Source organism: Ochotona princeps, chromosome 1 (assembly GCF_030435755.1).
Source record: "Ochotona princeps isolate mOchPri1 chromosome 1, mOchPri1.hap1, whole genome shotgun sequence".
NCBI classification, from domain to species: Eukaryota; Metazoa; Chordata; class Mammalia; order Lagomorpha; family Ochotonidae; genus Ochotona; species Ochotona princeps.
In genome coordinates this window covers 125,878,584-125,950,672 of record NC_080832.1, presented here as the reverse complement: position 1 = coordinate 125,950,672, position 72,089 = coordinate 125,878,584, and positions in this window count along the sequence as shown.

Sequence of the window (72,089 nt, the reverse complement as noted above, 5' to 3'; positions counted from 1 at the left end):
ATCTCCTCCCAATTCCCTCCCCCACCAAGTTCCTCTATATCATTATTAAAATATAGTTCTTCATACACAGTCATATGTCCATGATTGCAGACATGGACAATGGCAGAGAGTCTAGCATCCTATTGTCAGGATATGGTGAACAGTTTCATTGTAAGTTCATCTTTGTCTGGAAGTAGAAATGCATACTATATTGTATCCTCACATCTGGATGCTAGTCTCCATTTCACAGCTACTGTACATCCCCTTAAATGAAAAGTCACACTACAAAATCAACAATAGAAAGAAAAATAGAAATTTATAATGCCATGAACTTAAATGACATGTTACTAGATATGACAGTCTCCATTACACAGCTACTACACATCCCCTTAAATGAAAAGCCACAAAACAGAATCAACATCAGGGAGAAAAAAGAAATTAACAACACCAAGAAGTTAAATAACATGCTCTTAAATGACTAACGTGTAGCTGAAGAAATGAAAATCAAGAACCTTCTTGAAGAAAATGATGCTACGGTATGATTTATGAGTCACTGAATGATTTAATCAGAAGAAAGTGTTTTGAAGAGATGAAACCAACAGAAAAGAATGAAACCCATGTGATATAGTTTCTGCTGATTTTGTTGGTGAAGTGTGTCTCTTCTAGACAAAAAATAGATGTTTTGTTTTTTTAATCCAGTCTACTAATCTATGATGTTTGATTGCTTGCTTAAGCCATTTACATTCAGAGTTTAATATGTATGGATGGTACTTTGGATGGCAGAATAGGGTAAGGACACAGTTAAACGGACAGAAAAACATTTAATCAGGATGAAGCAGAGAGGACATATTCCAAGAAATATGAGAGGACAGAACAACAGCAGAGGGGTACCTGGAGATTGACAGACACAGGAAATCAGTGGACACAATGGTGTGGTGTTGCAGTGACTGATACTCCAGCAGCATTCAGCTAATGGTGATCTGAACTCCACCAGCAGCCAGAACTCCACCAGCAACCAGGTGGGAAGGGACTTTCACTGGGAGCTTTTTAGGCTTCTAGGTTTCAAAGGAGAGGAGGGTGTTAGTTGACCTAGGGAAGACTTTATTTTAGGAGAGGATAGAATGGGGTAGAGTAGAGAGAGTGGTGCTAGAGCCTGCCTGGAAGGGAGCAGGAGAATGGAGACTTGGCTTCATCCATGTTGAGCAGAGTCCCTTCTTAAGTGGTTTGCTGGTGAAAATGCAGCGTGCCCAGGGGACTTTGATAAGCTGGACAAGGGATGTGCCAGGAAAGACTCCTGGGTGAAGTTGATAGTGCTTTGTCTTTGCACTTTGAAATGTGCCCAGGGCAGGGCTTTAGGGAACAGTAAGCCTTTAGGTGAACTATTTGTACCCAATTTCATCAGGCCTGGGATCTCAGGCCCAGTGTTCCAACAGCTTAAGGCATCCCCTAAAATGAGTCAAAATTGAGACCATCCAGGCCTGCTGAGGTCTTGACCACACTTTCAGGTGGGCCGCACCATCATTGCCCACCCATTTCCTAACTGATTAAGAGATCACCAATGGGGAACATCTTACCTGTAGGTTCCCGCCCAACCAGGAGGGGTCAAGGAAGGCTTAAAATCCCAAGACCCTTCCTCAAACCTTTGGTGTCTCTCTCCCTCCCCTCTCAAAAGGCACCCCATCTCCCGGCTTTCTCTTGGGAGGTGCTTTCCCCTTCCCATTCCCTTCCCTGCTCCCCTGGTCCTTTCACAAATAAACTTTTCTGTCTGCAACAGATTCCCAACTTTTTATTTCTATACTAAGCTGAGAAAAGAACCCAGCAGGCATTTCTGGTAACAAAAATGACAACTGTGGCTGAGAAGATAGAAAAAGAGAGGAGACTTTGAACAGTGAACTAAGGCCAGGTTTGAATGGGCAGGACTGATCATTGGGCAGCATGAGTAGTGTAGGGGGACATAAGGCTTGCTCCTGGGCTGGCTCTTTCTACAAGCTCTGAGTTTCAGGAAGAAGATCAAGGAGAGAGATGGAGCATGGGAAACTGGGAAGGCACCTGGCGTTGCTCAGTGGGTCAGCACACCTGAAGAAAGGACGGGAAGTAGTTCAGGCTGAGGGGAGAGGCAGAGGAAGTGTAGGATGCAGCAGGAGGTTATGAATAAATGGCTGACCCCTGACACAGGAAGCAGATCATCCAACTGGGGAATGGGAAGAGGGATTGAAGCTATTCTTTTGATGGCCTCACTCACTGAATGGCGTCTGGTGTGGGAAATCGGGAAGGAATGTGCCTACAACTCTTCATTTGCTTGCTTTTGGGTCTGAAATGAATTTAAACGGAGCTAAATGCCACAAAATAAAGAGTCGAGGTCCTGGATTCAGACAAGAATGAAGCCACATGGATGGGCACAAATATGTGTGTGTTCACTTGCTTTAGAAAACAAACATTGTGTTTTCAGCAAACAGCTTGCATCTTGTGCTTCCTTCATTTAGAAAAAGAAGAGAGAGAGAGAAATACATCCACAAAACAGCCTGTCACCGCCGGCTTCACGGGGAGGAAGACAGGCTGCTGAGTGTTTTCCAGTAACCTGCAACCCCAGCTGGTTCTCACAGGAGAAAGAAACTCAGGGAAACAAAAGATGCCCATGAAAGGTTCTTTTAGACTAAAATTTGGTGGAGATTAAAAGAGGGCAAGAGTTCAAATGAGAAGCAGCCACTGCCAAGGAAGCAGGAATCTTAGCCAAGGGGAAGGAAAGGAGCCACTGGTTTAAAATGCAAGTAACCATGGCGAGCTAAGAGTTCAATGCTAGAATCTGGTTAAGAAGTAATATCACACAGAGCCGTGATTGTTTATTCAAAGCAGGCCGTGAGAGAACAGTTGTCTCCAATGGGTACTCGCACAGCTTGGATCCAAAATTATAAGTGCATTTTTTTTAAAAAGCATCCGGAGCTTCTCCCTGACCCATTTGGTATTAAGCAAAAAGAAAAGAAAGCACGAAGTTTGTTCGCAGTGTGTATTGTGGGTTTAGGGCAGTTTTACATATGGAAAAGCATTTTGGTGTCAGCTGTTGAACTGGTTTCCCGCTATTCTGCTCTCCGTTGCCCTTGGAAACTCTGGCTGGCTGTGTGTTAACATCACCCTTTCCCAAGGTTCAAACACCACTTCCAAAGGGAAGTGCAGCATTGCTTTCTTTCCAAATGTGGATCATACTTTGCTACTTTTTCTTACAGGGGAGACAGATTTGCAGAAAGCTAAAGGAATGTGCAAATGAAGATGAGGTCCCTGAAACACCAGGTAGATAAGAGTGACACAGTGCAACAAGGGATGCTACAGTGGCCAGAAATCCACTTTCCCCTAAATGCTGATCCTGCCCACCTGAGAACCACACTAGCCACTGTCATTGCCATGTAATGCATGGGCAGTGAGTGCAAGACAGCTCTCCATAGGGTAGGGCGTTGAGAAGGGAGAGCAGGCTTCTCTTGGACCCGAACTCTTAAAACTTAGGGAAAAGATCCAGCGTCATTTTGTAAATGTGTTTTTCCAGAGCAATACATCCAGGGCTTCCCTTGGATGATCCATGACCCTCGATGCAGAATCAGTGGAAGTGGTACTCAATGGATTACTTTGGCCAAGTTCTTACATATGGAAGGAATGCAGCCAAATCATTTCTATTCTGACATTGCAGCAATATGAATAGTGTACCAGGAAATTTTCTCTCTGGTTAGTAGCTGTATGCTCAGGGAAGACACTATACTTCAACAGATTAAGCCCACACTTGGGATGCCAGCATCCCATATGTGAGGGCTCGTTCAAGTCTTGTCTGTTCTATTCCAATCCAGCTCTCTGCTAATGCACTTAGTGTAATAACTGAAGATGGCCCAAGTATTTGAATCCCTGTTACCCAAGTAGGAAACTGAGATGGAGTTCCCAGTTTGTGACTTTTGCTTGGCCCAGCCAAGACCAGAAGTCAGTTTCTTTCTTTCTCTCTCTCTCTCTCTCTCTCTTTCTGTCTCTCTCTCTCTTTCTGTCTCCCCCTGCCCCACCCCATTCAAATAAATCTTCACAGAATCCTATTTTTCTGCTTTGATTAGAATAAAACATCATTTTCAATACAGCTTGGCGGCATAAGTGCAGGTTCTAGAATCACGTAGCCTGGCTTCAAGTGTCTGTTTTCCAACTATTGGAAATGACCTTGAGCAAGCTGAGTAACTTCTGTGACCTTGACTTTCTTCGTATACAAAATGTGGGCTTTTGTGCATTGTTATAAAGGTTAAAAAAAAAATCTAACCAGCGTGAGAATATTGTCTGGTACCAAACATGCTCTTAGCTTTCATCAGATAGACAAATCATTTGACTCTCCTACAACAAATACATGGAAGTAGATAAATAGGTGATTAACAATCAGTTGTTGAATAAATGAGTGACAGGTCAAAGACCTTGGGAAATGCCAGGAAAAGAGAAAATATGAAAGTAGGAAATAAAAGCAAGCAGTCTGACAGAAAAGATATATTCACTTGCTATTTACCAGCATGAAAGTTTCTGAGTTGGTTAAGATAAAGTCTTAATCTTATGCTACGCATAGCATATCTCTAAGAAAAGCAGAATGTTCGCAGCAATAACACACCAATCCAAATTGAAAATGCTTTGAAAAACACAAGTGTGTGTCGTTTTCAGCAAAGTCTGATGAGAAAGTTCTTATCCGCTTGATCACTGAGGAATTCGGGCAATGTTTATCTTGTGATGCTACCATCTGATGCGCTATAGTAGAGGAAAAAAGCAGGGCTCAGATGTGACCTGTACCACTTTACTCACAGTCTACCCTCCTCCCCCACCAGCACTCATCACATCCTCTATGCAGCTGGAGGCTGGGCAGGCCCTTGCCATCTCTTTGCAGTGCAACAAAAACTTGAGGTCTCATTATACTGTTGGAGATTCACTAAATGTGTACGGCAGACTTTCAGAACCGTGAAGTTCTATTGATGTCACTACTCTAATTCTACATGGCTCCTGGAAGAGACAAAGAAATGCAGACCAGGGCTCCTGGTCTTGAGGTATTTATAGAACTGCTGAAGAAATATGGAAAAGGAAGTTAACACTGCAAGGCAATGTGGGGCTGTTCTGCAGGTAAGCTAGTATGAGAATATTGATTTTTGATAATTTATTATTTGTTATAATCAGACAGATGAAGCTCCAAAATGTTAGCATTTAATTATCTTAAACAAGTCCCTAAATCTCAAACTCTCTGTGTGGTTTATATATCACACAGCTACTATTTCTTGACTTAATAGTAACATATATAAATAATATGTTATTAATATAATATTATGGATTAAGATTAATGCTATTCCTTATTATATGTTTTTATCTCAAAAAGTAGTAGGTATTGTTTTTCCTTTTTATGAAGCAAAGCATTCTTAATGAAGAATAGATTTCCTTTTACCTGCATAGGATATAATGAGACTATCCCACTTCTTCTCCTTTTAAGCCTCAGTGAACAAGCTGACTGCAAGCCAGGATAAAGATTACTCATCTAGTCTGAAAGAATTGCTTCTAGATGATCTGGTTGACAGATATCCCTCTCAGGTGTTTTTTTTCTCTCTCAACACAGATGATGGAAAGTAACAGCCTAAGCTTACAGCATGTTTCCTGCCACATTTTGGGAGTGATGGCAGGAGTGAGGTGGAGTAAGAACAAGACCACAAAACCTTCCCCTGCCCAGGCTGCTGGGGCAATGGACTTTAGCAGCCCTCCATTTCTGCATTACTCCAGCTGTCCCCACAGGGCTCCACAGTGCCTTGCATCCTTTTTTCAGAGCTCTGCCACTGGGTTTAAGGGTGTGGGTAGAGCACATAAACATGGAAAAAGCCTATTAACTTTCTATTGTAGTAAAGGTATCCCCACTTTCCAACCTTTTAACACTGGGACATGGAGGATCTCCTTTTTCCCAAGTTCATTGCTGAGGCTTTCCAAATCTTAGTTTACAGAACTGTTATCTGACTAGGCCTCTACGTCATCTGGTTTCCAGAGTCCATTTGGAACAACAGATGTCCCGGTTGCTTTTCCCAAGCCCCATTTGTGCAAGCCCAAGAGCTGAGACCCTGGGAACGGCCAGACGTGTTGACAGATATCCCATATACATACAGCCTGACCGTGGTGAAGGAGGGGAGAGGGCTTTCTCACTTCCGCACAAATATCAGTGAATCCTTTTGAATTCTGCAAACATTTCCTACTCTTGTGAATGAAAGTATCTTCCTTCCTTCTCTCTCAGCACAGAAGCAAACAGAAAGGAAGAACCACACCCTTCTCCCTGTGTATAGCTCTTCTGGGCCCTGTTCACTGGGGGCTTCCATTTTGCTGAAAAGTCCTCCATAGACATAAATGATACAAGAGGGGATTACTATGCATCCGTCCCCCACCGCGGCTTTTGTCCAGCACTTACTGTCTCTTCAACCTGAAGCTCCCTTTGTTTGCTTATCTCAAAAGGAAGACATCACCGAACAGGTGCATATTCGCAGACACTGGAAATTGTGTGCTGCACTGAGGCAGACTGACATACAGGTAAGTTGCATTGGAGCATTTTCAGCAAAATGGGGCAGAATAAGATATTGAAGGTCAGAGCCATGACATGTGTCTGAGAAAGAGCCAAGAAGATCATTTTGTCGCCTTCTGTACACATGCAACTATTCATCACCAGGCTTCAGGATTCTGACTAAGCTGCCAGGAAAAGCATGGTGCAGAACTCTGGTGTTGCCTGTCAAAGCTACTCTTCATGTCTTTGTTTTTGACTTGTTTTTCCCTGAAATCTCACAGAAAACTTTTTCAAGCTTGAGCAAAACCTTGTTAGGATGTGTGCATCAAGAAGCCGGATTGAAACAGAGTTGGTCAGAACGATGGAAAATCTTGGAGTTTTGTTCCTTTTGATCCGCAGGTTGTAGAATTTGTAGGTGGTTCTCTTTTTTGGGAAATGGATGTGGTTGTCAAGTTATATGAACCTCATCAGAAACTAATTGTTTCCAGTGGCCAAACCACTTCCACTTAAATCTACTGTGGAAAACCTGCTCTTCTAGCTTGGAGTGCTTTGTGAATTTGAACACAACTATAAATTGTAATAGAAATTGTTTAGGTGAAAATAAAAAAAAAAGTTTTTGCTGGAGGCAGTTAACTTTCATTGATTTTGTGATACCCCATCTGACTTTCTCTGGGTTTATGACAAAATGGAAATTGTAACTACTTTCAACTTCCACACTTAGATTCAGTAGGATATCAACAGGAAGAGAATCCTTAAGGACTAAGAGAATGCCAGGCTGTTCAGCCAATCAGGAAGTGCCTTTTATGTCTCAGGAATTGATTTTTCCCATGAATTAAGTGGTATAACTGGACAAAACCGTTCCCAGGGTTCCTCCTTGTTTTGAAAGTCTTTTTTCCTTGAGAGTGTTTGCTTCAGGTAGCATTTGCAGTATGTATTTACAGTTTCTCTATATTGATTTTTATTGAGCTTATCTTGGTCTTTGTGTGTAATAGACACTAAAGTGGAGAAGGTGAAATGACCTTTGCCCTTGACAGGCTCCATTATCCTGAGCAGTGTTTGGGCTGTGCTCCGAATCAGCTTCCGATGACCCCTCTTGTTTCACTCAATAAGAAATCCAGAGAGAAGATGCTTATTATCTTTTCATTCCCCACCTTGCCGTTTCCAGGTAAAAAACCACACTGCTGTCATGTGCTTATTTTGTAATTTACCATTTTCGCTGGGACACCAGAATGCTCAGGATTTCAGAGTGTTTGTGAAAGCTGTGGTATTTCCCTTGGCCTCTCTACAGTGTTTTGATGCTAGCCACTTTCAAGTCCACCGAACCGTACTCAGACAGGATCATGATGATGCTATATAAACCACCCAGCAACATGGCTGACACATCCAATGTTTCCTTAAAGGAAATTATTATATAAATATTTTTGCCTCATCAGATTCGGAATATGGTTTCACTCTGCACTTCTTCAGAGTCTGAGAGAGACAAGGAGTTTTCAAAAGGTTATGGCGTGGCCGGCATCTTGGCTCGACTGGCTAACTCTGTGACTTTAAGGAACGGCATCACATTTGGTCATTGGTTCATTGATCCAGTTGCTGCATTTCTGATCCAGATCCCTGCTTATGGCCTGCGAAAACAGTGCACCAGCAAGGCCCTGCACCCACATAGGAGAGCTGGAAGAAGCTCCTGGTTCCTGGCTTCAGATGGGCTCAGCTCCTGTCATTGCTGCCATTTGGGCAGTGAACCAGCAGATGGAAGATCTTTCTCTCTCTCTCTCTCTCTCTCTCTCTCTCTCTGTCTCTGCTTCTGTCTGTAAATCTGCCTTTGAAATAAAAATGAGAAAGTTCATGACAAAATGCACATTATGAAAAATCTTTGCAAGGACTTCAATAATAATATTATATATAACATAATATATACAATATATAATAATATATAGTAATAGATAATACATATAATATAATAACAATATAATAATTATTATTATATTTTGCACCAAGGTAAACTCACTTCTGAATGCCATTTTCCGGGAACGCTTTAACATACATTTGTATAACCTCAGGATTCTGCTCTTGGGGAGTGCTGAGTGGTGATGCAATTGCATTCACATTTTTGAGGATCTAGGTGAAGCTGAAAGTATCCTGTATTTACTGAGCTTTTTCTACCGTATATGCCATATGTGCTATATTGGGCACACTGCAAACCCCATCTCTTCTTGTGAAGTTGGACTACTGTGTCCATACTACAGGTGCATCAGCAAGGCAAGGAGCTGTTTTGGAAATGGCTGGATGTTACACAACAAGAAAATGTGGATGGGCGGTTAAAGATCAGATTTGTTTAGCTACCAAATCCATGTGGTGGGTTTGTGATTCTTTTATTTTCTAACTAATCTCTCTGTATGCATAATATGTTTATTACAGTTATTCTTGGATATCTGATATCCTGTTTCATTTTTTTACCACTGAATCAAACACTTACAGTTTCATTGTCCACTGGCTACTATTTCACACAGAGGACCCAGATTCTACAAATATTTTTACATCTGGCATGAGGTCTCAGCTGAGCCAACCTTAGTGGAGCCTGTAATTCATGAGCCTGAAGACCTCCACTATAGCAGCACACACTCCATATCACTCTACTATCAACTTTTTTTTTTTAAAAGGAGGGCCATAATTTTTCCTTTCTCCTTTCTTCCTCCCACACTCCTCCCCTCTGGTTCTTCCTCTCTTCCCATTCCTTCTCTCTCATGTATTCACCTGATCTAATTTATCAAACCTATTCTAATCTCTTATCTATCTTTAAGGTTTTATTTTTGGGTGTGATTCTGGTTTTTCAGCAAATTAAATGGAAGGAATACATACACCCCACATCTGCACTTCTCTGACACACACACTCTCATTTGCACAGCTGCTTTCCCTAGCAGCGTCCCACAGTGGAGTGGTTCTTTCATTACAATTGATGAATCTATGCTGACCCAGGTTCCCTAAAGCCCATAGTTTACATTAGGGACTATGCCTGGCTTTTTTTGTACGCTGTGTCTAGACACATTTATACTGACATGTATCTAAACTTGCATTTTACAGAACACAAGGCATTAAGGAGAGGCTAAAGTCCTCTGTGTCCTGTCCAGTTAGTCTTCCTTCACCTCAACTCCTGGCACAGATCTCTTCATTGTCTTGATAGTTTTCCCTTTCCCATAATGACATACAGTTGGACTCATACAGTGTGTAGTCTGTTTTGAATTGATTTCTTTCAGTTAGTAATATACATTTATGTTTCCTCCATATCATTAGTATCTGGGTAAGTCTTTCATGCTTAAGCTTGAATAATATCCCTTGTCCTGCATGCATCCCAGTTTATTTATCCATTCTCCCACTAAAAGGACATCTTGACTGCTTCTATGTTTTGCTAGTTATGAAAAGAAAAACTCTGCTATATATGTTTATGTGCAGGATTTTATGTCCATCTAAGTGCAATTGTTCATTTACAAGGTAAGAATATGTTCAGCTTTTGCAGAAATTGCTAATTATCTGTAGGTGTGGGGAACAAATGTAGAGGCGGGGAATGACCCATCTTGCTTGTCGAGCCTTATAAGAGGTGCATTGCAGGCTGATTTTTAAACTGATAGTTTTGAATGGCCTGTGAATTCTGCTATGGGGATCTAAGTTGTTATTGGCAGAGTGAAGGTCCCCCACCCCTGTTCTCAAGATTCTGTGCCATTTTGTGTTCCCGCTAACAATGAATGAGCGAGGTTGTTGCTCCACATACTATCAACATTTATTGTTGCCTGTGTTCCAGAAGTTGGCCATTCTAATGTGTGGTGTTATCTCATTGCTGTTTTTATTTTCCTTTCCTTGTTGCAAGGAATGGAGTACCTTTTCCTCTGCTGGTTTGCTATCTGTAGATATTCTTTGGAGAGATATTCATGCAAGTCATTGGCCCATTTTTAAGTGATCCATTTATCCTTTTTTTTTATTTAAAGTTCTTTGTGTATTTTTCTAACAGTTATTTATCAGAGGTTTCTTTTGCAGACATTGTCTCTAATTTTGTGGCATGTCTTAGTTTTTCATCATTCTGTTTCACAAATCAGAAATTTTCAGTTATTTTAGTTACTTATTTTTATTTGAGAAAGAGCGAGAGAGAGAGAGGTCATGTTCATATCCATTAGTTCATGCCTCAAATGCCTGTAACACCTTGGCTCTGAGGAGTGAAGCCAGGAGCCAGAAATTCAGTCCAGGTCTCCCATGTGGGCAAGAATAGCTGATTACTTGATTTGTCACTGCTTCCTCCAAGGATATGTATTGACTGGAACATGAAATCGGGAATCAGCTAATAATTGAACCCAGGCATTCCAGTTTGGTACACACTGTCTTAACCAGCATCACAACCGATGGGCAAAATGCTTGCCTCCAAGGGTATTTATTTATTCTAACTTGGATGTTTCTTTTTTCTCCCTTTGAAAACTTTTTGTTTATTTGGAAGAGAGAGAGACAAATTTTCCATCTTTGGTTAGCTCCCCAAATGACTACAATAACTGGGGCTGAGCTTGGCTAAAATCAAGAATTTGAGCCTTACTCAAGGCCTGGCATATGGATCATACGTAGAGACCCAGGCCCTGGATCCATAATCACATACTTCCACCAAGGATGCATAGTAGCTGGAATCAGGAGAACAGCGAGTCCATCCTTTGCATTCCAGTGTGGGCTGCCCAGGCTCAAGCAAGGCCTTAATCGCTATTTAAAAGGTAACCCATTGCCATTCCCCAATTTCATTTCTAATCACTTTTACTTTCATGGTTTGTCCCCCACCCTTTTTTTTTTTAAGTCATTACACTCAGAATGTTCTTGATTTTCTTCCAGGTTACCCTCCAGGAATTTAACAGCTTCACATTTTACATTAAGCTCTGTGATCTATTTTGAGGTAAATTTTAAGACGTGCACAATGCCTTTGTCATTTTTTTTTTTTTTTTGCATTTGGATATATAGTTGTTTCAGCACTATTGTGAAAAAGACCATCCCTTCTTTAGTTTTTGCTTATTAAGATCAGTTGTCTAAATGGGGTTTAGTCTGTCTTAATTTCTACATTTTATAGTAAGTCCTGAAGTCAAATAATCAGCATCCTACAACTGTGTTATTCTTCTTCATTTTTGTACTTACTTTTGTAACTGGAAGAATTGTGGGACCCATTGGTGGATATTCAGAAAAAAATTTACTTGCTTGGGTTTTTATTTAGATTGCATTGTGTCTATAAATCAAGTTGTAAACAACTAACATTTTGAAAATATGGAGTCTTCCTGATCTTTAGCATAGAAAACCATATGTCATCTTTGGTTTCATTTGGTAATTCCTCACAAAGAAATTGTACATATTTTGCTAGATATCTATTTAAATACTACACTTCTGATGGTATAAAGTTAATGCCATTGTGTTTTTTAATCTCAAATTTCTCTTGTCTATTTCTGATTTCTAAGAAAATGATAGGCTTTTATGTTTCATTATTATATAATGCAACACAACCATAATTGCTTAGCAGTTTAAGGAATGTGTGCGTATATTTTGGTCAATTTGTTCAGACTTTCTACAATGCTAATCATATCCTCTGCAAATAGAAACAGTTCTATTTTTCTAACTGATCTTACACTCACTTCCATTTCTTCGCAGTTTGCTTTCACTAGTACTTCTAGTAAAATGTGTAAGACGAATGATCAGGTATCTTTACTTTGTTTCTAATCTTGGTGTCATTGGGAAAGCATCAAGCTTCTCACCATTAAATATGATGCCAGCTGTAATTTTTTTCACAGATATTCTTTTTGAAGCTAAAGAAGGTTCAGAGGGTTTTTTTTAATCACTAATGAGTGTTACATGTCATCAAATGATATTTTTCTGCATCCATTTACATGATGTTGAGTTTTTTTTTCTTTTACTCTGTTGATATGACTCCAACATTGATTTTTGAGTGTTTATGCAGCTTTATCTATCTGAGATAACTCTCACTTGGTGGTAATATTCAATTTCATTTTTGGGGATTCTTTTTCATCCATAATCAAGAGAGATTATTCAATATCTTTGTTTGATTTCAGTAATTTGGTAATTACCTGGTCAGGGTAAATCTAGCCGCCCAGAATGAGATAAAAGTATTCCCTTTAAAGGCTGATTTTGTGACGCAGTAAGCTATGCCTCGCCTGCAGTGCCAGCCTCCCCTACGGGTACCATTTATGGAAGCTACACTTTCAATCCAACTCACTGCTAAGGTGCCTAAGAAACCAACAACACATGGCTCAAATCCTTGGGCCCCTGAACTCATATGAGAGACCAGGAAGAAACTCCATGTTACTGCATTAGGATCAGTGAAATGCCTGCAGTTGCGACCCTTTGGGAAGTGAATCAGGGGATGTAAAATCTCTCTTTTTCTCTGTAAATACACCTTTCAAAGAAACAGATAGATAGATGCATATATTTCTAAAAAAAATTAAAAAGATTGTAGAGTATTGCTCTTTTCTAAATATGTGGTTGGATTCAAGTGAATCCTAATCTCAATGAAATTGTACCATAAAGTACAAAAATTCAAAATAAAAATTTATTTTTTTTCATTTTTTATTATATTTTTGACAATCTTTACCTAGTTTATTAGAGTAAAAAGGTTCAAGGGCTATAGGCAAGTGGGTAAGACTATTATTTCCATATTGTTTCCTTCATGTATCTGAGGTAAAGGGGGTATTGAGGGAGAAGCCCCACCCAGTTTCCCACCCTCCCCAAGTCCCCGATGTGGGGCATGCTCCGAGATTCTTGCTCAAGTGGTTTTGATAGTTCAACAGTTATGAATTGCTGCCAATCTCGCCACTCCAAGCACGATGAGGTCATTGAAGAATCCACTGATTGACACAGTCCATCATAGAGTCTCCATTTGCGCAATGTTTCACTGCCAGCAGATAGCTGAGGTGGTTGATTGACTTGTTCTGACTTCTGTCTTTTCTTGGTTAGGGTTCTGAATCCGGCAGTTCAATTGGGGAGATCTCAAAAGAAACTTTGTCTGAGGTGTTCTCAGACCAGATTCTTGTATGTACTAACAAGCACAGGGCCTGGCACAGTACATCACTCCTATCAGCTAGTGGTTGCAATTGCTGAGTTGGTTCTGTTTTCAGCCCCGACTTCCATTGGGACCAATGGGTGTTGCAGTCCAGCCTGGTTCTACCCAGGACATACTCGACCCTCGCATAAACCAGTGGGAGCTGCAGCCTAGTCAGAGCGACCCACAATAACCCCCACCAGGCCCGCTCCCTACCCTGGTTTGCCAGTATGTGTAGCAGTAGTCCAGTCTGTCCCACATCCCATTCGGCTCTCATACATGTCAATGGGTATTAAAGCTTAGTTCCATCTAACCAGCTCAACTATGCAGCCCACACAGACGCTCTTGGGTGTTTCTCTGTCTAGCCACCCCAGTCCCTGTCCTAGTTTTCATGCCCTTCCATGGGAGTGGTAACCCAAGAGGGAAGAGCCCACTATTTCCCTCCCAGGCCTCTCCAACTCCCTGATTATGCACTCTTCAGGTGGTTCTGTGGTTTGATTTGACAGAATTAGCCCCCAGTGCCAGTTTCTGCCAGCTGATGCTGTGGCTAAACCCAAACAACCCTCACCCACTCTAATTTTGTTTGCACCAGTAGGAATAATCAGCCAAGCCTGGTTTTTTGCTGATCTGGTCTACATGAGGCGCTCAGGTGTTGTATCCCTGCTTAGTGTGGTCTGCCCCCATCCCTGCTCACGCTCTCCAGTGGGAGTAGCTGTCCAGCAAGGGAACCCCCCCATATTCTCCCTAACGGCTCCGCTCCCGACCCTTTCTGGTTCTCACGTGTGCTGGTTGGTCACTGAGGTCACATCCGGTGCAGGCAACCTCACCTTGGCATTCCATATTGTGCACTGGTTTTTGTTGTGACTGAACCTGGCTTGACTCACACTCTGTTCTGGTGTCAGATTTGCCAGTGGATGATGTGAACTGATTCAGCCTGGTCTGCCCCCGATCCATGCCAAATGTATGCCAGTAGGAAACTTTCCATGGCTTATTCTGGGCTGTTTCTTATCATGCTTCGTGCTCTTACCTGCCGGGTCTGTGTGCTGCCAGAGGAGTTGCCCAGACTCCTCCATCAGAACCTCTCCAAATGCCAGATTTTACACATACCCGGGGGTTTATGAGCCAACCCTACTCAGTTCCCCTCCTGTCCTAGCAGGAGCAGTGGCCTTTCCTGACTGGCCTTGAACCCAATCTGGTTCTTCCTGTTGGATGTTTCAGCACAGCCACAGCTTGTCCATACCCACATACGGATCACACATGGCTCAGTAGGGATTGAGATCTAGCCTAGTCCATCCCACATCTACCCTGGTCCTCCAGGACACCAGAGGGTGTTGGAATCTGGCCTGGCTTGGTGCATCCAGTCCCAGTCCACACTTGTGCCGGGGGAGACTACAACCGTTTCCTGATTAGAATGCAGCCCCCATTCCAGCTCACGTGGCCCTTGGTGGGAACCTCAACCTAGTTAAGGTGTCCCTTTACCTCCCAGCCGGGCCTGTTCCCAGCCATAGATCACACGCATACCAGTGGTTGTTCTGTCTCAGCTTGACTCAGCCCCTCACCTGTCCTGGCCTCTACCTTAGACACTGTGGCTTAGCGTCCCTGGCACACACAGACCAGTAGGTGCAAGAGCCTAGCTCAGCATGACCTGTTTCACTTGTGGGCTAAGGTTAGCCCAGTTCTGCCTGGTACACCCCGTTCCATTCCCAATTGACACATTACCCAGCTGTTGGAGCTACTTTGCCCAGCTTGTCCGACCCCTAGGTCTGGACCATGTGTTCACCAGAGGGAGCTATGACCCCACCAGGGGAGTTTCCCAAGTTCCTCCACTTGATCTACTGCTAGACTCAGTTCTCATACATGCCAATGGGTTTTAGACCAGTGCCCGGCTCACTCTGACCTTCCATTTGGCCATGTATGAGCTGGTGAATGTTGCAGCACGGCCCACCCCACACCATATTCAGGATGCGCATTCGGCTGCTGCCTTGACCAGTCCAGACTATTGTTGGTTCCTTTTCCTGTGATTGATGGCAGGCTCCTTGGTCACACCTAGCTTAATCCATCACCACCCCAACTCTTGAGCTAACCAGTGGGGCTAGAATTTCCACAGGGTTTGGCCCACACATCCCCTGCAGAATCTATCCCCGGATATGATTCTCAAGTGCTAGTTAATGTCATGGCCCTGCCTAATATGACCCATCTGCTGATCCATCATTATGTCAGGCAATAGGATATCCTGCTGGACAAGCCTCGAGCCTTAGCTTTTGCATGGACTGGTGTTTGGTGCTCAGCATTAAGTGATTACAAGTTCTTCAAAGGAAGAGTTAGTGTCATTGGGAATTTTTAGGATTGATTCACATCCCAGAAGCACTGTGAGTTCAACTTGGAGCTACCTAAGCAGCGATTCAAAGAACCAAAACCCCAGAGCTCCTGGCTGGACTGCCAGCAGGCAGAGCCTGGTGCCAAATGGCACACTGGCCACCCAGGGACAGCTCACCATGTGCACGTGGTGCTTGGAGTCAGGTATCTGGGCATGAAGATGCCCTGGCCTGAGACCCCCAAGCAGCCAATAGTCAAAATAAAAATTTAACAACAGCAACAATAACAAAAAGTGAACCCATTTGGTATTGATGCTCTCTATTTAGGAGGTCTACTAGTCACCGACTTCTTTTTTCTGATGGTTTGGTACTTCCTGTGAGATTTTTGGCAAATTGCTTGTTTCAAGGAGTTGATCCACATCTTTTATGTTGCCAACTTGGTGGCTATAGAATTGTTAATACTATTTCTTTAGTGTAATTTTAATGTTCATGAAGCCATTATGCTCAGTGAAACGAGTCAATCACAAAAGAACAAATACCATATATTCTCTCTCATATAAGGAAGCCAACACGGAAAGTGTAATGCCAACAGTCCAATCTATACTGTTTTTTTTTCTTTTTCTTCTTTTTTCTTCTTTTTTTTGTGATTCTCTGCTCTTTTGGCTGTATCTCGTAGGTTTTGATGTTTTTATGTCAGTTTGTTTGCTTCCAAATAATCTCTTTTCTCTAGAAGAATTCATCAAGTGCTCATGAAGTATATGATGGCATCATTTTCCCAAAAGACTTCTGTGTTTCCTTTTAGTTAAGCATGTTTTGCTTACTCAGTGGCACATTATTTTAGCAGGGTGCTACAATTTGTTGTTGATGTTGTTGTTGTTGTTGTTGTTGTGATCGATGTGGCTGTTATGAAATGATGTCAATCCAAAAAACAGTAATATTATCTCAACCCCAAACAACCTGTATCTCATGCAATAAGATATTGTGAAGTAACCAATGATATGAGGCAGATTGCTTATGATCTACATCAAAGAATGTAAAACCTAATGTACTTGTAAGACCCCATGATACCTGGAAATGGGGAGGGAGAGCAGAGAAATCTTACATCACCCTAGAAGGTGTGAGGAAGACGGGAAATATAATCTATCAGGATCATAACTGGTAACTCATAGACAACAGACTCGAATTAGCATTAGACAATAGCAAAACCACAAAGGCATATGGGGGAATCAGGAGTAATCCTAACAACCTCTTAACAGGAGGTCATACGCATAGAGCAGGGAGGGGACCCCAGAGTGGAGCAGGTGGACAGGAGGAGGCTTTTATCCCAACCCTGAAGACTCCTAGATCCTCACCAAGGACTATCAGTATGAGCACTGAGGACTACATCCCTACTGCCAAGGAGACCACGGGGAAATGGAGTGCCTTCAGAGACCAAGAACTCTGAGGTCACCCATCCCCATTTGGATCTACCACATGGGATGGAAGAAGCCCAAATCCTGCCTTGCAGGTTCCAAGGTCATCGGAACAACAACCAGGATCCCTGAGCGGTCCGCAGAAACAGAAGAACAGTAAACTTCCTTCGGGACTAGGGAGAGGAGCTTTCTCTGGTCCTTACCTGCTTCCAACTTTGGGTCCCCACTTCCTCTCATAATAACCATCAGGAGCGCTCCACAAACCCCTCAAAACAAACAAACAAACAAAAGTAGAATAGATAAACAGAACAACAAGGAAAGCTTAGAAACAGACAGGAAACAGCGGGGATGCACTTATAACTCACTGGGTGGGACACAAAGATTAGTTACTCCTCACTGAGGTATGAAGATTTCTCTGCACACCCCTCCTACAGATGCTCACCTAAACAGTTGACATATATCCTGTCAGAATTATAGAGTTAGACCACCCGAAAAACAGCCAGGTTCGGCGAAAACATGCTTCAATGCTATAAACTGCTAAAGACTAAAATTAAAATAGGCATGAGACAGCTGAATAGCAATCTAAGCCATTTTAAGGTGTATAGAACACGGTTGAATATAAACCAAAATTGAAATGTCTATGAAGAAGTCACAGGTTGTGGTTGAGAACCTGCATTTTACTATTAACATATCGGTTAATCAATACCATGTCAATTAATGCCACAATGTTGTAAATGGTTGGAAATATTATGTTGGGGCTTTTAATTGATTGGGATGATACTCTGCTGGCTCTACCTTCAGACCAGAGATGGTCTCACCAAAAAACCATTGAACTTACCAGGACAATAAGATGCTGGACTTTATGCTTGGTAAATGCCTCCAATGAAAGAATGTCAACTGAATTTGAACTATGGAAATGCAACAAGGTGGAGCAATCCGCCGTTGGGGGGAGGGTGTGGGGAGAAGTGGGGGGAATCCCAGTGCATAAAAAATGTATCACGTAATGCAATGTAATTAATTTCAAAAAAATGAAATGCAATAAAAAATATATGTTTAAAAAAATGAAAATCAGATAGAAAGAAAAAAAATTAATGTTCATGAGGTCCTTGGTGTTGCCCCTGCTTTCATCTTCCTAAAGGAAAAGTGTTTTTATTTGCAGATAACCCAGTATGTAGTATAGAAAATCTGAGAAAAAATTGACTAAAATACATACACGCACTCCTGAAACTACTTAAGCAATTATGGCCAAGTTTCATTATATATGTATAAATAGTATATAAAAGTCAGTCACTTTCCTATATAGCAACAATGAATAAGAAGAATTTTAAATTAGTATCATCAAAAATGAAATACTAAAATATAAATGTGACAGAATATATATAGCTTTTATATATGGAAAAAAATGCTAAGTGAAATTTTAAAAATGAATTAGTTGACTAGCATTATTTTACTTATTAATAAATATCAACCTTAATTACTATTAATTTCCCTTTTAACTTAGTTAACCTGTTTCATAGTTTCTCTAGATATTATTCTCTAACCCATGTGAGTTTAGAAACATGTTATTTAATCTTTGTACATTTGAAGATTTTCCATTTATTTTTCTATTATTAATTTCTGGTTTAATTTATCGTGGTTTCCAACAAGTCACAGTTTAATTTTTCTTCTTTTAAAATAGATTAAAATATTAAAACGTATTAAATGTATTAAGGCTTAAAGGGACTCTTTGATACAATCTTGAGAAGAATACATATTGTGTTGTGGTTGAATAATATTCAGCTGATTGAAATTGTCAATGAATTAAACTGTGTCTTTTGCTAGTTTTCTGCCTGTTTTACTTTCCCATAGACATCAGATATCGCTGTCTGGTAAAGGGGTACTGAAGTCTGCCTGTGGAAAAGCCTCATCTTTTTCCTCTCGTTGTATTCTTATTAGTTTTTGCTTCATGTACTTTGAGCTGTTATTATGTATGTCCACGGTAACGATGGTTGTGACTTCTTACAGAATCAATATCTTATTATGCTTCTGTTTATCTCTGACAACTTTCCCTGCTTGAAAGTTTTTTCTTTCTGGAATCTATATAGTGCCTTCCACTTTAATTAGAATTGGCTGTGCTTATGTTTGCCCCCCCACACACACACATTATATTGATCACTCTGAAACATCGTTGGCTTCATTATAGAAGAGGTGACTCATTCCATCTGTCTTCAAAAGTGCTCTTCACTGCTCTCTCTGTGCAAGTTCCAAAGCCTGATGGTTGGCCACGTCTACCTCAGAGCATCCACAGGCATGGATGATTTCTGTTGAACTTGGCCTGAAGTGTTAAAACACCATCCTTCTCTCCACTCTTTGCAGCGGTGCTTGAAGTTCTGTTTTAAAGAGCAGCAGGCTGTCTTGTCTTTTATGTACATCTGGGTATTCATCCTTGCACAGGTGTCAGCAGTGGAGGTCGCTCAGCCTTGTAACATGTACTCCACAGTCTGACCACATTTCCATGGCATGTTCCCTGGGATCTGAGATCCTGTCGAGCCAAGGTACTTATGTGGTTCAGAGAGCCCTCTCCCAACCTGACTACTATACCTGGGCCACCCCAATCCGGGGTTTCATTCCCCAAACCTGACTACTTCCAGCCCTGTCTCTGGTGTGTAGACACAGGTACATCTGCCTGACTGGGCCCTCCAGAACAATCAGGCTAGCCCCCAGCCTGAGTCTGTGGCACAGCTGAGTACAATTCCCTAGCTCAGTCTGCCGTCAGCTCCTGGTTTGATTGATGGTAGCAGTGGCCTGGCCCAGCCCATCCCCCAGTACCTCTCTCATGAGTTCTGGTGGGTGCAGTGGCCCAGGTAGGGATATTCCTTGAACTCTGCTAGGTCATTCCTCAAATCTAGTCCTCACGTGTGTCCTCTTGGGCACAGCAGCCCAGCCCTCTCCCAGACTTGACTTCTGTGCCCACTAACAGGTGCCTTGGCCTGGTCAAGGCAACCCTCCAAAGCCATTACCAGGTTATCCACCATACTTGGCACTAGGAGTGCTGAAGTCTGACCTGGTTAGCCCACAGACCCAGCACTTGCACATGCTGGTTGATGTTATGTCCTGGCCCCCCCCCCTCCCTCAGTTCAGCTCTTATGTGCATTGGCAGGAATAACATCCCAGTCATGGCAAGCCCTCGAAATGATACCAGGCCATCCCCTAGGCCTGACTCTTGCACGTGTGTGCCGGCCATCACAATGTTTTTGGTTAGCATTTTAATTTTATTATTTTTTCTTAGGGTTTGTATCTCTCCGCACACATTGGCCATCTGTTCTTATGTGCTGTCTACCTGATTCCATAGTGCTTTCCGTGTCTTAATCTTCATTGTTTTAAATCTCTGGTCTGACAATTCAAATATCCCTGCAATGTCTGGTTCTAATGTTAGCTCTGTCTCTTTGTGTGATTTTTTTTTTTTTTTTGTCTTTTTGTATGACTTGAGATTTGTTTCTCCATAAGCAGACATGAGACACCAAAGAAAAGGAACTGCTGTTTAGTAAGCCTTGGTGAGGTGGTGGCCAATGCAAGGAAGAGAAAACCATGTACAGCCTGGTGATGAGCTCTCTGTCTCAGAACCTGTGCCAACTTTGTGAGTGCTCCTCAGTTATGGCCCTCTCTCCTTGAGGAATGCCAGCATGGGCTAGAGTTAGACATTTCTCCCCTGCGGGAGGTGGATGGGGCTGGAGGTGCGTATCACTTTCTTCTGGTCAGTGATACTGACAACCTGGCAGATCGGACTCTGCATAACTACCTTCTCTTAACACCATCCATATTAAGGACAGAATGTTCTGACCCATTTAGAAACAGTTCCTTTCCCCTCTCCCTGTTAGATGCACAAAGGGATTTTTCTTCCTTATTTACTGTGGGAACCCAGGCATGCTTCTGGAGGTATGTCTCACAAAATGGTGAGGCCTCCCACTGGAGTTTGCAGCTCTCAGAGGGTTCTGCAGTGAGCCTACAGCATTTTCTCAGCTGTGATTCTGGTTTTCCTCTCTCATTTCTGGTTTCCAGAAAGGTTTCAGCCTGTGAGTCTTAGCTCCTCCAATGACATCCTATACCTGTCCCCCCACCTGCTGTGCCCCCAGAGCTGTGATCTTCCTCTAGTGCCTAGCTCCCTCACAGACCAGCCATTTTCTTCATTGCACTCATCTTTCTACTTGGTGTCAAGGCACCGTGATACTCCCAGGTGGAACCAGATGGGGACAGAGCACTGAGAGAGATGAGGAACCCAGACAAGATTGATGGAAAATAACTGGTAGAAGGATTTATCAATTTGTCAAACCAGTTTAAACATTTCAATTTATGTCATCTTCAACTAAGAAGTGAGATTCCAAACATTCTCCCACTATGATGAATAAAGCCATGCATCTGTATATAAACTGAAAATAGAGATTCTGAGAAATTCTACCAAGTGACCTAGAAAACTATGGAAATTTCTTGCAAGCACCAGACAGAAGGAGCGTCAACAGCAAAGGCAGTCTACAAGCTGCACACGCTCTGAGAATACTGAAGGTCACACATATGCCATTTAACCAGATGTGCACATCGTCGCTAATGTGCCTGTTCAGCAAGCCCAGTGGCAGACGGCCCCCGGGGAGAGGAACTTAGGCTGTATCTAAGGAAACATCCTGTCTGTGCCATCAAACACTGACGTTTAATGTTCCTTTTACTTTCATTCACCTTCAGAGTTCCCTTCAATTTTATTCACCTCCCAAGTACCTTAGTCCGACCACAGTGAGTTCTGGGAAATTCCTCCCCTCCAAAAGTTAGCGAGCATCATTTCATGACAATCTCTTATTTCTAGGAACATGGAATTCTTGGCAGATTTTTCTTATGTTGTGTTCTGGAGCAGGAGTTTTGCTGTTTGTTTGTTTTTCCAGGATCCTGTAGCTTTTTTATCTTGCTAACTTTTTTATCTTGCTAACTGCATCCCAGAAATAACAAGGACCTTCCAGAATTTGAAGTGATTTGGAAGCTCTTCATGTTAACTTAATAAGCTTGATTTTTCTTTGCAGGCTTCAGTTTTGAGTACCTGTGTTTCTTGAATGGAATTACTGGCGTTCACAAGCAAGTGATCATCCAAAAGAAATGCTCTCATCTTGCTGTTTCTCTTATAGAAAATGATAATACGGTGATTTAAAAAGATAAGAAGGGAAAGTGCCACATTCATTCAAATGCAGATTTTTGTGCATACTTCATCATACATAGTATTATTTCTCTAATAACAACAAATTACAAGCTTCAAACATTTTAAAGGTAGCTTTGTTGATAGACAAATTATCGCACAGCACAGGCCCCAGCTTCTACATTAGAATTAAAAGCCTGCTCAAGAACTGAATACATAGCAATTCCAGTCTTTTTTTTTTTAAACTACTGAAACAACTAATAGAGAAAGAAACTCTGCCTCAGAGGTTTGGTTCTCAGCCCTGATTCCTCGCTAGGACCAATGCCTACACTGCTTGGCTCTCCGTATTCCCTAGATTTGGGTTCATTGTGGGAGATGGGACTTTTTAAATTTTGTAACCTGCTCAGGAGAGTCTAATACACAGCTTAGCTTCAGAACCAGTCCAGCTAGGGGGCTATTTTTGTCAGTGGAGAACACAAAGATGGGAGCCAGAAATGTGTGTCGGTGAGAAGAGGGGAGGGGGAAGAATGTGGTAATGTTAGTTTGACTTGAACTCCCCCATAATTATTGGGAATAATCACTATTTCATACTCCTACTCTGTGACTTGACAGAGTGAAAAAATCCTGACCTTGATGTTGAGTAATTGACCAAGTCTCCACAGCCAGGGTTATCCCAACATTTTAGATTCAAAACCTTAGGAGTCAACTTGATAGAGCTGCTGCTCATACTGCACTACCCTAAGTGGTGAGTTCAGTTTAAGTCAGAACTGAAATTCAGAAGTAAATATAAAAGCATTTTTTCCTTTACGCAGTGATGTTCATTTCCATCACTTTCTCTTTAAGAAAGTGGCAATGCTTCTTTTCATTTCTGATTTGTTTTTCTTCCCAAGGATTGTCTCTTCCTACTGCTATTCTCTTCATATGCATGGGGGATTGATTATAAGACCTCTGCCAGGATCAAAATCAGGGGGTGCTCAGATCTCCTACATAAAATGGTGCATTACTTGTGAACAGCTAATACCGTCCTCCCATCTCCTATGAGCCATATCTAGATTTCTTATAATATGTTTTACAATGTATGTGTAATATAAAGAGCTCTTACGCCATCTTATTTAGGAAATACTTACAACATAAAGGGTCTATGCACAAATTAGTATGGTTGCAATCTTTTCCCTTATACTTTCTGTTAATGACTGGCTAACTCTGTAAATTATAGTTGGTGGGGTGACTACTCAAGGCCACTAGCCCATTGTTCTTAAACATTTCAGAACAATAATTTGGAGGGAATTGGTATTGCTTTCCACAACCAGGTTTTAGGTAGGTGGAGAACTAGTGACCACATGTCTGTAAAATCAAATTCTAAATTCACCGCATGAAAATGTGACTAGTCTGGGAATAGAGATGTCTTAAAAGTTGTTTTAGGATTTTTGGTGAATAATGAGTCCCTGGTAGCTGCCACCCATCAGCACATCGCAACAGATGTCTTCAGGGGAGCAGGCTCATTCTGACGGTCCTTGCCATTTAATATCGCAGCTCTAGAACGAAAGGGAGATAGTTTGGATCCCCTCACGGTGCAGTGTCACAAGATAGGATTTCCTGGATCGTCTTCTGAAAACTAAGCTCAAGTAAGTAAACTATTTCAAATTCTCTGTTCCTGGGCCTCTCTCACGCCTAAATCCTAGCCTGCACAATCGATAAGCCTACATTGACACATTATAATCTGAAGTCTATAGTTTATATTAGCATACGCCAGTGACGTTGTATACATTCTGTGAAACTGGACGGAGTTTCCGAACAGGGATCCACCATCGTAGTATCCTTTACAATAATTTCATTACCTGATAAGTCCTCTGTACTCTTTCTAGTCTTCCCTCCCTTCCCCTAACCCTGACAATTTCTGATCTTTTTATTGTCTGCCTAGATTCGCCTTTTCCAGCATATCACATCGCCGGAATCATGCAGACTAAAGCCTTTTTAGATTGGTTCCTTTCACTTGATGATATGCATTTAAATTTCCTCCATGCCTTTCATAACTTGATAGTTCATTTCTTTTTAGTACTGAATAATATCTCATTGTCTAAATGTGCCACAGTTTATCCATTAAGCTACTGAAGGGCATCTTCTTTGCTTCGAAGTTGGGGTAATTATGAATAAAGCTGCAGTAAAGATCCACGTGCAAGTTTCTTTTTGGACATAGTGTTTAAATCATTTGCGTCAAGACTAAGGAATACTATCAGTACATTATGAAAGCTCCGTTTTTTCCTTGTTTTTTTTTTTTTTTTTTTTTTTTTTTAAAGATTTATTCATTTTATTACAGCCAGATATACACAGAGGAGGAGAGACAGAGAGGAAGATCTTCTGTCCGATGATTCACTCCCCAAGTGAGCCGCAACGGGCCGGTGCGCGCCGATCCGATGCTGGGAACCAAGAACCTCTTCCAGGTCTCCCACGCGGCTGCAATGTCCCAATGCATTGGGCCGTCCTCAACTGCTTTCCCAGGCCACAAGCAGGGAGCTGGATGGGAAGTGGAGCTGCCGGGATTAGAACCGGCGCCCATATGGGATCCCGGGGCTTTCAAGGCGAGGACTTTAGCCGCTAGGCCACGCCGCCGAGCCCCGTTTTTTCCTTGTTTCAGAATTCATTGCCACTGACATTTACAGCATAGTAGATTAAATCCACTTTAAATTTGTAACATAACTTTCAATCAACAGACCTGACACTCAAGTGGGACGTTGTACCCAATAATTGGCTATTATAAATGATACAAATGTCACAATTCCAGTACTTCCAGGATATCGAATACATTTATTCTGTTCCTAATTTATCACAAACTCCAAGGTGATAATTCAACCTATACCCCTGTACCAATGCTGTGTCTATTTCAATACCACTTCACATGTAAATAATCAGCCCTGAACTTGGAACTGGTGGGGCTGATCTGACACAGTTATCCAGGGAGAGTGAGGTAGTAAGGATACAAGATCTCGTTGCTTGTGGTGACAATGAAAGTAAGCAAATGAGCTTACTGTCATAGCCAGTTGACTGTGTGATGAGGCTCTGCATGCACCATGCGTCCTCTCTCTTGGAACCTGCATAGCTAGTGCCATGGGGAGTCAAACAGTGGAGACCAGGGGATGTACATTGAAACTTAACTTATTTATTTCCAAAAATGTGTAGAATATTGACGTATAAACCACTTTACTTCTGGACATTCACATTAATAGTATTGAAACCATAAAGAAATATATTTTTCCTGACAACATATCCACAGATAAACTCACAGGTTTTGTACAACTGTGTCAGATCCATAGCATCAGTGTTACTGCATACTGGAAATGGAGTAAGAACCACGCGAATAGACCAGGATATTGCCTGGCTGAGAGGCGGTGGGCCTGTGCAGAGCAGACTTGTTCAAGAACAAATAGACAGTAACATCTGGAAGTTCTCTGTGATTAGTGGTGAGACCAAGGGAGGGCAACAGCAGAGGGATGTGGAGCAACAAGATCGATGAAGCCTGAATCTTGGGATGATTTCATGATGCTAGCTCTGCTCATCACTCTCTAGATCATTCAATAAGAAAAGAAATGACGTTCTCTCTGGCTCAGGGGACTCTGGGTCTCTGCTAGGTTCAGCCCGTCTTGTATGACGAGAGCATACGACTCTTCCTCAGTGAGGCCATCCGCACACACTGCTTCCATGTTACTCCTACACTCCCCCAGGCCCCGTGGAGCCTCTGCGAAGCTTACTAGTTCATATTTTCCCTGATCATTTCGGTGAAAATACACATGTGATTTCATGAGTTCAGTCTAGCTCTATTTTTGGGCTTTGTTCAAGAAGTTGAAAGTTTACAAGTTCTATTTGCATTTTATTTTTTAAATACCTTTTTAGCTAATTTAAAAAATACCTTGTTTTAATCTGAAAGGCAAAAAGAGAAAGAGGCTGGTACATCCCCCAAATTCCTGCAATAGTAGCAGTTGGAACAGGACCAAATCAGGTGGGATTTAGATAGCTGAGAGCTATACCTTTTTTCTGTTTCAGAACGCACCATACGAGGCATTTTAATGTGTGGTGTAAGATATCTAGAACACTGTTATCACTTGTGATTAACATTACGGAGTGAACGATAAGTGACTCAAGCATGGGAATGCAATGGTTAATTAACTAAATCTCCACTTACTAAACTATTCATGTAGTTCTTTTTTTTTTTTTTTTTTCCGCAGTTTTTTTTAATTTCACTTTATTTTTTTTTTTTTTTTAATTATTTATTATTTAACTTCAGTAATTACATTGTATTATGTGACACAGTTACATAGATACTTGGGTTCTCCCCACCCCTCCCCAAACCCTCCCACCATGGTGGATTCCTCCATCTTATTGCATAACCACAGCTCAAGTTCAGTTGAGATTTCCCCATTGCAAGCGTATACCAAACATAGAGTCCAGCATCTTATTGTCCCGTCAAGTTCAATGGTTTCTTAGGTATACCCTCTCTGGTCTGATGACAGAGCCAGCAGAGTATCATCCCAGTCAATTGAAAGCTCCAACATACCATCAGCAAAAATTTACATCATTATGGAATTAATTGACATAGTAATGAGTAACCAATATGTTAAAAGTAAATGCGGGTTCCCAGCCACCTTCTGTGACCACCTCACCTATACTTCAATTTTAGTTTATACACAACATATAACATTCAAAACATAACATGTTATACATAACATCATATCATCTTAAATTAAGGCAAACATGTGGTATTTAACCTTTTGGGATTGGCTCATTTCCCTTAGCATTATGGTTTCCAGTTTGGCCCATTTGGCCACAAAGAACTGCATTTTGTTTTTTTTAATAGCTGAGTAGTATTCCATGGAGTAGATGAACCATAGCTTTCTTATCCAATCCTCTGTTGATGGGCATTTTGGTTGTTTCCATGTTTTTGCAATTACTGATTGTGCTGCTATGAACATAGGAGTACATGTTGGTTTCTCATAGAACAAGTGTTCTGGATATATTCCTAGGAGTGCTATTGCTGGATCATACGGTATGTTGAATTTGAGTTGTTTGAATATTCTCCATACTGATTTCCATAGAGGCTGTATCAGCCTGCAGCCCCACCAGCAGTGGAGTAGGGTTCCCTTTTCCCCGCAACCTCGCCAACAAGTGTCGTTGGTGCTTTTATTCATGTGGGCCAGTCTTACTGGCGTTAGGTGGTACCTCATTGATGTTTTAATTTGGATTTCCCTTATTGCCAGGGAACTTGAGCATTTTTTCATATGTTTATTTGCCATTTGGGTTTGTTCCTTTGTGAAGTGTCTGCCCATTTCCCGTGCCCATTTCTTGAGTGGCTTGTTTGTTTTGACATTTTGGTTGTTTTGTAGCTCTTTGTATATTCTGGATATTAGCCCTCTATCACCTATGTCGTGTGCGAAGATCTTCTCCCATTCTGTGGGTTGCCTTTTTACTTTGTTGATTGTTTCTCTAGCTGTACAGAAGCTTCTTAGTTTGATGAGGTCCCAATTGTTTATTTTGGTCTTGATTTCTACTGCATCTGGAGTCTTTTTTAGGAAGTGAGGGCCTACCCCTAAGTGTTCCAGTGTGTTTCCAACATTTTCTTCCAAAAGTTTGAAGGTTTCTGGATGTAGGTTTAGATCTGTTATCCATTTAGATCTGATCTTAGTGTATGGTGAGAGATGTGGATCTATTTTTTTGTTTCTGCAGGCTATCAACCAGTTGTCCCAGCAGCATTTATTGAACAGACCTTCCCATTTGCCTGGGTTGTCGTTTGTCTTTTTGTCAAAGATTATTTGGCTGTATCTGTGTGGGTTTCCTTCTGGCGTTTCTATTCTGCTCCATTGATCTTCCTCTCTGTCTTTGTGCCAGTACCACGCTGTTTTGATAACCACTGCCCTATAGTATGTCCAGAGGTCCGGAACTGTGATTCCCCCTGCTAACTTCCTGTTCTTCAGGATAGTTCTAGCTATCCGTGGTTTTTTGTGCTTCCAGATGAACCTTTGGATCATTGTTTCCAGATCTGTGAAGAATGTTTTGGGCAATTTGATTGGGATTGCGTTGAATGTATATATTGCTTTTGGCAGTATAGACATTTTAATGATATTGATTTTACCTATCCAGGAGCATGGGATATTACTCCATCTTTTGAGGTCTTGTTCAATTTCTTTTTTAAGCAGATTGTAGTTTTCTTCAAATAAGTCTTCTACATTTTTGGTTAGATTTATTCCCAGATATTTCATACTTTTCTCTGTTATTTTGAATGGTATCTTGCTGGTTAAGTCTTTTTCCATCTTGGGGCTGTTCGCATACACTATGGCTGTTGATTTTTGTTCATTAATTTTGTACCCTGCCACTCTACCAAACTCTCGTACAAGTTCTAGCAGTCTCTGTATTGAGTCTCTTGGCTCTTCTACATAAAGAATCATATCATCTGCGTATAGTGAGAGCTTGACTTCTTCGTTTCCCATTTGGATTCCTCTGATTTCTTTTTCTTGTCTTATGGCCTCAGCGAGTACCTCTAGGACTATGTTGAATAGTAGTGGAGAAAGTGGACATCCCTGTCTTGTTCCAGATCTCAGTGGGAAGGGTTCCAGCTTTTCTCCATTCAGTATGATGCTGGCGTTGGGTTTTTCATATATTGCTTTAATTATGTTGTGGATTTTTCCATCTATGCCTACCTTGGTTAGGGTTTTTAGTAGGAAGTGATGTTGGATTTTGTCGAAAGCTTTTTCCGCATCTATTGATACTATCATGTGATTCTTGTTTTTCAGTTTTTGGATGTGGTGTATCACATTTATAGATTTTCGAATGTTGAACCATCCCTGCATTCCAGGGATGAATCCTACTTGATCTGGATGAATGATCTGTCTGATGTGTTTTTGAATTCTGTTGGCTAGGATTTTGTTGAGAATCTTAGCATCAATGTTCATCAAAGAGATAGGTCTGTAGTTTTCCTTCTCTGTTAGTTCTCTGTCTGGTTTTGGGATTAAGGTAATGTTGGCTTCATAGAATGAGTTTGGAAGGGTTGCCTCTTTTTCTATTGTTTTGAAGAGTTTGTAGAGGATTGGGGTCAGCTCTGTTCGGAATGTTTTGTAGAATTCTGGAGTGAAGCCGTCTGGGCCTGGGCTTTTCCTTGTTGGGAGGTCTTTAATCACTGATTCAATCTCTACTTCAGTTATGGGTTTGTTCAGGTCGTTTGTTGCCTCTGGGCTAAGTTTTGGCAAGTGGTAGAAGTCTAAGAACTTTTCCATTTCTTGGTGATCTTCTGATTTGTTGGAGTACAGTGCTTTGTAGTAATTTCTGATTATGACCTTAATGGATGCGGTGTCTGTTGTTATGTTGCCTTTTTCATCTTTGATGCTGTTAATTCTTGCCTTCTCTTGTTTTTTCTTTGTCAGTCGGGCCAGTGGAGTGTCTATCTTGTTTATCTTCTCAAAAAACCAGCTTTTTGATTCATTGATTTTGTGTATGGTTTTTTTTATTTCTATCTGGTTGATTTCCTCCCTTGTTTTGATGATTTCTTGTTTCCTATTGTGTGTGGGGCTCTTCTGCTGTTGTTTTTCCAGTTCCTGGAGGTGTGTGTTTAGTTCCTGTATTTGGCGCCTCTCTTGGGCCTTGACATGAGCTCCAATTGCGATGAGTTTACCCCGTAGCACTGCTTTGGCAGTGTCCCACAAATTTTGGAATGTTGTGTCAGAGTTTTCATTGGTTTCCATAAATTTTTTGATCTCATCTTTAATTTCTTCTCTGATCCATTGTTCGTTTAGTAGCATATTGTTCAGCCTCCAAGAGTTTCTGTATTTCCTGGGGCATTTTGAATTGCTGATTTCCAGCTTCATTCCGTGGTGGTCTGAGAGGGTACATGGTATGATTCCTATCTTTTTGAAGTTATTTAGGTTTGCTTTGTGTCCTATCATGTGGTCGATCCTGGAGAAGGTGCCATGCACTGCTGAAAAAAATGTATAATCTGTGGCCTTAGGGTAAAAAATTCTATAAATGTCAACCAAGTCCAGTTGTTCTATTGTTTGTATGAGTTCTGTTGTTTCTTTGTTGAGTTTTTGTTTTGTTGATCTGTCTATAGTTGTTAGTGGGGTGTTAAGATCACCCACTATTATTGTGTGCATATCTATGTCTCCCCTTAAGTCCGTGAGTAATTGCTTCACGTAGCTAGGTGCGTTTGAATTTGGTGCATATATGTTCACAATGGTAATTACTTCCTGATGGATCAGTCCCTTCACCAATATATAATGTCCTTCCCTGTCCTTTTTGATGTGTGTCAGATTGAAGTCCACATCATCTGAAATTAAGACAGCTACCCCAGCCTTTTTTTCTCGTCCATTGGCGTGAAATATCTGTTTCCAACCTTTCACTTTCAGCTTCTTTGAATCTCTTCTGGTTAGATGTGTCTCTTGTAGGCAACAGATAGTTGGGTGCTGTTTGATAATCCATTCTGTTAATCTATGCCTTTTGATTGGTGAGTTCAGGCCATTTGTGTTGAGAGTTAAAATTGAGAGGTTGTGATTTTGCCCTGCCATACTTGTTTTTGTGGGTGTTGATATCTGTGTAATTGCCCTTCCTTGTGTGGACTTTAGTGGGGAGACCTTCCTGTTTGCCATCTTTGCTTATGATTCACCTCCTTTTTTTCTGGAATTAGTGCATTTCTAAGGAGATTTTGTAGAGCTGGTTTTGTGCTGGCATATTCTTCTAATTTCTCTTTGCTGTGGAAGTATTTGATTTCGTTCTCAAATACGAATGAGATCTTTGCTGGGTACAATAGTCTTGGTTGACAGTTGTTCTGATTCAGGATTTGGAAGATCTTTGTCCATTCTCTTCTTGCTTGTAAGGTCTCTTCAGAAAAGTCAGCCGTGATCCTGATTGGTTTTCCCCGGTATGTGATCTTTTCTCTGCTTCGTACTTGTCTCAGGATTCTTTCTTTGTCTTCGTTGGAGTGGAACTTGAGCACCATATGTCTGGGTGAAGATCGCTTTGGGTCATATCTGCTGGGAGTCCTCTGACCGTCCTGGATTTGAACTGGATTCATGTTCCAAGTGTTTTGAAAGTTTTCCTGTATAATTTCGTCGAGCACCATTTGCATTCCTGATTCTTTTTCCGCTCCTTCAGGAAGGCCAATAATCCTAATATTTGATTTTCTGAGGTTGTCTTTCATTTCTTGTATGGTCTTATTGGCTTTGTTCAGACTTGTCTCCAGCTGTTTCATGAACTGGGTGTGTTCGTTTTGTGTGTCTTCCGTTTCAGAGATCCTCTCTTCTGCTGTATTTGTTCTGTTGGTTAGGCTCTCAATTTTGTGCTCTAAGTCAAGGATTTTACTTTTCATTTGTTGTATTTCTGAGGCTATGTGGTTCTTGAATTCCTTGAAGTCCTCCCAATTCTTCTCATTGTCTCTGACATATTTTAACATTATTTTTTTGAATTCCTTGTCTGGTAGATCTTCTATGTCTTCATCTCGCATCTCCGAAATAGACATTGGCTTTCGATCCTTTATTGGTAGGGTGTTGGCACTCTCATCTGGATCATTACCTTTTCTGGTATTTCTTCCCATTGTGTTAGTGTTTCTTTTTTGAGAGACCTAGGCACCAGTGTGCTGAGGGGTCTCCAAGCACTATCCTGTAGAGATCGGAGTCTGCAGGCGTGGAGTAGCAGGGTGTGGGAATTTTCAAGGCACTTTTGGTGCGTCTCCAGAACACTGGACCTCAGGGCGCCTCTTCCAGGGCCCAGCGGATTCAAAGCACACTCTCAGCTCGTCCCCTACAGGTATGCTACCACAGGGCGTGGGGGAGTGAAGGCACTCTCTGTGCGCGCACCCTGATTACTGGATCACAGGGCTCGGAGCAAGGGACTATAGGGCGTGTTCCAGGTGCTCTCTGGAAACGCCTCCTGCGCAGGTCCGCCCACCCCAGCACTTGCAGGGGACCGACCGCCCCTGCGCTAGCAGGGAACTGCCCAGCCCAGAGGCGTGCTTGGGTTCCTGTGGGATAGCACCGCCCAGCTGAGTGCCACACCGCAAAGGCACAGGGGAGTATCCAGTGTGCCTTTTGCCTTTCTCCCAGACACAGTTTTGGCAGTCTCAAGGCACTCGCCCTGTGTCTCTAGAGGCTGGAGCCTGGGGGGGGGGGAAGGGCGGGGAGGCCAATTGTGTTCAGGCTCTGTCCGTGCCCCTGGGGGGCCAACTCCCGAAGCCTCCAACCCACCACTGTCCCCACCCAACTCACTCAAACCTCAGGTTCTTGCAGTCTGCCTCTTCCTCTGGTGGGAATCCTGGCCGCCAGTGCGTCTCCCGACTGCTGCGTCCGTTGCTGGTCTCCGCGCGGGTCGCGATGGAGCCTGGAGGCTGCGGCTGGTGCAGGTCCCGGGGGTTGGCGACCAGGGTGGGCAGATGCCGGCGGGTCCCGGTGATTCAGGGTCCTGGTGTCCGCAGCGGGGCAGGTCCTGGCGAGTCCTGGTGACCAGGGTGAGCAGATGCCAGCGGGTCCCAATCACCTCCGGTCCTCACGGCCACAGCGTCTTCAGGTCGGTCTTTGGGTGGGTTCGGCGGCTTTCAGCGTCTGCCCTCAGAGGTGACTCAGCAGGTCAGGAGCGGAAAGTCGTCTTCCCTGTCCTTTGCTTTGTTTTTCCCTGGTTGCTCTTCCGAGTTGTGTGGATTTTTTTGGCTCCACACTGTCCAGGGAACTTCACGTTCTTCTCCCTGTAGTTCTATGCTGCTCCACTTACGCTTTTGTCGCGTTCTAGCCCTCTCTGTCTGTGAGCTCTCTCACAGTCTTCCTCCTATGTCGGCCATCTTGCGAGTCTCCCATGTAGTTCTAATCCCTACAAAACCATGTGCATATGACAGCAAAGGAATTCATACAAGAAGGCTTATTTTAAATTTATTTGTTTATTTTGTTATTCCGTGATATAGTTCTATAGGCTCTTGATTTTTCTTCCCTCTCCCCAGATTCCCATTCCCCTACTATCTTCCCCGTCATTGCAATAGTATAGTCCTCCACAATAAGTCGTAAGTCCATCATTCTGCTATTTAAGTGTATCCTAGCATTACAGGCATGGACAATGGCAATGAGTCCAGTTAAGAATTATTTTTTAAAGCAGACAGTTAAGCAGAAAAGGTTGGAGGGCATACAATAAAGAGAAAGATAAAATTGATTGCTTTCATTTTGTGTTCAGCACTGTATGTATTCCTAAAATAATGTTTTCTTTATTCAGCAACAGAGTTAATTTGAGCTCCGTGGAAGGTGGGTAGGAGGGACAATTAGGCATTAACAATATTTATTTCCTCAAAAAATGATAAGACACATACGTTCTGGCATTTTTTAGCACTCATTTGAGATGCAATGGAAAGAATTTCTGAAGAAGCACAAATGACTATGACAGCCTTCAGGTGGGTGGTGTATATTTTCATTCCTTGCAGTGGATGCAAAAAGAAGAGATCTAGCTTCAACTTGTAAGACTTACAGAAGTTAAATCAAGAATTGTTCTGATTCAAAGCAATGGGTTCATTTTTATATTCTCTGAATTCTGTGTGTCTGAAGAATTACTCTTTAATTTTCTCTGCTTCTGCCAGGTTGCATCATCCAGAACACCCTCTAATTGACTAACCAAAAACAAATCCAGAAGATATAATGGAGAACACGAAGTTGATATTACTCTGACTAGACTACTATTCCTTTGTTTTAACTCAATGGTATCTTTTTTTTCTATGACTTGTTACTAAAAGTATTTAAAGCTGGTCACAGAATGATCTGAGTGAAACTGCCTCTATCACTTCTTAATTATCTTTTCTTTTTCTCCAGGCTCAATACTTTGTACTAAGTGAATACTCCATCAATACTGATGATTTTTACTCATAGATCATTCAAATCATTGACCTGTATGCATGTCTTCCATGCATACGTACGTATTTCCATGTGTTAATAGTTTTATCTGGATCTCTTAAAATGAATATCTCACAAAAATAGTTGCAGTGATTTTACGTCAGACAGATGTTGGTGCCCAGAAACTATGAAACAGAATCTGTCTCCTCCAACAGATAAAGAGCCAAACAAAAAAAATCCTGAAAGATTTCAACAACACAAAGAGGTGAAGAATGAAGAATTCTTCAGAAACTGATCACAAGTGAAATAACACTACTCTGGGTCATAATCCAATTGATAGAACTCTTCATCCTGCTCCCATCTCTAAAAGCAACATTAATGCTGAAAAGCCACACAAATCCAGAATCCTTCACAATACTGTAGGTTCTTCTATCCAAAATGCTACAAGAACCCACTTCCCGAGGAAATGCTTCAAACCCTAGAATAGTAATATATGTACATACATACATATACACATATACTTAAGTATATATTAGCTAATATATAAAACAAAGTTTAATGTATGGATTAAGCATGCAACTGTAAGCCATTGGTTTTAATGCTTTCTGACCCAACATATTACTGCCAGTCACTTACAAATGTAATGCCTTTATACCTTAACAAAATGGTCACTGCTCAACCACAGTGGCCATAACTTCTACAGTTTGAGGTTTCACCAGAAAAATTTCATATGAAATTTTCCTTCTTCATTCTTTTGTAGATGGAAGAGTCATTCTTCCACACACCTTCATAACCTTGCAATATGAATATTTTGCTTTCTTTATTAACTTGAAAATGTTCTCTTTTTGTTTAAAGAAAGTACTTTGACTTCTTTTTTTTAAGATTTATTTATTTTTATTGGAAAGGCAGATGTACAGAGAGGAGGAGAACCAAAGAGGAAGATCTTCCATCCGATGATTCACCTCCCAAGTGACCGCAATGACTGGTGCTGCGCCGATCCAAAGCCGGGAACCAGGAACTTCTTTCTGGGTCTCCCACATGGGTGCAGGGTCCCCATGCTCTGGGCCGTCCTAGACTGCTTTCCCAGGCCACAAGCAGGGAGCTGGATGGGAAGTGGAGCTTCTGGATTAGAACTGGCGCCTATATGGGATCCCGGTGCATTCAAGCCGAGGAACTTAATCGCTACGCTACCGCGTTGGGCCCAGTACTTTGACATCTTATTGACATATCCAGTTGCCAGCATCACCATTCTTGCTCTTTGGAAACGTTAAGTAATAATGTAAGCGTTATTTAAACTTCAACACTATTGACAGTGTAACAGTTCATCAGGTAACTGAGTAGGGTAGATAGTCCACACCATGTAGACAAACATGACAAAGGAAGGATTCACTTACGAGGCAGAGTGGTCTGCAGTTTTCAGGAAAGTGCTCAGAATGAAATGTAAAACTTCTGAACTGTTTATGTTTCTAATACTCCACTTAAATAATTGAAACATCAGGAACAAATAACCACAGATAAGTGGTGTTGTGGGTAGCTACTATATTCTCTAACTTAAAGAGAATGGGTAGAAGTATAGGAATGGGTAGAAGTGCCTTGGAAAAATCAAGATAACATGCTAACTAGATCCTCTATAAACCACATCTGGAGCTTGGCAAAAGAGAAAGGGTCTCTGATTCTCTTGTTCAGATAGTGTAAAATTTGGGGACTAGACCAAAACTTAGGAGAGTTGCAAATTTAAGCCAAACGGAGTGTAATGGAGTCCAACAAAGCATCCGGGGGGACCTCAGAGGTGTCTACAATCAGATGCAACTGTTCGTCCCTTCCCAAACCCTGCTCTCTGTGCACTCTAGTCCCCAGGAGGAGACAAAGGATTCCAGCAAACATGGGGAGGGAATACAGTGAAGGAGAGGCCACTGCCTTATTTTACAGTCAAATCTGAAGAAAGGGGAGGAAATGATTAGAGAGCTATGAAGTTATAACACAGCCCTCAACCTAAAAATCAGAATAAGTGGCAAAAAGCATTGGTTTTCAAATAGCAACACAGTAATTCAACTTGAAAGAATGTAACCCCAAGAAGTAGAAAGAGTCTCTGCCAATGTTTTCCATTCACTGTATAATTAATAAGGGAAGTACTCAGTAAAACAAGGAGTACATGATGTAACAAAATATTAAAATGGGAAGAAAAGGAATATTGTAAGAAAAACTGAGATGCAAAACAAACAGTGGTACAAATGAAAAGCAGCAACTAACAAATCATGATAATGAGGCTTTAATTATAGTAAATAAAAACAGGCAACTTTAATTAGAAATACCGTAGATTTTTAAGTCATGGTATATCTTCCGTAAGGTGATTTATAATGCTAATGTAAAGATCTAACAACCAGGAAAGAATATTAGGAAAGATATAACACAGGAAAAAATGATAAAAAAAAAAAAAGACTGAATCTGGCATTTGATAGGACACAGGATTTTCCAAGAGAAATTTATGCAAAGCTAAATATAAAAACCTTTAACTACGGAAAGATTTTCTCTATACATCAAACAAGCTCAGCGAAACTCAGTAACAAAGTTTTCTGAAAAGTCTAGTCAAAGATTGGATGTTATGGTATGATGATTAAATAGTGATTTGGGATACCTAAGCCTCGTGTTAGATTCCTTGGGTTCACATCCAACCTCCTTCTAATCTAGCTGACTTCTAATAAGCAATGTGGGAGGCAGCAAGAGATAGTTTGAGCGGTTGGGTTCCTGTCTCCCACATGGAAGTCCTGGATGAAGCCCCGAACTCCTTCCCGGCTCTGGCCTCACCTCTATCGGACTGTTGTGGGTGTTTGGGAAGTAAACCAGAAGATGAAAATAATCTTTCTTTCTGTTTCTCTTTCTCTGTCACTCTGTCTTTAAACGAGAAAGAAAAAGGAAATATTCTGTAATACTAAGTGGAACCAATGAAGAGATGAATCATAATAAAAATTACAGATGTGGAGAAATCATGGCAACAGGATAGTGTGATGAATGATTAATTTAATTATGATGCTAAGATAAAACAATTGATGTGATTTTTATTGTAGACTAGATTGGATATGTTATAAATCACCACAAGTTGAATAATAAGAGCAATAAACTCAGAGTACAAGAAATATAGACTACTAATTATCTCATCTAAAATGCAATTAAAACAATTTGATGTTAACTGCAAGTGTCTATCAATCCATGTGATTAAGCAAATTTGAAGTTTCATAATTCTTTTATTCACTTTAGCAGTTTTTTCTTATGTAAATTTCATGTTAACTTGAGTTTATACCTATTGGAGTAGATCTAGAAGGAAGTCATCAAGGACCCCCGTAATGCTCATAGATTGGTAAAATTGACATTATTAAAGCATGTATGTCTTGCAAAGCAATCTGCAGACTGGATACAATTTCTATCAAAAAAACCCAAAGATATTCATACAGAACTATAAAAATTAAATTAATATAAAATTATGAAAGATTCATTATGGCCAAAGTGATTCTGAGCTTCCTCTACCTCCCCAAACACACACATCAAAATTAAATCATGACCATACCTGACCTCAAAACATAACACAAAGTCATAGTAATTAAAACATCATGATATTGGGCTAAAAATAAGGCAGGACAGCCCAGAAATTAATAAAAACATACACCTAACTGATTTTTGACAGAAGTGTTCATACCACACACACACACACACACAAGAATGGAAGAAAGGTTAATTCTTACATAAATTGTGCTATTAAATAAATGCATATATGTAGAAGAATGAAATTAGATGCCTATGTCTCACTATATATAATAGCAACTCAAACTCAACAACAAAGACAGCTGGCCCAATTCTCCAAAGAAACTGGAAAAACGCTCAACACCATTAACCGTCAGAAAAATGTAAATAAAAAACTCAATCAGATAATACCTCACACCTACCAAAATGGTAATATAAAAAAGACAGAGTAGCAAATGCTAGTGAGTATGTAGAAAAATAAAGCATTTTATATGCACTGTTTGCAAGAAGATAAATTCATGTGAACTCTATGAAAAACTGTGGGGAATTTCTTTTTTTAAAATATTTCTTTAAAAAGCAGAAGTAGGCTTGACATATAATCCGGAAATCCCACAACTGGCTCCAAAAAGTTATGAGCATATTGTATCTAAAAGACAACTGCACCACCACGTTTAATGGTAGCTGTACCAATTACAATAACCAAGACATAGGGTCCACCAAGACGTCATTCTTCAGCTGGATGGTTGACGTAAATGTGAGATGCACACACAGAGATACACACACAATGTAATATTATTCAGCCATTAGAAATGAAGAAAGCTTATAATTTTTACCAAAATATTTGTAACTAGAAGAGTCCATGTTGAATGAAATATGCCAGATACAGAAAAACAAACACTACAAGTTTCCCCCTAAATGTGGAAAATTTTTATTTCCATCTAGACTATAATTTGTTGGCAATACAGTGGATTTTTTAATAGATATAATTCATTCTTCTAAAATTTTTAGTAGTAATCTATGACACGGATGTACTTTACCAACATTTTCTACTTATTTTTCCTGTTATGACCACTATGACAAATGGCAGGAAATAAATCAATCCCACTTATTCACTTATTTAAATATCTTGTTTTTGTTTACTCAAAATCTACTCTCAGACTGTTTTTTTGTCTTTCTCTCTGTTATGTATCCACAATAATAATTTTTTAAGCTTTTCTCTTTGAACTTCTCACAGCATATGTATGTCTAGAGGGCAAGGCCAAGGAATGTGTTAGCTTCCAGCTCTGATTAGAATGCCTATTGAACTACTGTATATTTTGCTGGTAACTCTATTTAATGAAGAGGGATGTTGGCCAGAGTGGCATCAATTTTCTCTCCCTCATGGCCATTGATGTCTTTTGGCAAGGATGAAATAGCATAAACCCAGAAGTGATGAGACATACAGAGCAGGACCAAGGTAGAGATTAAGATGAAGATTTTCAATGATTGATTTATCAAAATGACTATGATGCCTTTCAAGCACAAACATACCAACATCAACTTTTCAAAGAATATTCTGCAAGTAAGTAATCTGTATGATCACAAAAATGAGCCAGAATTGACCTGACGAGATAATAAGAAGCGAAGCTTACAGAATGAGGTAGAATGGGTGCAATTCCAACTAAAGAAGGAGGCTCCAAAGAATTATTTATCATTTCATGCACCTTGATGGTCCTGGAAAGCAAGAATATGCACTTTTAATTTGTTTGGAACCAACAACAGCTACAGCATATTAAATGCATAAGTAATCGCATTTTAAATGGGAAAACAATAGAGTTCTGCTCACATTAGTCAAGAGGGAAAGCCAAGAATCCATGACATCCTTCTGTTTACAAAATTTATGCAAGAGATAAAAATGAATCACTTTATGATTAATAAGGAAAAGATTTTTAAAAACATGTCTTGTTTTTTTGAAAGTGACATAATGAAAACAGAAATAAAGAAAAGCAAGAGACAGAAGAGGCATGAGATGTAATTGAGAAATCAAACAGAAATTATGCTTAATAAAAAAGAAATGGATTAATTTCACGTAAATCAGGAAGGAAATACCACTGTGAGGAAAAGCTGACCACCACAACTTCCAGCGCACAGAGCAATAAATACCTCACCAGCCAATGTTTGAGACAAACTACCATAGAGCAAGGGTGAAAACTGATGACAAAACTTGCAGTGGAAATAACTCTTGAAGGGACATATTCTTCACCATGAAATGTGCTCAGTATTGACAAACTCTTAAAATGAAATACTTGCAAACACTGGCCTAACCTTTCATTGAATTATATTTGTCTCCCTACAGGGTCCTTTTCAGATCATACTGAACACACCCACACATTTGCTCCTAGGTCTTTTCAATTAAGCACTTGGAAACCTCTTAAAGTCCACATCCTGTATCCTCCAGCACAGATATCCCAAACATGCACACATGTGGGCATGCACACACATGTACACATACATTGCTTACTTAGGAGTGACGTAATGCTTTCATCTGTACCATTTCTCTGATGATTCAAAAACACATCTACATATTATTAGCCTAGTGAGCACCAGTAGAAATAGCAGCAGACCCAAGCATCCCTCATGCTGTTCCATCCCTGACTTATTTCTGTGACATGTTTCTACTACTTGAATTATGAGGCCATTTGTAAGTTAGCCTTGAATAGAAGATTATGGTTTGCCTCCTTCCCCTTTTATTCCAATGGGGTTAAAGCCAGCAGGGATTCTTCATTAAAATTCACCATAAGACCCATTTGCTTGCCATTTCCCTTCCCCCAAGTCCCATATTCTCCTATCCTGCTGTGAACTGCAAGGAGCAGAGGAATGACCCATGGAAATTTGCCTTGTTGATGTGTAAAATCCAGGGAAAAAACAGTCCACATTGCTTCTGTCTGTCAAATAGAGATGACAAATATTTACCATGTCTGGATACCCCTCCAGGTAGTTTCATATTCAAAATTTTATTTTATTCTGTATTTTAGGAAATAAGGTTTCTTCCCTCATGAGCAGGTGCAAACATTGCTGACATTTAGAGCATTCTTCAGAAGCAGGGACCAAGAGAGTCTCTAGGTTTGCCCTATGTTAGTTCTTGACAGAAACCACAAATGGAGGACATTTTTGACTAGTTAGTACTGCTGTTGGTTGTTGCATTCTTTATTTCTGTCCCGATGAGACATAGTTATGCCCAAGTCATACTTCATTTTCATCTATAGGAACATCTGGTCCACGTCTAACATTTAATTTCCACACCATTAGAGTCAAACAATACATGTACATCAGTAGATAATGTAATGCATTATCACGCAAGGCAGAGAGTAGCAATTTATTAGCCTAATTTAAAATAGCCTTCAGCAAAAAATAGTGCATCTTAATTTGGAGTTCTGAATGGAATGACATGTTTTCCAGTAAAATTCAAAAGTATATACTCAAAATTGCTTTGGAAAAACTTTCCTGTATATATTATCTTCTGTCTTATTCAAGTGTGAAATATCAATTCTGTTTTTATGTTCTAAACCAATTTTATCCATAATAATACAATCAGAGAAAACAGCATCTAGAGGAGAAGAAAAGCCGAATTCTTGGAACATAAGTAGACTCCACACCTTTAATTCTCATAAGTCACAACTTGAATGTGAAGGTTACTCAGAATTTCTTTGCCCATATTTAAAACCACAGATCATCACTTGCTTTGAATGTTGCATGAGTTTTTCTTTCATTTCATCTCATAAAGCTGCTTTCAATGTGAATCTAAATATATAGACAATGGATATAAAATTTCAGTTTGTCTTTATATGAGGGATTTATAACTTCTATAATAATTTAAGTGGAATAATATTAGAAAATACCAAATGGTACAGCTAGCACCAATCAATTAGTAAAACAAAACATGCATTCAAATTTATTTTTAATTCTTAGTTAGCAAAACCAGCTTCTAGTCCCTTGACACACATAGCTAATACAGAAAGATGCACAGCACTTTTAAGCACTTAAAGAAAACTCTTTCATTCCTCCAAATTTTAGAGATGGAAATAGTGTAGCCTTACAGCATAGACATTGTAGTATGTGTTCTGAATTCTGTGATTCTCCCTAAACATATTCATTAGTCATATTGCATATGACTTCAGTTTCAAAAACTATAGGGAAAATTTGTCATCTTGGGGGCCTCCAGTCACACTTAATCTACTACTGAATATCCTTTCACCACTGTTGTTCAAGGTTCATGGTCAGGCCTTGTGGGGAATTTATCTATTATTTATGAGAATTCACCATTTGAAGGAGGAAGTAAGAAATGCACAAAACTACCTTGAGAACATGGTATAAAATAGTACGCCATCGAGACGCTGAAAAAACAAAAGGGAAATGAGGTGAAGGAGACAGACGATAACAGAAAGTCTCCAGGAAGAAAGTTGGTTTTATGCTGAAGCTGGAAGACAGGCTGACTTAAACTGGAAATGCAGAGACAAGGCCTGCAATGCAAGAGCCTCATTTTCAAAGGGAGTCATTGAGCTGGCAGGTGTTGTGGCCCTGCAAGTTAACCTGAAGCTTGGACCACCCATATCTGACATCCAGAGTGCTCATTCCAGTTCCAGCTACTCTGTTTTTGATCAAACTTTCTGAGAAATAACAAATGGTGACCCAGATGCTTGGGTGTCTACCACTCAAGCTGGAAAACCGAAGTAGAGTTGCTGGTTCTTCACCCTGGTCTAGCTCTAGTATTTGCCAGCATTTGGAGAGTAAATCCACAGATGGAAGATTCTCTCTCTCTCTTAGTTTTTCCCCCTCTGTTATTCTGTCTTTAAAATTAAATAGATAATAAATACATAGGTCTTTTTAAAAAATCAATGAGATCACACATTCTAATGCAATAGACTTAAAATATAACTCCCTGCTTCCAACTCCCCATACCATACCATGAAAGTTTCTCCTGAAAATCCCAACCTTTAATTTGTATTTACCAGTTGGGTTAGAATCATTTGTACCTGTTCATTTCTTGAGATGTATCTGAAATTTACAATGTATTGGTGATTTGTTCCCTCAATTCTATGCCTATATTGGCTCATAGGAGCAGTTTGATATAGTGTCAGGACAACCTTCACTGTGACAAGAGTGGGAACAAATACAGAAACCCCCCAAGGCAGTAGTGATTTTCACCCTAATTTCCCAGCTGCCTGAACTATCCATAGGGAACATTGTTCAACCTTTTCAGCTGAAACTCTAGAACTGAAATATCCTTGATGGTCTTCAAATAATCTGACTTCCATTACATCATTTTATTAGCCAAACAGGCTTGAGTTTATTATATATCTAGTACACCTGTTAATAGCCTTAAACACTTTCATGGATGAATCATACTATTCAATCCCTGACTCAGGTCAGATATATAATTTCAGTTCCACTGTGCTCTAAAGTCTTCTAAATCTTGGTATATAACCTTGATTCTCATTTTCTTTGTTATGCCTCATTTAAAAATTAGCATTATTATATACACTGAAAGTAAGGGTAAATAATGCATAGTAGAAATCCACCTGCCTAATGTCCTTCTCTAACCTCATTGTTGTTTCCATTATATTGACACCTAAATGTTTATAACTTCAGTTTTCCAGTGATTTTTATTATAACTCCTAAACTAGATATTCTTGAAAAATTCATTTTTGGAAGAAGAGTCATGAAGTCCAGTTACTTGAGTCTATTTCAATTTAGTTTATATTGCCATTTTCAATTCTTCAAGTGATCACCTTTAAAATTGCAAATGATATTGGTCCTTTAGTTTCAAAATCTTCCTCTGCTCAATTCAGCATTTGGCCCATGAGCATTCACATGGGCCAAATGCTGAATTCGATTGTAGTAAATAAATGATGACGAAAAATGGGCATAAGCCCTGGTATTATGGAAATCACACTTAATGAAAAAGAGAAAGATCATTCAATAGTAAAAGCAAAACCAATTTGCAGTGACAGATAAGTTCTTAAAGTTATGAGAATTTATACTAAGTGATCGGGGTGGTTTTTCAGAAGAGATTAGCCTCAATAACTGATTTGTAGAATGAGTAGAGTTTAATTGTGTGAAAAACATAATGCAATGTGAGGACTGTGGACAGTGGAGAAACTTGTGAAAAGGCCCTGTAGAGAGAAGTCAAGGTGAGCGTTGTATGAAAAGCATCAGTGAGATTCCAGGGAAGGAAGTCTACAGGCACAGAGATGTGATATACAGAAGATACAGACCTGCCATGTACAGCCTTGCAAACCATCCTGAGTAAGTTCGCCTTCATCCCAAGATAAAATGTCTGTGTCTTGCTGACTTCTGTGACTGTCTTGATAGCTTTCCCTTCATTTTCCCTGGGAGTAGCTGACTGTAGATTTTTGGGTATCATGTGCATTGTGGCACGGTTACCTTCAGTGTTCAACAAAAGCAGCAGACAGCTTATTGAGGGGCCAACTTCTGTGGATGGACTTTCTGGTATGCAGGTGTCATCCATTATTGCTCCAGACGTATATTATCATACTCCCTTCTTGGTCAGACTTTTTAAAAAAATACCTCACCTATTGGAAGACTCTAAATTATTAGTCTGTGCTCTTCTTTTCAGGTGCTAGCACCCACGGTGGAATCCCTAACTATCCCCTGGTAGACAGTTTTCATTTCCTTACATGACATTTCTCTTTGATGTATCGTAGGACACATGTACTTGCGATTCCTGCTGCATAGTTGGAGGTGGGTTTAGGCTGATGAAATGCCACTGTGCTAGTTGTGTCATAGGAGATTAATTAATTCCTTGATTACTACACCAGCCCACTCTGAGCTCACTGCCTGACAACTTTCAACACAGAGCCTTTCATTCTATTGTCAGAGAGACGAGCTTCCTCTTCGGTGTGATCTGACTCTGTTCTGGTGGCTTACCTTCTTTGTAGGTCACTGCTGGATCAAATGATATTTTACTTGTTGGACTACAATTTGAATCACAAGGCATAGTTACTATGTTTTTGTTCTTTTTATGAATACTTGAAAATTTATTTTGGAAACACTAATAGTTACTAAGTAGAAAGAGCCTTCATTCCAGAGTGTTAGAATCTAGGAGGATTTGCACAACATTGGAGGAGTTAAAAAGGCAAGGAGATAGCAATGAGAATGTTGTAAATGGCTTCAGAGTCAAGTTTATGATATAGCTACGTCAAAATAGGATGGCCAGTCATGCCAAGAGAAGCCTATAGAACTCCATTCCCAAGTTGTGGGTGCTGGGTGACAGTGCTATGCCTCAGAGGCCCATGAGCATAAAGTTTAAGAACAATGGAGCTAATACTGAATTGAAAAGGATGGAACTATGGAATCACCCCAGGTAAAGCCTCTGGCTTCTTTGTTAGCTGGTGTGTAGCACCCTGGATATATTCTTTTGCCACTACATTGCAATAATTACCATTAATCCAGCAGCATAAATAACACAGATAAATTGTTTTACAGTTTATATAGGCTAGGAGTCCAAGCATAGCATGAATGGTTTCTCTGCTCCAGGTCTCAAAAGCCTGAAACGACAGTGTCAGCCAGACTAAGTTTTCATTTGACAGTGGGTAAAATCTATTCCTCAGCTCATTGTTCTTGTTGATAAGCTTTGATATATATTTTTAGTTATAGATGTGAGGCCTTTAAAACTGCTGTCAGCTCCTGGAAACCATCCTGACCATGTGGGTCTCACCATATTCGTGTTCTCCATTGCCAGTCAAGTATTTACATGACTGAAGTCCTTGACTCTGTCTTCATCTTCTACAGCCAGACTTCCAGGGTTCAAATAGCAGATCAAATCCATCCAAATACTCTAACTTTTGGTGAACTCACTGTCAATCCATTTGCAACACAGTTTGTATCTGCAAAAATCCTTCTTCCATGTAACTCAACAGTAATAAATTCCTATCATATTCAAGAGTTCCTCTCACGCTTGAAGGAAACTATATTTGGCCATGAGTCTTTTAGCGATTATCTTAGAATTATGCCTATTACACAGAATGTCAGAAACTGCATTCCCCATGCTACCAACACTTATGGACAAGCAAAAATGTTAAACAACTGCTGTTCTTTTCTCTTCCATTCTCTTCATTTATACCTACCTCATTAATTTTATCCATAAGCAACTAAACTCTTTTGGAAAGAGACAAGCCAAAGATCCTTTATTGTGGCGAGGCTTATCTTTCCAGGTTAAACTGAGTGCTAAAAAAGAGATGGAATTTTTATATGATTAACCAGATAGTCAATCTGAAACCTCTGATTCTCCTGTAAAGAGAAATTAGTTGAAAAACTATCTACACTAGGTAAAATCTTATCTAGTTATACGAAAATCTACTTGCTTCATTCTGATGGCATCTCAGAATTTAAGTATTTCTATTTTGTGAATGAAAAATCCTAGAAGATCATGTGACTTGCTCAGGGCTGCAGAGGTGAAATAAGCAGCTAGGCTAGGGACTACCACAGATGATAGCACAAGCCCCGGGATACCAACTGGTGGAAAGGACAGCTGCTTCTTTCAGAAGATGTGAGACTGGCATGGCGATGCCTGCCTTACTTTGCTTAGCATCACATACCAAGCTTCACTGACCTTCAGGACAGTGCCCGGATATCTAATTTTAGTTCTAGGCTGACCTACTGAAGTACTTACCATCCTGGGGAAGTTCTCAATCTCATTTGCTCTCAGACCATAGGTCAGTGTTACACTGGGGTGTGCATCAATGGCTAGAGTCACTCGGAGTGAGTATTATCCCTTCTTTTCTACCTTGACAAAGAGGCTCTAGTGATAGTACAAAAAAAATCCTTTGCCACAGCATCAGCTGGCAAGTGCTGTGACTGGGGGAAAGTCCTGTTGAGCTAGGCTGCAGAATCACCTGGACAGTGCAATATCCTGGGCAGGGAGTGGCTCCAGTGGGGATGTTGTGGACTCCTCTCTGATGGGCTGCAGCTCCCACTGGTGAGCATAACAACCAGGACTGGGAGCCTGGCTGGACAGACAGTGGTATCCGCTGGCATGAATCTGGGCTGGAGAGTGGAATCAGTTGGGTAGGTCTAGGCTTCGGTGCCCAATGAGGTCTATAAGATCTCAGTGGGATGTGGGGCAGTCCACTGCACATGTTGGCAAGCACCAACCAGAGCTGGGGGACCAGTCCAGTGGGGATCAATGGAGGTTGCTCTGACTGGGATGCGGCTCTCCCTGTTGTACACGAGGGCCAAGTGTGTGGGTAGGGCTGGGCTGGACCGCAGCACTCTTTGGTTTGCTGAGGATGAAGGGCAGAACAAACTGATCAGCAACTACCCAAGTGAAGCTTCACAGCTAATTTCTGCGACAATGGAGACTTGGAGATGGACTTTGACAGCCAATCAACCTTGGAAGGGTTTTCTCATCCTTGGAGCTGCGTTACCAGCAACATCTCAGGACTATCAAAATCACAAGAGCAGAACCCCCAGAAAACGCTCCACAATGGGGACCCTGGGATGGCATCAGGTTGCAGTTCCCCTGCCCGAGTAATGTGGCTCTCAGGAGGCTGAATGTGGTTTCTCCTCTTATATTTGCCTCTCCCTCAAATACAGAAAGAAAAAGAAAATGTGTAAACAATGGTCTCACACACCATCCCCCGGATCCTTGGTCCTTCACACCCTGATCAGTTATGTAAACATCATCAAAATAAAATAAAATAAAATAAAATAAAATAAAATAAAATAAAATAAAATAAGCCCTAGGCAAGCAGATCTTATTGTCATGACAACATTCTAGGTATGCATTTGTTTATTCATGTTGTTATTTTAAAAATTAAAAAAAATTTGCATTGATTGATCTAGATTTTTTTAAATTATGGCTTAATAACATAAGTAATGAAAACAACTATCCTTTTTTTGAATTCTAATTACTTTTCTCAAAAAACAATGGTTTGATACCAACACTGGCTTTCGAGTCGGAATCACAGGCCTGTTTCATTCACAACCCAACAAGCGACTTAAGCAGCAGCATCCATTTCATTTGCCATTAAGGTTCTACAGCCTGATGCAGAGATCCTAGACTGATGCTACACAGGTCAAGACATGCTGAAACAGAAAACTGCGCCTTTACAGCAAATGCTAAGGAAGTCTGTCCCAGCGGGGCACATGACTTCACCCCTCAAAGTTGCTTGCTGCGTATTCAATACTGAAAAATGACCGGGTTAAGAGTGATCAGGACCTTGGATTCTTTGCATCTCAGCAAAGTGGAAGGAGCAAGTGTCTCCCAACAGTTGTCGCATTTCTTCATCCCTAAGATTCCATGGGATATGTATTTTCTAAAGAGTCGTGTGGATACATCTTATTGATAGAGTTAATTTCTTGTTCCCATTCATTGATTTTTTTCAGGGTTTTCTCTTATTTAGGTAGAGAAATGATGACAAAGAGCAAGTTGTCATAATTACCTACTCAGCTACTATACATGAACTTATTCACCTTAGCAAAAAGAGGCTGGAAAACTTGGGAAAATTTTCCTATATATCTGGATCCATCAACATTTAGGAGTGCTAAGGAATTAGATAAGAGTTTGCTTTCAATTTATCTTTAGGTAATATTGTGGAGCTGATTACTAAATCCTGGGGAGTTGGACATGGTCAATTCCAAACTCAATTTTAAATTTATTTGATATTAAAGGCCAATGCACAATGTAAATTTAAAGAAAATTATTTCTGATTGTGCTTTCCCATACAGTCTTTTGGGAAGTAATGCTACTTAGTAGGAAAAATATTTGTTGCCATTAGATAGATATTATTACAATGATTTTCATCAATATCACAGTGACCTCTTCCACAGATAAATTATAGCAGTCCTATTTTCATCTAGAGCACTAGCAGTTCTTACAGTTTCATTTTAGGGATATTTAATAAGCAAATATCCATGAACACAAAATAAAAATAATCAAACTAATTGTGTCTCTAGGAAGCAAAGAGGGTGCAGAGGAATTAAAATAGATTCTATTTGATTTCATTGCACTAGGGCATCAACTTGACATATATGAACTGTGTTCGTGTCGTGAAGGAAAGTCTTTCTCTTAGATTCCAGAAGAATTTCTGTTTAAACTGAAACAGGTGTACTGTTTTCCAAGACTTGCTGTAGCATGACTCTGTGGTTCTCATGTTTCTAGAGTGATTTGTTCGTATTGTACAATATGTAGATAAATTACATTGAAATCAGATGACCAAATACTGGTATTTAATTTTGTTGGGTTTTACAGATTCAGATGTACATAGACGTTTGCTTTTATTTCTCTCACAATGGAAATTTTATATTTTTCCTTGATTTTAAAACAGCGTTAAGCTCCTGTGTAGAAATTATCTGTGGTCATCAAACCAAGGTTTAAGTTCCAAGGAACGTTAGACTCATAAAACAGGGATGACCAAACACCTGAATCTCTTGGATTGGAAAAATGAAGACAAAGAGAAAGAGGTTAAGTAAAAGCTGCCTTGGGGTACCAGCAAGGTATGGTTTGGTGAGTTTTATAACACTATTTACTATGCTGTTCAATTAAAAAAGAGAGAGACCAGTTGCCATAGCAACATCACATGTAATGATTCTTATGCTACCTCTGAGATGCAAAATACCTCTGCTTTGACCAACACAGCTTGTTATGGGAAGTTTTATGTTTAACATTAGGCTTTCAGGGAAAACAACACACACACACACATACACACACACTCTTAAATTTCCACATACAACTACTGAAAAATATTCATGACTCATTTTCTCTTTGCTGATATTTTTAAATATCAAACTCTACTGAAATTCAGAGAAAATAAAATCCATGTAAGAATAACATGAATTCTCTTGGTGGACTCAATATGGAATTCTTCCAAAGTCTCCCCTGAGAACTACTAACTTTATATGTGCTTCTATTGAAATATCACTTGTGACCGCATGACTATTAATGCAGGAATTTGGATATTATCTATGTTTGAGAGAATCAAGCATTAATTCCTGATCAGAAGCATGTGTTCAAGCCCTTCCCATTTTGTGATACAAATCTTTTTACTAAAATAAAATAAAAATATTCATTAAGGAACTTAAAAATAGCTAAATTAAATAGAAAATATAGCTCTATTGGTCTCACAAATAAATATTAAAAATATTTAAAATAGAAAATATTAACAAAAGATAAAAATGGGCAAATGTGTGATTTTTGGCATGGAAGGATATTGTAAAGATATTCTACTTTATAGTATCTAAGATTAGTCATAAAAAAGGGAATAAGACGAAACCCTATGCATTTCTAAACAACAAACAAGCATGTAACAATAGCTACCCACTTTTTCAACCACAAGTTTGGCCAGCCTGTAGCAAAGAGAACCAACTGAGAATCTTATTCATGGCCTGGAAACCTTGGGATATTCCAACCAAGCCCAATGGCCACAAAGAAATACATCCTGAAAACAAAGAAAGAACATAGCTGCTGCATGAATAAAGATGTTATAAATTTCGCTTCTGGCTCAGTGATTTAAAGATTGCTCAGAACTCAAATATAACCTGCCATCAATATAAAAGTTACTTTTGAAATAAACGTGTGTTGTATTCTGTTGTTTTTGTTGCTAGAGTCACGAATCTCATCTTCATGAAGAAACCATGTAAGAAATAAGTTTAGTCTCCTTGAAAGGCTCATAAAGCCTATTTGATCTAAGATATGAAAGACTGCTTTAGACTTGCATTAAAATATAATTGACTATACTATAAATGATGACAGATAGAAATCTGAAAAACTGTTTTTTGTCAACAAATGCTGATACTTGATATGTTGCATTTTATTTCAGTGAAAAAAATACATTAATTAGAACTTTTTGGAGCTTTGGAAAAACCTGCAGAGTCCTTTGAGAGATTTATTTATTTGATAGCTAATTATTCAGAGTGTGTTTGTTTTGAATCAGATCCTGTCCTAGTATTTCTGAGAGATGGGAAAAGAATTAAGGGAAAAAAAACACACTTAAAGGGACAGATACCCCATGTTCATCAATGATATTGTCAACATGTACACAAGGTGATATACAGACTTCATGACTCCTTATCAAAATTTCAAGGGTATTTTTCAACAAAATAGAAAAAATTTCTGAAAATGATGGAATTATAAAAGATTTCCAATTGCTAAAAATAGTTTTAAGCAAAAGGACAAAGCCAGAGGCATCACATACTATGATTTCAAAAACACACACACACATATCTATATATCTATAGATCTATGTATCTATATATCTATATCTATCTATCTATCATCTTCTATCTATCTATCTATACTGTAGGCAGTAACCTAGATTACCTTGTACCTTGGGGAATGTTACTGCTGGAAGAAAAGTATCCAATAGCTGCCTGGCATTTTGTGCTTTGTTAAGACCAAATTTGTGTTAACTATACCAGTATGCCAGCATTGATGCCTATTCCATTTGTTTTTGTTTTTTTTTTCCTTATAAGGTATTTGGGGAAGGCTGAGGGCTTTGGGCTCAGACAAGCCATCCTGACCCCCAGATCGGGGATTTGAGCCTACAGATTACCCAGAGAGGGTGGTCTGTTGTGAGAGCAACCAAGGGAACATTTGACAGGGGTGGAATGACTTTTGGGAGCTTCCATGGCCAGGCAATGGCACTCACAGGTAGGCAGGGGAGCTGAGAGAGAGTGGTTTAGAGGACGGAAACAGAGAACATGTCCAGGTCAGGTCAAAGCACCCGCTTTTGTGTGGGAGACCAGGGCTGAGCTAAATATCATTGCCCACCTCCTGCTGGTGCACACAAAAGCTGGGGCTGGAAGGCATGCCTGGTTGGGCTAAGCTGCAATACTCACCTGCAAATGTCAGAATAGGAGGTGGGCCATGTCACGCCCGGCTGCAGCAATTACCAGAGCGTGAAAGAACCAGATCTGGGGACAGATTCTGTAGGGGACTTTGGGCTCACTTCTGTGGGTCTGTAGCAAACAGCAGTTTGAGTGAAGAGCTGGGGGTGGTGACAGGCCATGCCAACCTGGACCACAGATCTCAGCTGACAGGAATTCACCTGACATTTGTAGGAGTCGGTACTGGGAGGATATAGCACCTGGCAGACACATGAAAAGGTCAGAACTGAGCCCAGAATATGTCAAGCAGGGTCCCTGCACCTGCCAGCACCAGTAAGATCCAGGGCTGGAAACAGCCCTTGTAGGGGAACTCAATGAACTCCCCTGCTAGGCTGAAACTTTCACTGGAAAGTACAATAGTTGGGGTTGGGAGTAGTCCAGGTCAGGCAAGAATGCAAGACCTAAAGGCACACATGAGAGTCAGAACAGGGTGTGGGATATGACAGGCTGGACCTGGGAGTAGAGCAGGCTGGGCAGGGCTGTAACAATCATCAGCACATGTGTGGATGGCATCTTGGTTTGGGCTGGCTCCAGCTGTTAGTTCACATGAAAGCCAGGTTTGGGGGTGGTCAGATTGGACTAAGTTGTAGTACTCACTGATCAGTAAGAGCCAGAATGTGTGCAAACCAGTTCGGTTAGGCTTCAGTACCTATTAGGGAGTGCTAGGACTGGAGGCCAGCCAAAGACAGTCTGGGAGGTAGCAGCACCTGCTGGTGTACACGAGATCCATTGATGAGTGCAGGCCTGGTCAGGAAGCTTGGGGAACGCATCTGCCAGGCCAAATCTCTCATTGGTAAGCGTGAGGGCTGGGAATGTGAGCAGGTCAGACCAGGCTGGGATGCAGCACTTGCTGATGTATATGTGAGCCAGGTTTCTGGGTGGGATGGGCAGGGTCTGCCCACAGTACAAGCTGGCATGAATGAAAGCCATGCCAGGGTGAGGGCCAGGCCTGGATGGACTGCAATTCCCTCCAGCTCGTATGAGGGCAAGGGTTGGGCCAGGCTGAGCTAAGCTGCTGCATGTGCTGATGCACAAGAGCCAGAGTAGGTGTGGGTCAGCCAGGCAAGGCCACAGCACTAGCTGGCAAGTGCCAGCACTGAGTTGAGTCATGCCAGGCTGGACCACACTGCCACCTGGCATGCACAAAGGTGCAGGGGTGGGAGTATGCCTGGAGGGGGAGTTGCAGACACTTCTCTGCTGGGCTGTACCTACAGCAGGTGAGCAGGTGAGCAGGGTAGGCTGGAAAAGTAGCAGCACCCGTTGGCATATGTAAGGACCAGGTCTGGAGGTGAGGAAGGCTGAGCTAAGCTGCAACACCCATGGATATTTGAGAGCCAGATTGGGATGTGCCATGGGCCAGGGTAGGCCACAGCAGAGGAGGGCAGACACAAAAACTGGAGTTAGGGTAGTCCTAAATAGGCTGCATCATTTGCTGGAATGCATAAGGACCATGTTTGTGACAGGCTGATTGGGCTGGGCTAGGCCACAGCATCCATCAGTTCACCTGAGAGATGGGTCTGGATGCAGAATTCAACAGATGCTACATCCACAGGCATGTGCATTGGCTAGTGCAGGTGACAGACCGAGCCTGACCCTGCACTGGCTGGCATACACAAGTCAAATCGGAGGTCACCCCGGTGAGGTTTCTTGAGAGACTCTCCAACTAGACAACTGGACTCAGATCTAAGCCACAGGGAAAATCACTGGGTATGTGGTGCACCCTTGGAGAGCATGGAAAGCAGAATAGTTTGGATAATTCTCTGGGCCAAGCTTTGTAGCATGTTCCTTGGTCTGTGCAAGAACTTAGGTGGATTTTGTCAACCTACAGGCCTTGGAAAGATTTTCTCAATCTAGGAGCAATACAACCAGCCATTTCTCAGAATTATCAAAACCACTCAAGCAGCAACACTGGAACACTCTTCCCGGCATCGAGGTCTCTAAGGCATTGTCAAAGGAATGTTCCCCAAACCTGGGTGCTTATGTGGTTCTACCGCAAGGAGCAGGTCTCTCCTCTACCACCCTGGCAGACACCAATGTACTTGATGCTTTCCATCCTAATCAGAGGCTCACATGGGCATGCATCCCTCTCAACCACCTAACAATATTAAAATGAATATATATATATATATACATAAATTATAATGAAGCAATATGGTACAGGAATGGATATAGATATATGGACTAATGGAACATATGTGAATCCCAGAAATTAATCCATCCATACCCTGTTGAAGCTGGTAATGCTTTTTTTGTGGGGGAGGGGAGGGAGTAATACCAAAAGCACAAGAAACACAAGCAAAAATGAACTAATAGGATTATATCAAACTAAGAAATTCCTGCAAAGCAAAGAAACAGGAAAAATGAAATACAACCTACAGAATGGAAGAAAATATTCTCAAATCCTATATTTAACAAGGAGCAATATTAGAAGTGTGTAAATGAAGAACTCATGCAATTCATAAAGATCTGATTTTAAAACAGGGAAAATTGTCATCATTTTCTTAAAATTGTATTTACAAATCACATTGCTTTTGTTAAAAACTAAAAATTAATGAATACAGTCTCAGGAAAAATCTTCCCAAAATAAAAATAAATAAAAATAAAAATGGGAAAATTTCTTAAGCAGATATGCATTAAATTAAGATATAAATCATACTAATATGTAAGTGAAAATATGCCCAAGATCATTAATAAATTCAGCAAAATAAATTAAAACCGCAATAAACTATCATTTCACATAGATTAGAATGATTGCTATTTTAAAAAGCTGAAAGATATCATATTTGTCAAACATAGGCAGAAACAAACCATTATGTAAAAAACATTGTAAAAAAAACAAACAAAAACATTGTGCATGCAAATGTCAATTGATACAAAAAGTTGCTAAAAAAATAAAAGAACTTTCATATTATGTATAAATTAACAAAAATCATTTATCCAAAGGAAATAAAATCACTATTTCAAAGAGATATCTACACTCCCATGTTATTTGCAGCATTATTTGGAGAATCAAGATGGGGGGGAACCTGTGTCCTTCAAGAGAAGATAGGAAAAGAACACAAGTTGCACATGTGTATACCCAGTGGCCTCTCTTAGCTTCGTTAAAACAGAAAATCCTGCTCTTTGGGACAAGGTGGAAGAACCTGCAGGACACTATGTAGGATGAAATAAGCCAGTCACAGAAGGACAAATGCTGTGCGATCTCATTTATATATGGAATGTTAAAAAAAAAAACACTTTGAAAATCCTAGAAACAAAATAGAAACTTAGGTTACAAGGGATCTCAGGAAGGAGAAATTAGGAAGATGCTGGTAAAGGCATATAAAGCTTAAATTATAAATGGTGACATTTTAGAAGGCTAAAGTAGCCCGCACAGTGTTTATAGCTAATTATACTATGTTAGATATGTGAGGTTTGCTAAGTAAATAGATGCTATTCCACCCATGCTTACTACTAGTAGCAATGATGATGCTGATGACGGCAGTGGAGCAGAAAGGAGATTTTGTGAGATAATGGATCTATGTATGACTTTGGTGTTGATGGTTTCAGTGGTGACTTCTTAACCTCAATTCATTAAATTGTGTACATTAAGTGTTTAGCACTTATATGTTAATTATTTAATAAAGTAGCATTAGAGATTACATAAAAGTGAATAATGCATAAAGGATCAGAAATGCAAGAAAGCGTGAAGACAAAAAAGGTTTTATATATAATGTATAATGTGGGTTGGCTCATGGACAAAGCCAAGTAGTGCAACCATGGGAAATATTTGGGACACTGGTTCCAGTGTTACAGCATAGTGGGCCAAGCCCCTCTGCCTGTGACACTGATATCCCATATAGGTGCTGGAGCTCACTGCTGCACTTCTGAAGAGGCTGGTCTACGTGTTTGCAACCCTGCATTCACATGAGAGACCAGGAAGAAGCCCCAGCTCCTTTGCAGCTATTGGGAAAATGAACAAGGAGATGGCAAGTCAATTCTCTCTCTTTTCCCACCCTCTCTTTAAAATAAATTAAAAAAATTTTTTTTAAGATATAAAGCTCAAAATCAGGACAGGAAGACCATCATTCCACTTCTTACCATAGTTGCTTCTTGGTTACCTCTGTGAAAACAAGGAGCCCAGATTATCTTCTTGTTTATTTGTCTTTCTCAAGTTATGCCCTCTCTTCTCAACTCTTGTGCACATTCTTCACATTTAAAGAATGTTAAGGTTGAAAATATGCGAAAAACTAAACTGAGTCCTATTAAGAAATTCACATAACCAGGTAAAATTCTGTTGTGGCTGAGATGGAGAAGAGTGGAAGGATTTAGCATACGCTTTTCATGTAGTGGCAAGGGCAGAAATTGAAGAGGACACCTGGACTTTTCCTTTGATGACTGGATAAATATTAGTGCCATTAACTCTGGTTGAGAATTCAGCAAGAAAACTGGTTTTAGGAGATAGGATTGGGGGAGGAGGATCAAAGTTCCATTTGGGAATTTAATTATAAGGTAACTTTTAGATTTTTCCAGCACAGCTGTCAAGCAGGTAATTGAATAAATTAGTCTGGAACTCAGCAGAGCATTTGTCTATTTGTTTAAACCAGGATCAATATTTTGCAACATGTGTATGATTAATGATATTAATATAAATTATTGAAACCAGAATAATTTTGAAGGTAGAAGCCTGCTTCTTATAATTACTCCAGGACAAGTGGTGGAAGCCAAGATTATATGAAAACAGAAAACTGTTGGAAAGAGAAAGGAGCCAACTTGTTGAACATATTTAAAAGAAAGTGTTTTGAGTGATTAACAAGAAATGTTAAGAAGGAAGCAGTGTAATGGACAGAGTGAGCAGTTTAAAGGGGAGGGAATGATGGATTTGATAATGGGATCAAACCATAGCTATCACCAATTTGGCATTAACCAGGCCTGGAATGCCTGCCAGCTACTCTCTGCTTTTCTCCCAGCACTATAACACTTGCCTAGGCAGATTCCTAAAGCTGGGGAAAAACCTTGCCAGTTCTTTAGTTTTTTGTGCCTATATCAAGAGGCCAAGAAATCCAGAAAAAAAAAAAAAAGACTGATAAGACACTAAAAAGCAGATTGACTATTTTGTCTGAATCATAATTTTGATAAGAACTAATTTGGCCTTGAAGGTTCTGCCTGACAGAGCAGAAATAGTGAAAGCTCAGGCTTTCTGTTGAGACAACTCAAGGGCCTCCCTTGAAGAATCAAGGCAAAGCTAAAAATAGGTGACCATTTCAGGGCTGAAACAAGGCCCCAAGCAATCTCAATGCCCAATTGAAAGAAGGTGTTTTGCACATCTCTGTTGCAGTCAGAGGTGATTAAGTTTTCTCAGAAGCAAGATAGGTTGGCCAAATGATCTATATTTTTTCATACACAATTTCTGGCAACTATTCCAAAATTATTAGAGTTGCTGGTAAACAGAACTAAATGACAGAAAGCTAAGAAGAAAATTTTGCAACAAAACATCCATATATTATACTGACATTTTGCAGTCATCCAAAGCAAGCTTTAAAATACCTATGATTAATTTATTCAATGATACAGCTTTGCTAAAAAAAGGCATAAGAATATCAAAAGACAATTGGAATTTGTAACAGATAATCAAGCACAAATTCCATGACTAAAGAAAAAAATCTAAAACTAGTAACTCAAACATAAAATTTAGCCAAGAGTAGAGGGGACTAGAGAATCAAAAGCTAGAATGATAGAGAATATCTTGAAATGGGGAGAAAAAAATGGGAAAACACAGAAAATAAAACATAAGAGACATATGAAAACTGGTAAGCTGATCGAATGTGTATTTGGAATGCTGTATGGGTGAGAGAGGGAACTTTCTTGAAGAATGTTTGTAAGGCTATTGAATGCATTCAGTCACAGGCCAAAGAGACAAGAGACTTCAAGTAGGTGTATATAAAGAAAACCAAAACTATGCACTGCAGAATCAAACCCATGAAAGCAAAGGTTAAAAAAAAAGTCCTAAAACCAATAGATAGAATATAGATTTTCAAAACACTAATGAATTGCCTGCAGAAATGACTTCTGGCAACAGATGATGTATTCACACGCTAGGGCTACTGAGACAACATATTCACAGCCTAGACAACCTAACGAAGCAGGCATTTATTTTCTTACAGGCTTAAAGTCTGAAATCGAAGTACAATGGGGCTACAAGTTCTTCTAAACTTCTTTTCTGGTGGATAACAGTAATCCCTGGCATCCTGTATCCTCCATCCTCATTTGGCACCCACTCTACATATATCTCTTGCCATCACCCTCCCTTTATGTGTGTTTGTCTCATGTCCAAATTTCTCCTTTTAGCAAGGACTTCTCTCAAATTACATTAGAGCTCACCCTAATGATTTTATTTTAACTTCAACTTCAGGATGACCCAAGTTCCACAGGAGATCACAGTGTGAGACACTGGCTTGGAAGGCACAATTTGACTTGTAGCAGCAATTCAATGTCATCTTCAAGGAGATGAGAATAGACACCTGAAATGTATACTCAGTGAAAATAATGCAGCAAAATGAAGTGGAGTAAAGATATTCAAAAACCTGAAACTAAGCAAATGCATTGACAGTACATGTGAAATAGAAGGGACCCTAAAACCCAACTTTTAGGAAGTAGAAAGTGACCCCAGAAGGAATACATATATACATAAAAAGGAAAAAAACAAGGGGTCAATATGTAGGCACATTTAAATTAATACTAATTGTATCTCAGCATGATAAAATTATGTCTTGTGGGGTCTCAAATGCACATTGACATACAAAACAAACAAAAAAACACAGTAGCCCAAAAGTTAGAAAGTAGGAAAAAGAAAACAAACTATTCCAAAACTCTTATACTAAATGTAATTGAAAAGCAAACTTGGTTTTCTTCAATAAAACTTGCATATATTTCAAAATATACAGAAAAATTACTAATTTTTAAAGCCAATAAGTAAATTTGGACAAAAACAAAATAAAATTTTTATAAGAAAGAAAGAAGGAGAATAAAGACAATGTGGGGTTAAAATAAATATTAAATTAATAAAAATAAACTCAAATATATATTCATAATTGAGTCCAGATAGAGAATTTTTTCAAATGATAGCTAAGGGCTGTATGAAAATAACAATTAGAGATGATTTGTAAGATACATACTATAAGACTAGTGACACAGAAAGTTTAAAAGCATAGAAAAATAAGTAGACATACATACAGTGAATGGTAAAATATATGCTACTATCTGATGAAGTCAACTTTAAAGCAAACAAATCACTAGAAATAAACCACTAAGTAATTTATTTAAAGCAAAGAAATCAGATTCTGCACTTAACAATCATCTAGTAATATAGCCCCTAATACATGCAGAAAACCTACTAGAGAAATAAAATTAGACATGGAAGACAATTTTTTTAAATATTTATTTTATTGAAAAGGCAGATGTACAGAGAAGATAACAAGAGAGGAAGATCTTCCACCTAATGATTCACTTCCCAAGTGGCCGCAATGGCCGGTGCTGCGCCGATCTGAAGCCAGGAGCCAGGAGCTCTTCCGGGTCTCCCACACAACAGCAGGGTCCCAAGACTTTGGGCCATCCTTGACTGCTTTCCCAGACCACAAACAGGGCTGGATAAACAAAAATAACACATAATCACTAACAACAAACTATCATGTGGACCATTTTTTTATAATTAGCATGTATAAATAGGATGATTTATGACTCAGAAAGTTCTAGAAAGTGAAACTTTCTTAAGAATAATTCTCTCTTGTGTATGGGGAAAATAGAAAATTCGTTTTATATTACTATTGAAAATGTAGTCATACAGGGGTATGCATGTTGATGATTGCCTTTCAAACACCATTCTGGTAGATCCTCTGCTTTACTTAGAAAGTAAGCACTTTCAAGGAGTTTTTCTCTAAATGAATAATTTTTAGAAGCAGAAAATAAATTATTTACATGATTCTGTGTGAGCACTTTCGAAATACCGCTGTGCCTTTTCAGGTATTCCAGAAAGAAAAGAACAGCATTTTCTTTTTTTTGCTTCTCCTGTTTCAATAGCTCTTTTTATCTGCAAATACATATTCATATTTAAGTAAAAGAGGAATGACTACTTAACAGTACATTGCTAAATTTTAGTACATTTTAGAATGAAAGTAAGCATATGTCAAAAATTATTCATTTTTTCTGAACTTAACAAAAATGAAAGTCGTTTGCCCCATACCTAACAATTAAATATCAATCTAAAATAAGAATTAACATTAAAAGATACTCTACCTACTTTGACCTCAAGCATTCTGAACATGTTTCCCTCACTTCTACTACAATTAAACTTATGAAGGAAACTTTTCTGATTGGAACAATAAACACATTACATTTCTATTTGCAAAAAAAAAACTACATTTCTACTTTTCTTATGTGACCAACATTACAAAAATATAGTCCAAAGAATCCAGGATCTTCAAGTCGTCACAGAATCTCTTCTTTGCAGTCTCCCTGGTTTTGAACATTATATTGCAAGGAACATTTTTTGATCACATAGTATTGAAAACTATTTTTGTCCCATTCTTGGAAGTCTCAGGACAGGGTCTGATCTAAGACAGAACTGAGTCAAGAGCTTAGTCTGCCCAACATCTTCTAGGAAGAGATGGTCTAGAAGCAAGGTGGAAACATACACTTTTCTCTTTCCTGCTGTTCTAACCTCCTCTCTCTCCTTTTCATCTTGATAACAAGTCCAACATATTCCTAGGAGGAAACAAAGCATCAACATGAAAATACTTCTGACAAAAATGTCCATAAGGTGGTCAACTGCTTCCAAGACAAACACTTTGGCAAGGGTGGACATCTACGAAAAAGCAAGACATTGCAATGTGTTTGCCGTACATGCAGAAGGAACTGATGTACAAAAAGGCACCAGTAAAGAAGTACAGAATTGGAGGACTAATGCTGCCTGACTTCAAAACATCTCAGCAAAGGCAAAACTATGGAGACAATAAGAATATCAGTGGTTTTCAAGGGTCAGGGAGATGCAAGAATGAAGAGGTTGGGCACAGCAGATTTTTAGCACAATGGAACTACTCTGTGTAATACTAGAAAGCTGGATGCATGTCATTATGCATTTGTCCAAATTCATACACTGTACAATATCAAGATTGAGCCCTACTGTCAACTTGGCACTTTAGATAATAATGCAGCAACGTAGGCAGATGAGTAATAATAAATGTACCACATGGGGCAAGATATCCTGGGGGAGGCTGGGATTGTGTGGAGACATGGAGCATACGGGAACTCCTTGTGAAGTCTGTCTATACACATTTTTTCTATGAATTTAAATTAGCTCCAAAAATTAAAACTAATTGAAGGGGGAAAAAAAGGAAAAAAGAACTTCTGCTTTTGTCTTCGTTGCCACATTCACCTAACAGTGACAAGGGTGAAGACTGGGTACTAAGCAAAGGAAGTAATGGGCTATTGTCACCTGCCACCAGCTTTTAGACAGCCTGTCAATCAAAGTCAGTTTTGTGCTGTTGTTAAAATGAGCAGCACAGTTTCCTGTAGTAGAGTTGGTAAAGTCGTATCTGAAATTGCACTCACTTCTCTTACAGCCCTGCCTTACCAGGTATATTTGCAGTTCTCATTTTTCTCTGTCTTTTGCTAAGTAATATCTGATTTATTTTGGTCTATGATTTCTCACTCCTCTTATAATATAGATCAAAAATAAAAATAAATTTCAAAATGGAAAGGGAGCCTTAGAAATAGGTTTCAAGCATAAATTTTGAGAACATGGCCCTATTACCTTAGCTAGATGATAGTATTATTTCCCATGGGGATGGGGATTATGAGTTCTGATGTTTCCATACTTGTAACTTGAATTGAACCAGGCAGTGGATGCTTAGCAGTGGGGACGTAAGGGGTCTTACTGTTAGAAGAGATGATTATAGATAAGGCAGGAAGCAAGGGAGAATGATTCATGTGAAAATAGGTTACATAGAGAGACTTTGGTATGAATTCAAGGTTAGTTTAACACGCAGATGGTTACATCTGGAACTATTTAAAGTTACATGGTCATACGAGGGTTAGTATGCGTATGGATATTTTCTTGCTGTCAGTGCATTGGCTTTGGTACAACCAGCTAGGGATAAGAACATCTTGTACCAGATCATGGGTTTTAATTTTGATTTCCTGTAAAACCCAACCCAACCCAACCCAAACCAAACTAAAACCAAAACTAAAAACAAAACAGGACTGCTTGGAGAAATGGATGATTCTAGTGTAAAGGCTGAAAATATACTAGCTGAGCCTTGAGCATCTTGTAGAACCAGAAAGTAAAAAAGACTAAAAATACAATAAAATGGCAACAAAAAAAGGCAGTGCGAAAAAGTTAGTATGGGAATATAATGCAACCTTTTAAGTTTCAATGAACGTTTACTGGAAAAAGTGATCCAAGAAGTGAACAAATAGGAGAAAGAAGACCACCCTTCTGAGCAGGTTTCCAACCTATTGTTTTTGAGACTCTTTCCTAAACAAGGTGAACACGATTACCATCCCATGAGCATGGGCTCTGTTGTTACTGCCAGAGCATAGTATGGAAAGAGGGAGGGAAAGAACAATCCCGTGCTATGATTTCAATGTACTCTAGATGTGCTCTTCCAAGTTGCATGTTCTACAAAATTTGGTCCCTAGTATGGTGGTGTTGAGTTGGTAGAAGCCTTAAGAGATTGCGCCCACTTCAGGTTAACTGGTCAAGGGACACAGCCCCCGGGTAGGATTGTGACTTGCAGGACAAAGCTAGTTCATGTGAAAGTGGGTTAGTACAGAGAGAACACTCCACACCCTCTGTCCCTTCTGCACCTGGTCTTTTTCCTTTCTCTATTGTGACATGGCTCACAACCATCATGGAACACTAACCATCATGATCATAAGCTGAGCTAACTCTTTACAAGGTAGCAGCCTCAGGTACTTTGTTATCATAATAAAAAGTGAACTGAAATAGTTCTCCAATGCAGAAACCCAACAAACATAACTATGCTGAGTCTTTGAGGTCAACAGCAACAGGGAGCAGTTGTGTTGATAATATGAATGGTTGACGTGATGTGATGAAAATGTCTCTATTTCTGTGATCTTCCTCTCCAAAATCTATAACCCTAGTTGTTACCATAAAAAATACCAGTCAAACAATATCCAACGGATAGCCAGGAATCTTCAGAAGTGTCGAGGTCATCCAAATAAATTAAAGCCTGGGAAATGAAAGCAGCCAAGAGAATCCCAAAAAGACTTAATAACTAAAAATAAAATCTGACATCTCGTACAAGATCTTGAAATGGAAGAAGGACAAGATGCAGGAAACCTGTATGAAGTGTCAGCTTCAGTTAATATTGATGTAGCAACATTGATTCATGAATATAATAAATGTTTATTGTTAGTTTTTAATAAAAGAAATTATATATACAATGGAATACCTGTAGTATCTCCACAATTTTTCTACAAATAGTTGTTCTAAAATAAAAAGTGCACTTTGAAAATTGCAGCAGTGGGGAACTCAGGGGGAAATACAAAGGAGCGTGCCTAACCCTAATTATGGGCTATGCTTATAGAAAAAGAAGTAAACTTTGGGGCTAGACAGTGACTGCTATGATGAAATGACTTCAAAACCACAGAGAATGGCCATAAGAAAATAATCAAGAATGTTACCTGGAAAATAAAGAAACTTTTGTAGTTGGGATTATTTATGATGCAACACAATACCACTATTAAAAGTTAAGGTATAGTCTCAGGAGGTATGGACACAAATGATGAAGCGTTCCAAATGGATTTTCCTATGGTGAAGAAACCTGCTTGGAAAGAAAATTGTTCTCAAGTCTGTCCCTGCTGGGTGAATGAAAATCCATTTGCCCATCCTCTTGAGTATGTTTCTACTGAACACCAAAAAGGAGAGTGACATCTTGGAGGATAGAATAGAGCAGGGAATAGTTGACATTCCTGGGAAATGTAAGACAATAGATAACAAAACTGAACCAAGATTCAAGGGATCAGACAGATAAGGTGCATGGTTTTGTGGCAAAGAGAGTTAAAAAGAGGAGATCTGAAGTAAGGAAGAATAACAACTAGAGGAAATGAGAAGAGGAAGAGCTGTTGAATTTCCAGAAATAATGTGAATTAAAAATCTCAGAGTCTTGAATTACAGAACTGGACAATTGTCTGTTTTTACCCCCTCATCACTGTGTTGCTCCACAGCAATGCTAGCAAATTTTGTAAATATTGTGTTTTTTTTTTTTCCATCCAAGCAGTAGAAATAATAAGGGTGCCTGTTTTACATGACCATTGTGACTATTAATTAGTATTTGATCTTATTTTAAAAATCATTATGTGTTTTCATATGTGTAAAACGAAGAGATCTTCCATTAACTGATTTACTCCCCAAATACCCACAACAGCTGGGGTTGGGCCCTGCCAGGAATCTGAAACTTACTGTTAGAAACTCATGTACTTAGGACAGTATCTGCTTCCTTTCAGCAAGTGAATTAATAGGAAGTTGGATTGAAAGCAGAGTGTCTGGGACTGGAACTAGTCACTCTGGTGTTGGGATGTGGGTGTACCAAGCAGTGGCTTAACTGCTGGGCTTTGGGGATGTTCATTTCAATGCTGTTTTTTCTTGATGGATTCCATGAGATTACTATATCCACTGCAGAGTTTTTCACTTCCTCTTAGTCTTCTCTACCTGCTAATATGCAAGCTCAGTTCCAATTTTAACAGTAAACTATTGATTGGATTCCTGACTGTTGCAGTAACAATTCAAATCATCACATAGTGTTCTAATCTACTTTTTCGATTAGAATCGATTCTGTTAAAGCATTTGTAGAGTAATACACATGGAACTCAAATGTGATTATAAAGTTTCTGGACAAAGGTTATTTTTTTTCTTTCTTTGGGGAAATAGGTAAGCCATAAAACCAACAAAACAAAACATTTTTGTCTGTGTGTATTTAACTCTAATTTTAAGTGTGATGTGCCTTGGAGAGAGAATTTTGTAAGAATAAATATGATCTTTTACCCTCTATAGCATAAAAGCAGAAAGATGAATTTTAAACCTCAGAGCTGAAGTTTAAGACATGTGCCCTCTCCTAACATATAGGTATTTTTTTTCCTTTGAGTTCCCTAAAAGCTGAACTGAGATAACACCTTAGGTGAAGTAGCTGAAATTATCCATTGGTGAAATGTTGATAATTGGCGTATGCACAGGAAAGGAAGAATGAAAGAAAGAAAAACCAATATAATGGAGCATTATGAAGTTGACCACCATAGATGCTGAACATAATTCCATTCCATAAGAACCTTATAGCAGCACTGTGAAATGGATCTCAGACTATACACTCAAGTACAGAAGAATTCAGTGATCTGTTATTCCCACACTTAAATTTCTGAATTGTATATGTGTGAAGAGCAGGTAAAGTGTCCTATTCTTGGCATCAGTGCCAGAGTTTGTAGTATACAGAAAGGGTCTAAGGTAGTGCTTTGTCTGTTGAACCCATACAAATCTCAATAAAACCAGCATGGATTGCTTGAGCCATACAAGTGATCAGGAAAGCAATGAGTGAATGAAAGTGGTGTATGAGGATAATAACCACCATCATTTAACTTCTGGCCTTTTATTGATTAATTGCATCTTCTTTAACCCAGCAGTTAACTCTGGGAACCCTAGTATTCAACAAACACTGGTTTAAATATTTGAACAATGTTCATATTTTTACGCACAGAATCTATTTTGATGAAATCAAATCTTCTACAACTCTCTTAACCAGATAAAAATGTAAATGCATGAAGTGAATTGAGACACAAAGCCCCATAAGTCAGTCAGAATCACAAACAACCTTCAATGCTATAAAATAAAATATGTATTTGGCCAATAATGGAAAATTCTCATTTTCACAGTTCTTGTGCATAGCAGAGGAAAGTGAAAAACCACAATACGGTAATATTTCATACCATCAAGAATAATAATGAGTAATAGTGGCAAGTGTTGAAGGTGCAGAGCAATTACAATTCTCATACACCATGATTGTGAATGCAAATTTCTACCACCATGTTGGAAAACGGAAACTTCAGGAATTTTATTTCAAAGTTCTAGCTATACCTGACTGATGATCCAACAGTTCCACTATTAGATATTTACCACGTAGAAAGGGCTGGATATGTCCACCCAAAGGACACAAATGCTCGATGCAGCATTGCCAAACTAGAAACTACAAAAATGCCCACCTATTATACACTGGAATAACCAACCATAGAATAGTGGTACACTAGAAATCTGTACTTTAATTAGAATGAGCAAATTACAACCAAACACAAAAATATGGATGAATTTCTTAGCTAAACTGTTGGGCCAGATGAGAAAGGTGCATATTTCAGTATTCCTTAAAAATAAAGTTGAAAAGTAATCTCCACTATTAGCAATCAAAATAAAAAGTAAGTTTGGAAAACTAATGACAACTGGAGAGCATATGATGCTGGTAATTTTCTGCATCTTCATTTGACTGGTGGTACATGCATATACTCTTGTCAAAATTCATGAAACTACACACCTTTGTTTATCACAGTCACACACACATATGCATATACACATGGATTGGCACACAAAAATCAACTGCCTAACAGGAACATCTTTACTTAAGAGCTGTGTACAGGTTTTGAACATCACTGTGATAGATGATTTACGTGTACCTCAAATTGAAAAATGTCTGAACAACAATGTACAATCGGAAATAACCATTCTGAGAAATTCAAACTGGTTTTAAATAAAGCATTTTTGATATATGGATAGAAGACAATTCATGCAGTAGTTTCAGGTACTAAATGTTGCTCTATCATGTTCCTTTTTTTTTTTCAGGCCCTATACTAGATACTTCAGATGGTTTAAAATGAAGTAGATGAAACAAAATCTGTCGATAGAGTTTAGAGATCTATTGAAGAGTCAGGAAAAGCAAAAAGCACTCAAAATCATACAAGAGACACAAAGAAAGCATTGTAAGAGTTTATAAAAAATAACAAGTCTTTTACATCTAGGAGACTCAAAGAGGATTTTATGCTGGGAGAATTTTGGGTTCTTTCTCTGTCAAAATGGGCTTGCCTTTAGCCTTGTGGAGTTGAGTGGGTAAGATCAGTTAGAGATCATACTGAGCCAGGAGAAAGACGAGACGGAAGAGTGAGTCACCTTGTCTGGAGTTCCAGTGCTCTGGAGTGAGTAGATCTATCATTTGTTTAACATGAGTAGATTTATTTGTTAATTCCATAAATGTTTATTAAATTCTTCCCATGGGCTAAACCTTGGAATATATCAGAGAACAACTTTTCCACTCTCCCTCCCTTTGCAAACATTTTAAAGCCCAAGGAAAGATAAAATAAGTGAGCACAGATTATGATGGCCGGGAGGCAGGGTCTAATACTGGGAAAACTCAACAGATCCATATGAGTTGTATTCTGAAAAGGACCCTCAGGAGAAACGTCAGGCCAAGTTAAATCTGAAAAATGAAGGGAGCTCAAAGCCATACCGCAGCTTGGATGCCAGGCTTGTTGAATAAGTTAGTTTGCTTGCCTGAATGTCGGAGGAAAGAAATGATACATTTTAAACCATTTTTTATTCAACCTAACCTTGTTGCTGCACTCGATGTTTGCAACAGGATAATTTAAAAAGTTGTACAGATCAGCCGGCATATTTTCAGAGCAGAGATAGCTGAAATCTGAACAAGTTTGACTAAGAAACTTTAAAGAACAGGAAGAGTCTTAGGGGAAAGGAAACAACAGTTGATGCAGCTATGGCAGCATAAAATGAAACTAAGAAAAACATCTGAACAATCTAGCACCACACAAGCAGATGCCAAGTTTCTACCTCAAGCAGACGAGAAGAAACACCTATCCCGAGTGGCAGTCTCCCTTTTGAACACATTTCAATTGAACTCTGATCTTAGTTGATGTAGACCAAAGTTCAGTTGCCAAATGCCTCCCATTTTGTCATTTCCTCAGGCAGGTGCACATGTCAAATTAGATCCCTTCTTACTCAGCATGGTTGTTTATCACAGTTCCCCTGTTGTCCGGTATACTTACCAACGACATAGTGTTTCACTTTATATATGCATTTTATGTTCTGTTTTTCTGTTATATATTAAGAGAAAACTACTAGTTGAATATGATAACCCTGAAATCAGATAGACCAGGATTTGAACATGCATTCATAATTTTCTGGCTAAATGTTTGGAAAGATTTGTTATGAGGCAAGGTTTAACTATCTCTGGGTCTCGGCTATATTAAATGACAAAGGAGAATAATGATACAACTCATCAAACAGGTTCTTGTGCTGAGACGATGTCCTTGAAGATGGATAGTTTTCTGGGACAAAAAGAAGCACCCAGTAGGTATTAACAGCTATTGCCATCATTTTATTATTTGCCACCCTTTCCCTGGAACCCTTTCACAGTTTGGAGTTCATTGGAGCTATATGACTTCTTCATATTCCAAAGAAGTGGTCTTTTTCTGGGGCCAGTATTCAACCAGAGTTGGCATTTTTTTCCTGGCAATAGGTGATGTAAGAGGTGCTCTTCATAATCACTCATTCTCCTGGGTTAATGCAAGCACTGAATTCACTACAAGCAGTATAGAAGTGACCACTCTCTCCTAGTATGAAAAGGGGACAAAAAACATGAGACAGTTATAATCATATGCAACAAACTACAGAGTGAGAACTCACAGATGTATAAGGAAACGTGCACCTTTCCATTGTAACAATCTGAATCTTGAATGAAAAATTGACCTTTCCTTTACTTCTGAAATCGTATTCTACGATTTCAAATATGAGTGTTCTGATTCTCTGCCTTCTGCCACTCTATTGGGACAACCTCAACGCAAACATCCAAAAACAGAACTGAATTATTCTATGGATTTTTGCCCTGCTTCAGAAGTCAAAAAAGCATGCCAAAATCCTCTTTGGCCTTACATGAATTCCATTGTTTGTTTGAGCTGCAAACACAGATCTATAAAGTTGTATGGCATGTGTATCGTGACAATAGTGTTACTACAGTTTCCCCTTTCAAATGTTCTTCTACAGATGGTCTCAGTACCAAATACTCGTTGGTGAAAAAAATTAACCCATTAGGATCACCCTTAATGGTTTGACATCACCAGCTTCCAACATATAATCTGCTGTTAGAACCCATCAAACTGCTGTTGTTTCTGAATAGCCTGTTTTTGAAACTTTCTATGTGTGTGTGATCTTTTTTTCCATCGTATCTTGTCTGCATGGATGACACTAATTTTTGTGAGCATTTGTGACTACCTGTGAGAAAGACACAAGTTGCTCTTGGAGATGTTTCCTTTTCCTAAGGCCTAACTCTGTTTCTGACTGGTTTCTTTTGGAGCCAATGTGTGAACCCTCTGGCATGTTGATCACCTAGGCAGGAGGTCTACATGGCCTCCAGCAGACACAGATTTCCACTGCCTTCCAGAGGAGTCTCCTCAAAGCACTCTGCTTTCCTCTGTCCATGCATCAGGATTATCTGCAACAGAAATAGGGCATACCAAGGAAAGAACTTCCTCTAACATTTGAGATTCTCCATGTATTTGCTAAGCCATGCATTACTTCCTGTTCAGGAGACTCCAGCAACTCACTCATTAACATGCCATCTTAGGATGGCCTGAGATGTGTCCATCACAAATAGGTAGGTAATGTTTCCAAGATATATTCATAAACAAAAACAGGAAAGCTATTTGCACTATCAGTTTGCTGGATAACTTCATGTGTGTCCATGAACACGCTGATCTTTAAAACTGAGATGCTATTAGCGCCTACCATGAGACTGTAGTTAACATGACATGAGATGATGAGGCATTTGGTCCACTGTCCAAAACATAATGTTCAATAAAGGTTAATCATTACTTTCTCTTGACCTGCCGTATAGCCAGAGCATCTAATTCTCTGCAGCCTCTTGACCTGCCGTATAGCCAGAGCATCTAATTCTGCAGCCTCTCTGACACCTGACATGGTTGTCAGCTCTTTGTCCTCAGAACCCCAGGTCAGACTCAGTGGTTCACATAGTACAGGCTCTCTTTAGATAGCCTCTGTCTCCAGATACATCATTACTATGACGACAGTGAGTAAAGAAGGATCTGATGACAAGTCACTGAGCTGGAAATAAGGGAGTGAAAAAATACATTTATGGGCACATGAGCTTCAAAGCCTCTCAGCGTATCTATGGGACTTTATTTGGAGCCAATGCCATCTGTTTGCCGGATGTCTCTGACAGCGATGTATCCATGAATTTGGACCCTTCTTTTTTTGCCCTCAGCTGTGCAGTGCAGCCAGATGTTCTTGCCTTTCCGAAGCAGCCCCATCCATCAGGTTCTTTGTGGGACCAGATCATTCAGGCTTGTGTAACTTCATTTCTCCAGCAGTGAGGCTATGGGCTTACTTACCCACTTTTTTCTCTATGACTTTTTTTTCCCCTCATGTTGCTTCAAATTAAATTAAAAGCCAGCGCTGTCACTAATTAACCAAGGGTGGCACATTTGTAAACCTGGATCTGCCTGGTTGCCAGTTGAGAAAAAAATCCCCCTGCATTCTGCCAGAACCGTGTTTACCAGGCACCACTGGCATCTTGGCAATGCTGCTTGGGTTTTGTCAGAACATGATGTAGCTGTGTAGAAGATGTCCTTTGGAGATGTTAGCTCACTTACATTGTTCCCAGACTTAAATATGCTGTGAACTAATTAACACCAGTGTGAGAGTAAACACTTTTCTGTACATGAGTCTGTGTCTCCCAAGGATGGAGTGATGATGGTTGTTATCACAGGAAGGAAAAATATTTGGAAAATAGGGTAGTAGCATCTGCTAACAGGCATTCTCTCATCTCTGTTTGTAACACTTGCAAACTCTGGGGTACAGCCTTATTATTAGACTTGTGTGTCACGAATATGAAGACTTAACCACAAAGGAAGTATGTTTGGGAATAAATGTTTCTTTAAGATGGTTTCATTAGGGAGGAATTTGAACTTAGTCTGGGACAAAGTTTGTTTGCGCCTTTTTTCTCCCTTCTTTCCTATATGAGCTGGACTGGCAATAGGGTCACTTGAGCCCAGATATTTCTGACTTAAACTTACTTTATGACCCAAAGATGCTGTAAAGGTGACATTCTCCATGCTGGGATTTTTTAGGAAAGTGTTTGTCACTTCTGACTCTTCATCTGAAATGACCCCAATGATAAGAACCTGAGATCCCAAGTACCCAAGGGAGTTAATGTGGAAAAGCAGGAACAGACACTAGCTGTATTAAAAAAAACAACCAGCCAGATCCAGACCTGGACATTATGGCCATTTGGTGTATGAACCAGTCAATGAATGATTGTGCATCTCTCTTTGTAGCTTTGCCTTTCAAACAAACAAACTCACACTAAGGTAGCATCAACTTTACCTGCAAATGCTTTTGTCTGAATAATACAAATGTAAATGTATTGAGTAAAACAATTGCCATCCAAGTATTGATTTATGAGCAGTTTAGACATTTCTGACCTCTGAAAGAGTGTCAGGAACTCATAGAACACTGCAGACCATGCTTTTAGAAATATTTTAGTCTTCCCTACCCTTCACCTCCTCAACACTGCTCACACATGTCAATCCTTTTAGCCCAGAGAACAACTTAGTTCTATTTTTGCAGGCCTTAGAGATAGCCACTGGTAATGATACCACCTTCTCCCCCGCATGTAAGCTATGTTTCCCCAAAAATATCATTTAAAGGTAGCCACCAGGTTATCTGCAAGAATTTTTATGTTTATTGTTTACTCCTTTCTGTGCAAACAAGTCTATAGAGCTTCCTATATCATCCCCAAGTTCTGTATTTTCAGTTTGTATTGACAATTTTTTAGATTACTTAACCTGGAAAAGAAAGATTTATTTCTTGTTTCCTTTGCTGACTGTTTTTGTTAGGCTGTGGGTGCCTGGCAGCCACACCTTCTGCACCCTGATTGGACTGTCTTTTGGTTTCATTTCTCATCATGGTCTCTGTTCCATTTAATCACTCAGAGTAATCCTTTGGACCCATCTTGGATCATTTTTTTTCTTTTTCTGCTTAATGTACATAAAATGTTTAAGATACATACAGCTTAAGATACACAGAGAAAATATTGCATGGCTTGATGCTATTTGGGTAGATGACTACTAGGCAATTTGGAGTAAAACATCTGTCAACTTGGTATTTTAATTGACAGAGGGGAATGACCTCTTTTAGCTTTCTGGTTCTCAGTGGAAGATTGGAGCATAATGAGTTCTACCGAGATCACCTGGCAATAGCACCTGAATAGCATGGTTTAGAAGATTGTCAGACTCAGTAATAGGATTCTCCATAACTTCAATCTATTAACACCCAAAAGGTTTCTAGATGTCTGCCA